At 36.1% G+C, this 60,948-nt stretch overlaps 4 protein-coding genes and 1 long non-coding RNA gene across 5 annotated transcripts; 2 read left to right on the plus strand and 3 right to left on the minus strand.

The window, feature by feature from the left end:
- Positions 1–19,827: 19,827 nt before the first annotated feature.
- LOC122354468 lies at positions 19,828–20,358 on the minus strand. Its single transcript, XR_006252113.1, has 2 exons — positions 20,283–20,358; positions 19,828–20,168 (listed from the first exon to the last, which is right to left on the minus strand). It is a non-coding gene; the product is annotated as an uncharacterized LOC122354468 (long non-coding RNA).
- An 11,366-nt stretch (positions 20,359–31,724) lies between these two features.
- On the plus strand, positions 31,725–32,672 carry LOC122354477 (transcription factor HES-5-like). The gene is made up of 2 exons (XM_043252672.1): positions 31,725–31,809; positions 31,916–32,672. The coding sequence occupies exons 1-2, from the start codon at positions 31,753–31,755 to the stop codon at positions 32,318–32,320; spliced, it is 462 nt and encodes a 153-aa protein (XP_043108607.1). The 5' UTR covers positions 31,725–31,752; the 3' UTR covers positions 32,321–32,672.
- Positions 32,673–35,813: 3,141 nt separating this feature from the next.
- On the minus strand, positions 35,814–37,190 carry LOC122353703 (transcription factor HES-5-like). The gene is made up of 2 exons (XM_043251578.1): positions 37,077–37,190; positions 35,814–36,974 (listed from the first exon to the last, which is right to left on the minus strand). The coding sequence occupies exons 1-2, from the start codon at positions 37,131–37,133 to the stop codon at positions 36,579–36,581; spliced, it is 453 nt and encodes a 150-aa protein (XP_043107513.1). The 5' UTR covers positions 37,134–37,190; the 3' UTR covers positions 35,814–36,578.
- Positions 37,191–41,381: 4,191 nt separating this feature from the next.
- On the plus strand, positions 41,382–42,342 carry her2 (hairy-related 2). Its single transcript, XM_043252521.1, has 2 exons — positions 41,382–41,508; positions 41,609–42,342. Exons 1-2 carry the CDS (start codon positions 41,458–41,460, stop codon positions 42,005–42,007), a joined length of 450 nt encoding a protein of 149 aa, XP_043108456.1. The 5' UTR covers positions 41,382–41,457; the 3' UTR covers positions 42,008–42,342.
- A 922-nt stretch (positions 42,343–43,264) lies between these two features.
- On the minus strand, positions 43,265–54,362 carry aldh4a1 (aldehyde dehydrogenase 4 family, member A1). The gene is made up of 15 exons (XM_043252518.1): positions 54,177–54,362; positions 52,978–53,071; positions 52,789–52,881; positions 51,551–51,598; positions 51,210–51,365; positions 50,939–51,088; positions 50,780–50,854; positions 47,663–47,850; positions 47,085–47,158; positions 46,777–46,973; positions 46,341–46,388; positions 46,083–46,235; positions 45,455–45,576; positions 45,146–45,264; positions 43,265–44,010 (listed from the first exon to the last, which is right to left on the minus strand). The coding sequence occupies exons 1-15, from the start codon at positions 54,215–54,217 to the stop codon at positions 43,898–43,900; spliced, it is 1,671 nt and encodes a 556-aa protein (XP_043108453.1). The 5' UTR covers positions 54,218–54,362; the 3' UTR covers positions 43,265–43,897.
- Between the last annotated feature and the right edge of the window lie 6,586 nt (positions 54,363–60,948).

Below are 60,948 nucleotides of genomic sequence, written 5' to 3' on the forward strand. Positions count from 1 at the left end.
TTACCTGCTCTTTCACTTTTACTTGAGGGTCTTCAAACTGTTTACCTCTAGGAATGCTGTACCAACATCAGATGTTCAACTACACTGATATTCTAGGAGGAAAAAAGCTTATTTTATTTCTTGAATCCATGGAAAGAAGCAGCAAACACTTAAAGGGATAGTTCACCCAAAAAATTTAATTATCGTGTTTTTTACTCACCTTTGAAGCATCCTAGGTGTATGTGACTTTCTTTATTCAGATGGATCTAATCAGAGAATCCAATCCAATCCAAAAAAATTGTAGGAGGATTTCAATATAAGCCAAGAGGAGATTTTCCTTAGCTAAAGTAAGGAAACATTGTTTCCTTTTGAAACAGAGGTACACAAGTGATACATACATCCACAAGGACTACTTCCGGTTTTCACAGACAGGAGACTGAGAGAAAATTGCTTATTAAGTTTGAAATATGGATATTACAATTCACTACAAGAGGTCCTTATTCAACATCAGAGCTGTGTGAGGGATGTTTTATTATGGATATGTGCACGTTATTTCGGCTATCAGTCATTTAAAACCATTCAAAGGCTTAGGGGGAACTCTGATTGGATTTATCTGAAAGAAGAAAGCTCTTTGACAGAGTTTTTACAGACTAACAAAGATTCAGCCTCGGAACCGTGAAGTATTATGGGAACCCTTCAATAAAAAACGTAGGGAGAGACATAAACATGATTTAGAAAAACAAATTGATTGATTAGATAATAATTTAAAAGATACATTTCTTGAAACTAAAGCCAAAACACTAATTGTTCTCAAATCATAATTAAAATCCATATACTTAGAGCTGAATTCATTATACACTGTACTAGACAATCCTATTGCTTTCATGGAGAACAGTCCAGCAAGTTGTTGGCTTTGAGATTGAGAAATAGTGAGTAGTATATCAGCTATTAGACACGAGGGCTTGATATATACTTAACCTAAGTATGTAAATAGGGTATTTGAAAACTACTACCAAAATTTATACACTTTATCCAATTCAATCCAATTCTTACCCAGCAAATTTTGATTTATTCCTTAAACATTTAAATTTGCCTAAATTAAATCAGCGGAATAAACTGGATAGTTCATTGACAATTGAGCAATTACAATCTGCCCTGGACTTCATGAACAGTAAAAAAGCCCCAGGGCTAAATGGGTTTCCCCCAGAGTTACTGAAAATAACTAAAGTAAGGCTACCGTACTCTGAATACTAAATATAATCAGTAAGTATAATCAGTCCAAAGGAGGGGCGAGACGCCATGGGTGGTTGACGTCAGTGGCCAGGAAGCATAAAAGCACATGGAGTGCAGCCGGCTTCAGCTTCTGTAATGAAGCAAGCGCAGCAAAAGTGCGACAAGAAGCTTGCAGCACGGGGCCCTGCAACAGGAACACCTATAAGATTGCACTGTTGAAAGTAAAAGCACGCAAAAAGAAAGGGTCAAACTAGCATGGCGATGGAAATTTAATTGTTGATGAGTTAGCAAAGAGAGATGCTGTGGAAGGAGTAACATTTTCAGCTATCAGAGAGCAAGAATCCATTGCAACTATCAACATTAGAGAAACGATAGACCTGAAAAGTGCTCAACAGAGTGACCCCCTAATAACAGAAGTGATCAGATTGAAAAAAAAGAAAATAACATTATTACCACCTGTAGCTCTGACGCCGGTAGTGATGAAGTGCTTCGAGAGACTCGTCAGAGACTTCATCACTGCATCACTACCGGACACACTGGACCCACTACAGTTCGCCTACTCAGCCCATCCCTGCGTGCGTCACTGGATCACCAACTACCTGACCGACAGACCACAAGCTGTACGGATGGGAAAACACACCTCATCCTCCCTCACTCTCAGCACTGGGGCCACTACAAACTCCACCACCATCATTAAATTTGCTGACGACACTGTCGTGGTGGGCCTGATCTCCAACAACGATGAGATGGCCTACCTTCAGGAGATCAACAACCGAGAGATGGTGTCAGGAGAACAATCTGCTCCTGAACATCAGCAAAATACAGGCGTTAATAGTGGACTTCAGCACGAAGCAGGTGTGCTCATACCATCCAATCATGATCAACGGGACCCCAGTGGAGAGAGTGGACAGTCATCACATCATGCAGGACCTGTCTTGGTCCTGTCGCATCAACACCCTGGTGAAGAAGGCCCGGCAGCGTCTATACCATCTGAGGCGCTTAAGGTCAGCTGAGCGCACCATCCGCACTGAACTCCCTGTGCTGCAGCACATCTACAACAAGGTAGATCAACCACAATCATGATAAAAGACAGACTAGTCAATATGGGGGTTTGGCATGTGTTTTTACAGTAGTGATGCAAGAGTGTCCAGATCTGGAATTAGCACCCCCTTTCTGGCATAAAGACAAAACCTTACCTAAGGGGTGTTGATCAACAACATCCAATGGATACACATTCCAGTTCTAGTAAATCTAACAGCATGGTCTCCTGATCTAGATGCACGGTACCAGGGAGAGAGTGTGACAGAAATATACAAGGATGTAAGGAGGTGAATCAAAACCTGTATATGCATTAAGACTGATCTGAGAAGGGATATACAAAGGAACAAAAGGACTTCAAAAAGAGAGTAAACACCCCACCCGCCCCTGTTGCCTTTATGACACCCTCTTCACCTCTGCTCTTCCTGCTTCCCCTCTTTCTGCCCAAAAAGAGATGGTTTAAAGTTCATTAGGAATAAGGCATTATATGTCATGTGTCTTGTGAACCTATTGTTCTTCACTTTCATGTTTGGTCTCATTTGAAAGGTCTCCGTGCGATTGGTAAATTGGTCTCAATTTCACAGTAATTACTTATATTATGGAAAAGATTAAGAACTTGGTAGAACTGTGTTCTGTAGGGAAGGAGGTGTGTCCTCCTTTTGGGTCTCTGAACGTGTTCCAGCCAGGTGTGACACTGGAGCACAGGAACCTAAACACCAAAAGGTTTATACAGCTACATTTGGCATTTCTAGTCTTTTCTGGCCAAACAAGGTCTCTAAGCAACCCAGACTCCTAACGAACGATAAATCGAAACTAGGAAATATTATAGTTAATTAATGATCCAAATTTAATCACAACTAGAGGGATCAGCAGTTACATTTAAATAAATATAACTAAAATCACGAAAGATTGGAGTCAGATAAAATTATGTATAAGGTCAGTACTACAATTGGAAAAGATTAATAGATTAGTGATTTTTAACGAGACGCAAAGAAAAGACCGATCACGCATTGACCTTCGACCAGGGCCTCTGGATTCCGTTCTGCAGGAAAAGGGGGACCCTTACAAGGATCTGGTGACCACAGCGTTCTTAAGATACTATGGAGCAGTAGCTACTAACTCGCCTACAGATTAGCCAGCAGAAGAACACTCAAAGGAACTCTAAATCACTTCTCCATTTTCATTGATAATAGGACATTTTCCTATTAATAATACTTGATTTTGTATGACCCTTGAATCAACCGGGTCTATAAGAAATTATAATTTTCCATGTGTAAATGCCACCCAACAGGCAATGTTTTGCTACAATTTATAACAATATTCGCAGTACTTCTCAGTGGGCAGGCTTTAAGTATAACTCATTTGAAGGTTTGGTGCTGCATATAACATATAATCCCCTGTCATGTTTGTACTGGCTACTGCTCTACAGGGCACCACACAGACTTAAAGGATTGGTCAAAATTCTGAAATTGATGATATTTCAGATATTATCTACTTTTCTGTAAACTTTGTATAGCTAAAATTGTAAACTCTTCACCTTATTACAAGTATGGTAGAACCATCACTTTTACCACAAAAGAGAGCTTTCTAAGTAACCTCCCTGACTTATCTCAATTCGTTAGCGCATCCAATACAGCACAAAACCTTGATGATGTAACCGAAACTATGCCCTATCTGCAAGGATATCCAAACAGGATTTAGATCGTACCATAGTACTGAGACAGCTCTCATTAGAGTTACAAATGACCTGCTTTTATCATCTGATCGTGGTTGTATCATGTGCTATTAGATCTTAGCACAGCATTCATCACTATCGATTACAACATTCTCTTGAATATCAATCACATTTATTTATATATACAGATTTACAGATTGTATCAGTTGAACCTCGGCTTCAAGAGGAACAATGCGGGTTTCTTCCTGGACGTGGAACACTGGACCAGCTCTATACCCTCTCCAGGATGCTGGAGGGTTACTGGGAGTTTGCCCAACCAGTCTACATGTGTTTTGTGGATTTGGAGAAGGCATTCGACCGGGTTCCTCGTGGTGTCCTGTGGGGGGTGCTCTGGGAATATGGGGTAAGGGGCCCTTTGCTAAGGGCTGTCCGATCCCTGTATGATCAGAGCAGGAGCTTGGTTCGCATTGCCGGCATTACAGTTTTTCTCAATTGCTTTGGCACATTTTTCAAAACAGTCTTAACTTTCTCTAAACTGTTAGTGCAAATGTCAAAACTGTTTGCTGGAACTTCAGAACTCTATTGCATGTCTGCAAAATGTAGTTAGTCACCCAAAACTTTTCATTCATGCTTCAAAACCTAGTTATCTTGTCAGTCATTTGGCCAAGGCCACCAAAATATAAAGTATTTTTGTCATTGTGTGAGCCACGCTGGTCAAAATGTTTAGCTGTTTTTTCACCATGGCACTCAACCATGGAAATTAAGGTTTTAGTAAAACAAACAAAAAACAAAACAAAACTGATATTTGTTGAGAACAGTCAATAGTACATAGAAAAAAAAAGTATATGAACATTTGTATTTATACAGTACATTTATTTTTGTAATGCACTACATGTAATCGGAAATCTTGCTCGTCCAATTACTGTACATTTCAGATGTCTTACGTTACCACAAATGCAAAATAACACCCATGAGAAGAAGAAAAAAAAATGATTCTTGGTGGACATCCTGTCGCTCTTGTTGGTCAGGCCAAAGATTTTCATCAACATCACATCTGATGTTTTCCATTGCAATGCACCAGGAAAAAATCTCCTTGAATGCCGTACCCATCCCCTGCAATGATCAGCTGTGATGTCCTCACATGCAGCATTCATGGCATTCAACAGAGACATCTGATCTTGTGGTCTGTGATCATATACTTTCCACCTCCATGCTGAAAAAAACTCTTCTATTGGATTTAGGAATGGAGAGTACGGTGGAAGGACCTCCACAGTTATTCTTTCATGTGCAGCAAACCACTCCCTAACAATGTTGGTTCGGTGGAAGTCCTCCATTTTCCAAACAAAAAAAAAAAAATGGTAGTGATTGTGCTGTAGGCAATCTACATATATATGCTCCCAAACTTGATGGGTTACATGGTTGAATTAATTGGTTGATTGGTTGATTCAAATTGTGTTGCATTTAGAGGTCATTAGCCAAATATCAGACATTACAAACAATGTCAATGACAGATATTTATAGAATATACATGTATGTATACTAACTTTTCATAACTGAATGGATCGTTTTGAGTGTGATGGCTTACACAATGAAAAAGGATTGAAAAGTTATGATGAGTTTGACAGTTAAAGTGAGAATCGTCTGATCAGTTTTGATCAACAAGCCATATGCAATTAATTTTTGTGCAAAAATGCAGACAATTGTACTTACTGTTTGCGCACATGTGCCAAAGCATTTGCAATTTGCTCAAATCAATAAGAAATTCTAATCTGATGTGAACAAGAAGCTAATTGTTTAGAGATCTGAACTTATTGTTTTGAAAAATTAAAATTTCATTCGAGAATTGAGCCAAAGCAATTGAGAAAAACTGTAAGTCAGACTTGTTTCCAGTGCATGTTGGACTCCGACAGGGCTGCCCTTTGTCACCGGTCCTGTTCATTATTTTTATGGACAGGATTTCTAGGCGCAGTCAGGGGCCAGAGGGGGTCTGGTTTGGTGACCACAGGATAGCTTCTCTGCTTTTTGCTGATGATGTTGTTCTGTTGGCTGCATCTGGCCAAGACCTACAGTGTGTGCTGGGGTGGTTTGCAGCTGAGTGTGAAGCGGCAGGGATGAAAATCAGCACCTCCAAGTCTGAGGCCTTGGTCCTCAGTCGGACAAGGGTGGCTTGCCCCCTTCAGGTTGGTGGGGAGCTCCTGTCCCAGGTGGAGGAGTTTAAGTATCTTGGGGTCTCGTTCACGAGTGAGGGAAGGATGGAACGAGAGATCGACAGGCGGATCGGTGCAGCTTCTGCAGTAATGCGGTCGCTGTACTGATCTGTCATGGTGAAGAAAGAGCTGAGCCGCAAGGCGAAGCTCTCGATTAACCGGTCGATCTTCGTTCCTACTCTCACCTATGGCCATGAGCTTTGGGTCATGACCGAAAGAATGAGATCCCGGATACAAGCGGTCGAAATGAGTTTCCTTCGTAGGGTGGCTGGGCGCTCCCTTAGAGATAGGGTGAGGAGTTCAGTCACTCGGGAGGAGCTCGGAGTAGACCCGCTGCTCCTCCACATCGAGAGAGGCCAGCTGAGGTGGCTCGGGCATCTGTTCCGGATGCCTCCCGGACGCCTCCCAAGGGAGGTGTTCCGGGCATGTCCCACCGGGAAGAGGCCCCGGGGAAGACCTAGGACACGCTGGAGGGACTATGTCTCTCGGCTGGCCTGGGAGCGCCTCGGTGTCCCCCCGGAAGAGCTGGAGGAAGTGTCTGGGGAGAGGGAAGTCTGGGCGTCCCTGCTTAGACTGTTGCCCCCGCGACCCGGCCCCGGATAAGCGAAAGAAAAAGAAGAAGAAGAAGAAGATTGTATCAAATCACTGAACAGTATAAAATAGAAGAATACAATGATAGGGATGTAATAATGATGAGACTGAACAATTTGTTATTAAATGCAGAGATGGTCTCTGGAATCAAATCGACGGTAATGACTAGAAATTAAGTGTCCCCAACTAAGCAAGCTAGAGGTGACAGTGGCAAGGAGCCAAAACTCCATCCATACAGAATGGAGAAAAAAAAACCTTGGGAGAAACCAGGCTTAGTTGGGGCCAGTTCTCCTCTGGCCTAATGCCCAGCACTTAACTTCCAGTTAAATTTTTAAAGCTGTATCAGACTGTATAAAGGATTTATTGTGCATGTGTCTGCATCTAGATCTGGTGATCTGTCCACGGGACTCATCTAGGTGTTCTGGTCTGTGATGAACGTAATCGTGCTGATCCACCATCTAATTTGGATATGAACTGAGAAACAGAATAAGAAAGAAACAGACTAATATTAGCATAGATGCCATTCTTTTTATGATGTTTCTTTTTTGTGTTTTAGGAGGATTGTTCCTGGTTCCAGCCGATCTAATTAATGCAGCCTAGCAATCCTTTAAAGGATTTGAATAATAAAAGCGTATTAGTGTTATGTGTAGGCTACGTTAAAAAGATGTGTCTTTAATATTGATTTAAACTGACAGAGTCTGTCTGGTTCCCGAACAGTGTTAGGGAGATTGTTCCAGAGTTTGGGTGCTAGATAGGAAAAGGATCTGCCACCTGCAGTAGATTTTGATATTCTAGGTATTGTCAAACAACCAGGGTTTTGAGAACATAGCGGACGTGCAGGACTATAATGTGATAAGAGCTCACTTAAATATTGAGGAGCTAAAGTATTCAGGGCATTACAAGTAATTAACAAGATTTTAAAATCTATTCTGTTTGATAGGGAGCCAACGCAGTGTTGACAGAACCGGGCTAATATGGTCATACTTCGTAGTTCTAGTAAGGACTCTAGCTGCTGCGTTTTGGACTAGCTGAAGTTTGTTTATCAAGCGTGCAGAACAACCACCCAATAAAGCATTACAATAATCTAACCTTAAGGTCATAAATGCACAAACTAACATTTCTGCATTAGACGTTGAAAGCATAGATTGTAAACAGATGTAAATAGATGGAAACACAATTTTACAGATGCTAGTAACACGTTTTTCAAAGGAAAGATTGCTGTCAAACAGCACACCTAGGTTCCTAACTGATGAAGAAGAATTCACAGAGCAGCCATCAAGTGTTAGACAGTATTCTAGATTATGACATGTGGGGTTTTCAGGTCCAATAATTATCACCTCTTTTTTTTCCGGAATTTAGCATTAAGAAGTTACTCATCCAGCTTTTTTATATTGACTATACATTCTGTTAGTTTTTCAGTTTGGTGTGTATATTTACGATTAAATATACAGCTGAAAGCTAACACCATGTCTCCTCATAATATCTCCCAGAGGTAACGTGTAGTGTGAAAAGTACTGAGCCTTGAGGTACACCATATTTCACTTGTGAACAATATGATACCTCCTCATTTACTGCATTTACGGATAGCGGTCAGATAGATAACATGCTAAGGCACTCTACTAATGTCAGGAGAATGGCACTAATGTCAGGGGAAATAGACTGGATTCAGATGTGGATAATAGTAGCTTTATTGAACAGAAAATATAGTGTGGGTAACTCCAGCAGACAGACCCAAGTGATTGTGAGTGAGTATTAGCAGTGGCACTTAGAGACTGGCTTGACAGGCTGCTCCCAAATCCGGACGAGAGAAACCTCCAGAAAGCCGGCAGTGACCCAGAAGTGAAAGATGCAGAATTAAAGACCACAATGAGCACTGCAAGATGCAAAGAAACCAACTTGCAACTATGAGCAAAGGTGCCTGAACAAGACGAGACAATACACAACTTTAATGATCAGGACAATGGTTTTAACCATAGTAATCTGACAACAGATAGTGAAACACAAGGAGCTATAAAATGAAAGATAATGAAAACAACAAGAACCTGGTGAGAGCTAACTAACTGGAAAAAGGTAGGGGCGGAGACACTTTTAGGTGTAGAGACACTTTTGCTTGTGGATAGATTGGATAGATTTCAATACTTGAGCGATCTCTTATCACATTATAGTCCTGCATGTTCGGACACATATTTTCACATAGAAATCTTGCCACAACACAGGAAGTTCCTGAGGTTCGCTTTTGAGGGCGAAGCTTACCAGTATCGGGTTCTTTCATTTGGCCTAGCCTTGTCACCTTATCACGAAATGCATGGATGCAGCTCTGGCTCCTCTGCGACTCCAGGGCATGCGCATTCTCAATTACATAGACGACTGGTTAATTCTATCTTTGTCTCAAGAGTTAGTGCTTCGACATTGGGATGTCGTCCTAGCTCATCTCAAATCTCTGGGGCTTGATTTTAGACAAGAAAAGCGTTCTTACGCCTGCTCAGAGGACAACGTATTTAGGACTTGTATGGCATTCGGTCATGATGCTGGCACAACTGTCTCCGGCACGCATCGAATCCATTCCAAACACCCTAAAGGAAATCAAGCTAGGTCAGAAAGTGACTGTTCATCACTTTCAGAGAGTTCTAGGTCTCATGGCAGCTGCATGCACAGTTATACCGTTGGGCCTTCTGCACATGAGACCATTCCAGTTGTGGCTCAAAGCCAGGGGATTTCATCCAAGGGCCAATCCCTAAAGGCAAACAAGGGTTACTCGTCATGCGCTCCGTACCCTTTCTATGTGGTTCAGACCTTGGTTTCTGACCTTTGGTCCCACTCTAGGTTTGTGTTGTCATTGCAAGATGCTAACGACAGATGCTGACATGCTGTTCAGACAAGCTGTGACACATGGGGAATGGAAACTCCACCTTGAAGTGGTGAGTCTAATCTGGGAGAAATTCTATGTAGCAGAGGTGGACCTCTTTGCCTCACAGGAAACAGCACAATGTCCCCTTTACTACTCTCTGACTCATTCAGCTCCCCTGGGTCTGGACGAAATGGCCCACAAGTGAGCCAGACGGTGTATTTATGCATTTCCTCCGATAGCTCTGCTCCTGGGAGTCCTGGCAAAGGTTCGTCAACAGGGCCTGCGCCTCTTATTGATAGCGCCTTGTTGGTCAACCAGAGTATGGTTCTCAGATCTAGTAGCCCTCCTTTATGGCTTACCATGGGCAATTCCAATCAGGAGGGATCTTCGGTCATAGGTACAGGGGACAATATTTCATCTGGAACCTTTACGTATGGCCCCTGAAGGGGATCACCTAAGAGATGCTGGCCTTCCGGCCAATGTAAAAGAGACTATTCTAAGCACTAGGGCTCCCACCACCAGAAGGTCTTGTGCCCTTAGATGGCATTCTTTTGAAGATTGGTGCATGACACATCATGCAGACCCAGTTCACTGCCAGATTGTTTCAGTGCAGGAGTTTCTGCAAGAGAAATTGTCCTCTGGCACATGCCCTAGTATTCTCAGAACTTACGTGGCTGCCATTTTGGCCTGCCATATTCTGATTGATGGGTTTTCTGTGGGAAAGCACCCTCTAGTTGCCCGCTTCATTCGTGGAGCTAAGCAGTTAAGGCCGCCTATCAGATCAATGGTACCATCATGGGATTTGACCGTTGTGCTCGAGGGGCTGACTGGCACTTTTGAACCATTAGAATCAGCACCGGACAGGCTTCTGATGCTAAAGATGGTTTTTCTGATGTCCGTAACTTCTCTGAAGAGAGTTGGTGATTTGCAGGCTCTGTCGATCTCACCATCCTGCCTAGACTTTGACCCTGGGCTGGTCAAAGTTATTTTGCATCCTCACCCTAATTATCTTCCTAAAGTGCCATTCTCGACCGTAAATCCGGTCGTTCTTGAAGCCTTCGGTCCTCTGCCATTCACTACACCAGAGCAGGAGAAACTTCACTTACTGTGTCCAGTACGTGCTCTACAGATTTACGTCCACCGCACTAGCCAGTGGTGCAAGTCGGAACAGCTCCGTAACCGGAGGGCGGCTGCCACTAGACAAACCATGTCACATTGGGTAAAGGATGCTATTGCCCTAGCCTACAAGGCGCATGGCCAAACTTCGCCTCTAGGAATCAGGGCCCATTCAACCAGGGAAGTTGCATCTTCAATGGCTTTAGCAAGAGGTGCACCCTTGAAGTAAGTGTGTGATGCGGCAGGATGGTGTTCTCCGCACACATTTGTTAGATTTTATAGTCTGGACGTCCATGCTACTCCGGGCTCTCATGTCCTTGAGTCAACATCCCGAGGTCATGTCTGAGACCTCTTGATTTTTGTGCACACACACACTACACAACACTTCAGACACTTCCAGTACGGCGACATTGGTATTCTCGTTCCCATTAGCACTATTGAGTGCAGCATCGAGAGTCGCTTTTGAAAGGGAACAACTCGGTTTTCTTGACTGTAACACACATGCTTGATTGTGACACACATGCTTCAACAACCGGCCGAACAAAAGACGATCTCATTAGCACTATTGAGTGCAGCATCAAGAGTAGCTTTTGAAAGGGAACTAAATTAGAAGTATTTCACATTGCCTGGCAAGAGAGTATCCTGTCATACAGAAAAGCATTAAAAATAGCTCGGGCTGATTATTTTTCATCTCTTTTAGAAGAAAACAAACACAACCCCTGGTGTTTATTCAGTACAGTGACTAAGTTAATGAAAGCTAAAATGTCAACAAGTGCTAACATTTCCCAAGAGTATAGCAGTAATGACTTCATGAATTTCTTTACTTCTAAGATTGCTACCATCAGAGACAAAAATTGTAACTATGCAGCCGTCAACTACAGTTTCACATCAGTTAGTGAGCTATGGATGCCCTGAGGAAAAATTATACTCATTCTCTATTATAGGAGAGGAAGAATTGTACAAACCTGTTAAATCATCTAAACCAGCAGCATGTATGTTAGACCCTATTCCATCTAAACTATTAAAGATTTGCTTCTAGAAGTCATACATCCTATTTTGGCCATTATTAATTCATCATTGTCATTAGGATATGTTCCCAAAACATTCAAACTGACTGTACTTAAGCCTCTTATTTAGAAACCACATCTTGATCCTAAAGACTTAGTAAATTACAGACCAATCTCTAATCTCCCTTTTCTGTCAAAGATACTAGAAAAGGTAGTATCCTCACAAATGTATTTCTTTTTAGAAAAAAATGGTATCTGTGAGGATTTCCAGTCAGGTTTTAGACCGTACCATAGAACTGAGACTGCTCTAATTAGAGTTACTAATGACCTGCTTCTATCCTCGGACTGTGGATTTATCTCGTTATAAGTACTATTAGATCTTAGTGCAGCATTCGATACTATCGATCACAACATTCTCTTGGATAGAATAAAAACTATGTTGTCATTAGAGGAAGCGCCACAGCATGGTTTAAGTCATATCTATCTGACCGCTATCAGTTTGTAGCACTAAATGAGGAGGTATCATATCACTCACAAGTGAAATATGGAGTTCCTCAAGTCTCAGTGCTAGGACCGTTACTTGTCAACCTATACATGTTACCTCTGGGAGATATTATCAGGAGACATGGTGTTAGCTTTCACTGCTATGCTGATGATACTCAGCTCTACATTTCAGCGCAGCCTGGTGATACACACCAAAGTGAGAATCTAAAAGAATGTGTAATTGATATAAAACACTGGATAATGAGTAACTTCTTAATGCTAAATTCTGAAAAAACGGAGGTGCTAATAATTGGACCTAAACACCCCACATATAATAATCTAGAACACAGTCTCACACTTGATGGCTGCTCTGTTAATTCTTCATCATCAGTTAGAAACCTAGGTGTGCTGTTTGACAGCAATCTTTCCTTCAACAACCATATTTCCAGCATCTGTAAAACTGCGTATTTCCATGTTAAAAATATATCTAAATTACAACCTATGCTTTTAACGTCTAATGCATAAATATTAATTCATGCATTTATGACCTCGAGGTTAGATTATTGTAATGCTTTATTGGGTGGTTGTTCTGCACTCTTGATACACAAACTTCAGCTAGTCCAAAACGCAGCAGCTTGAGTCCTTACTTGAACTAACAAGTATGATCAGATTAGCCCGGTTCTGTCAACATTGCACTGGCTCCCTATCAAACATCGGATAGATTTTAAAATCTTATTAATTACCTATAAAGCCCTGAATGGTTTAGCTCCTCAATACTTGAGCGAGCTCTTATCACATTATAATCGCTGTGTTCTCAAAACTCTGCCCATTTGATAATACCTAGAATATCAAAATCGACTGCGGGGGGCAGATCCTTTTTCTATCTAGCACCTAAACTCTGGAACAATCTGCCTAACTCTGTTCGGCAAGCAGACACACTCTGCCAGTTTAAATCTATATTAAAGACACATCTTTTTAACCTAGCCTACATATAACACACCAACACACTTTTATTATACAGATCCATTAAAGGATTTTTAGACTGCATTAATTAGATCTGCTGGAACCGGGAACACTACTCCTAAAACACAATGTACTTGTGATATTGGAAAAAGAATGGCATCTATGCTAATATTAGGCTTGTTTCTTTCTTAATCTGTTTCACAATTTGTATCCAGACTAGATGGTGGATCAGCACCCAGAGATTATGTTCATCAAAACCATAACACTTATGTTATGTTGTATGTGTGGCCATAAATAGGGATGAACCTAATCCAGGGCTTCACCGCCACTCGGGTAGAGAGGTGTAATCTGTATAAGGGAGTGAGGGTGATGCTTCGTCTGGGCCAAAAGCATCAAAGTGCTTTCAATACAAAGAGTTTATTTATCATAGAGATAGTTTTTCCTGATCTCAATAATATGTAAATATGTCCACTGCAGTGTTTTTTCATCACCTATAGAGCGGGATCAGCAATAGGCCATCAAGAACCATCTGCTGACCAAAAGGGCAGATGAATATACCTGCTAGGGATTAATATCAGATAATCCCATCAACATTTTGTAATTCTCACCTGAAGGACTAGAGGGTTATCACTTTCATTGTTATCTGCAATTTACATGCTAAAAGACACTTTGTGTAAAACAATATAAAATGTAAAACAATATAAAATGTTTGAGAGTAGGAAGAGTTCATTTTGACTCCACTGAATCCGAAATACTGTGAATACTTTGTCACTGCAGAACCGTAAATAAACGTTATTCTGCAAGATCTTCAACATCCTCTACAGTTTTTCTTACTGGAGTCTGTCCAGAATTAAGGCTTGTCATCATGTGAATAGACACATTTTTATTTATGTATGTAAAACTGGAGAACTGAGTCAAAGTTTTAGTGTCAGTTATTAGTATTCTAAACCCCAACATAAGCTCAAGATTTTACAAACAAACAAGAGGACACTTATGAATGTTTACATGCACAAGCTTGATGAGCTGGTTTGATTATGTTACTGATGTCATCAGAATTTCAACACTATCATGTTTTATTTTTCTGATTGCATCCTAAACTTTTAAAGTGACTAAGTTTTTGCATCAGGCACTTAGTCATCCAAACAAATATGTCACAAATTTAACTGAAATGTAACTAAAATATATTAGCTGCTGAAAAGGCAATCACAAAGCAATGGTTTACGTATTCAATCAAAAATATACAGTATATTTGTGCACATTCTTAACTCATGAGAATAAATGTGATCAGAATGTGTTTGGTAACTCTCTGACTCCTGTCAGGATATGTCAGGACATATTTCTCTCCAGATGGTTGGTGGCGTCAGGTTGACGTCTTCAGCATTAATAATGCTTCAGTCAGAATGCTTTTGTGCATCATTATGTGACCACAGAGAGTCAGTATGGGAACCTCACATGAGATTTAGCAAAAACAAAGACAACATCTGCAGGCCATCGTTTGTAAGAGAGATCTTATGGCAGCAATGATCATTTCTGAATATCATAAATTATGATATTAATATAAATTATTACTACATATTTGCACTTCTGTGAGAAGATTTATTTGATTTGACCTTCATGTAAAACCTTAAAAATAAATCCATATGTATCTAAATAATATCGTAAGAACTGCAGTAAGAACCTGTTTGCTTAAAAAAAATCATTTGAATCTGAATTTTTGACTTTAAAGAGTTAACTTTAAACTTTTGCACTTAAATTGTACCACAATTTGCTCCAACTTCTCTGTTTTTTTAAATGCACTCCATGAAGCACAATTTGACATAACATAAATGTTTTTTTTTTACCAGTTTTTTATACAGTTGCTTACTGACTTCACTAAAGAAGGATAAAAATAGCTATTTGATGCTGTCTTTTACACAAGTTTTAGTAATGATGAGTGTGTGCTGCTTCAGTGACATTGACCTGAACATGAGCTCTTTACAGGTCGGCAGTTTCCCCAGATTTACCCTCCACCTGCTCCTTTGAGCCCCTGATGTTCTTGTTCTTTGACCATGTGGTGTCCCACATCTCTCATTGTCTGACTGAGTTTCAATGGCTTCAAACAGTGAAACAACTTGCTACAACAAGCTCAATCAAGATTTGGGAATATAAATAAATGAGCTGCAGCCACTGCAAAGTAGACTCACTCTGGAAAGAGAGATCTGCAACACAGAGATCCAGACATGACACCTACAATCATCTCAAAGGAACAGCTCATTCTTAACAACAAGGTACATTAACATCCTACTTACAGCAGCTTTACTGCAGCAGTTTCACTGCTCTTCTTATCCATTGGTTTATTTAATGACCACTTTCAGCAAGTTGGAAAAAGAAGATATCCTGGAGTGATGCGCAACAATTCAAATCCAGTTCACATGTTATCAGTCTATTTGTGTTTAAATGAGATGAAGACAGAGAGCCAGAGAACACTGTTTAAGCACTTCCAGAAGCTCCAGACTTCATGTAAGCAGAACAGGAGGGAATACCTTCAGCAAAGAGATAAAGGTCAACAAGAGCGCCATCTGGAGACCTTGGTAGAGCCTTACAGCAACCAGCAGCACATGCTTTATGTCCACATTAGACTATTAAGCTTTCAGTTTCACTTTTTGAGAGAAAAAAGTGTTTCATAAGTTCCAGATTTTAAAATACATCTGCATGGGCTGTGTTTTGAGATATCATACCTGTATCCCTGTCTTCTAAGAGGATTTTTTCTTTATTTACAACTGAAGTTTTATTTTTTAGAATTCTGGAAAGAATGCAAAATCTGTGGGTGTTCTGTGGAGAAGTTAATGTAAAACGTCCCAAGCATTGTTTAATTATAGATATCTTAATTTATATATTTCTGTAAATATTACTGTAAATATTCTAAAATAATGTGTTATGCACAATATGTGACACTTGTGACCTGATAAGTGTCCTCTAGAGGGTGTTTCTCTCTCTGCTCAGAGCTTCAGTTTAATGAAGCAGCTTGTATTTAAAATCAAATGCATTCAACAGTGAAAGTAATGTGTATGAGAAATATTTTCTATACTAAAAGAAAAATAAAGTGAGCTCAATTCAAATGGTGGTTTCTCTTTTTTCTAAGATGCCTCAACGTGTTTAATCACTCAATGTCTGAACAATATTGCATCAGACAGCAAAATATTACAAGTGTCTGTATGTGATATTTAATCTTTCAAAATTGTTATTAACCACTGAATGCTTTATATATACTGAAACAACTTGCCCTATTTACATATTTAAGTTTTACTTAATGTGCATAATGCATGTGACGTTTAGCAGGCAGACATCTATTGTTGTGTAAATGAATTGAGTGAATGAACAACAAACCAAGAGTTTGAGAAACAAACCCTCAGACACAATAAAACTCAAATAGAGAGCAGGGGTCGAAGGTCGATGACCTTATATAAAACATTTAGAGTTTCAACATGGTGTTCTATTGCTCCTATGGTGCACTAATTCTAATACAAATCTAAAACATTTGATAACATTTTTGTAAAATTTTAATAAAATAGTAAAATATAATAGTGCCATTTGAAATTGTATGTAAATATATGTAAAAAGATAATCAAGACTCATTGTTTATTAAAAATCCTTTTAAACATGTCAAAAAAATAAATAAATAAAAGCTTGACATTTTTATTTAATGCTCATATTTTGTTAAACAGTATGGAAAGTCAAGCAAACACATTTTTAAAATCACTTTTAACTTTAGTTCCATTAGTGTCACCCAAACATCAACAACAATGTCTAAAATTTAAAATATAATTAATTAAAATAAATTAAAAAAATTATTTATAATCATTTTAATAATAACTTTTATAAAATCTATTATAAAAGTTCTACAAAAACACTGAATATATATAAACTAATATTTCGAAAGATGGTTTAATTATATTCATTATATTTTATTATTTAATTATAACTATATGGTCACAAAATGTGACATAAATCTGTGTTTTCTTTATTTTCTTATTCTTAAAATCATACAAACACACACACACACACACACACAAAACATTTTTAAATGCCTATACATCATATACATCAACATGTGGTCAGTGGGGTTTATCTGGTATTAGATGACAAGCATTCAACAGCCTCCCAAGGGAATTTTTTATTATAGGATCAAGCACTCATTTGCATCTGAATAGGCACATGTCTATTGTTCAGTGTGGGAAAGCTCTGGAACCCAGAATCACAGCTCAGTGCCATTGGCATCCAAAACAGACGTGGTCTCATCCATATCAAAGATTTTAAAACTTTTATTTCATTTATTTTATTTAATTTATTTATAAAAATTTTATTCTAAACTGACCAGTCAGTCTCCAGCTTTAAATACATTTAAATTTTATGAAAAGTCCCAAAAGAAAAATCCCACAAAAGTGCAGAAAATATTAAAAATTAAAAAAAAAAAAAGAATTTTACAGTTAAATCATTCTTAAAAAGTGAACATCTGAAGGACTTTTAAATCTACAAAAATGAATATTTGTTGAATTTCAACAAATTTAACAAATTCATAGTGTGGCATAGAGGTGTTCTGTTTGTGGCACTGCTGAGGTGGCTCTCATCTGAAATCAGGTAAGATGCCTCTGACAAGATGCCTCTGACATTGTCTGTGGTTTAGGAGTGGCTTAACAAGAACTGTAGCCTTGACACATCTGTGTATGGTGGCTCTTGATGCCTTGAACCCAGCCTCAGTCTATTTCTTGTGAAGTTCACTCAAATTCTTGAATCAATTTTGCTTGACAATCCTCATAAGGCTGAGGTTCTTTCAGTTGGTTGTGCATCTTTTTCTTCCACAGTTTTCCTTCCGCTCAACTTTCTGTAACAACTTTCTGTATGCTTGGATACAACACTTTGTGAGCAGCCAGCTTGTTTGGCAATGAATGTTTGGGGTTTACCCTCCTTGTGAAGAGTGTCAATGATTGTCTTTTGGACAACTGTCAGATCAGCAGTCTTCCTCATGACTGTGTAGCCTAGTGAACCAAACTGACAGACCATTTTAAAGGCTCAGGAAACCTTTGTGGGTTTTTTGAGTTGTTTAGCTAATTGACATATTCTAATTTGTTGAGATAGAAAATTGGTGGATTTTTGTTAAATGTGAGCCAAAATCATCACAATTGAAAGAAAAAAATCTTAAACTACTTCAGTCTGTGTGCATTGAATTTATTTAATACACAAGTTTCACAATTTCAGTTGAATTACTAAACAAACTTTTCTATGACATTCTATTTTACTGAGATGCATATGTAATGCTGCAGTCAAAAAGTCCATCCTCTGTTGTTGTTTCACATCAAAATCCACTGACATACTTGTTTGGAATTGCTTTGGTCTGTTTTTACCTTTCAGTAGGGTTTGATCTGTGCATATTTCTCTCTTGATTCAGACAAAATGACTTCTTACTGAAGCCAGCAATATTAGGGATAGAGGATTCACATTTAAGTTGGAAGCAGCAGATTAAAATTCTAAACTTCCTAATGATGCAATGATTTGTTTTTGCAAACACACAGCTTTTCATTTCACAAGATGTTAGTTGGCAGATTGAAGTGGTGTGGATTACTTGTGGATTATTGTGATGTTTTTGTCAGCTGTTTGGACTCTTATTCTGGTGGCACCCATGCACTACAGAGAATCTATTGGCAAACAAGTATTTGCAATGCTGTATTTCTTAAAATCTGATTGCATGAAGAAACAAACTTATTTAAATATTGGATAACCTAAGGAGATGTACATTTTCAGCCAAAGGCTTTTACCAAAACAGAAATAATTTAAGAAATATTACAAAAATGGATATTTTAACTTTCTTTATTCATTTAAAACAACTCAGGATTGCTGACCAACTCAGGACCAAATCATGAATGCTTAATGAAAACAGACAAAAGCATTTTTTTGATTGTTTTATTTCGCCACAGACTGATTTAAGTACATTCAATGGCCTTTATGTTTCCCATTTTAAGATGAATTCCTTCAAAGAAGAAAACAACATTTCACTTACACAGTGAAAAATCCAAATGTTTTTTCACAATGTTTTAAGAAATAAATACCCTTATATACCAAAGGGCATTTCAAATGCACAGTACATGGTACTGACAGAAGAATGAGGTATAATCTCTTTAAAAATAAATCATTGATCTTTTCAGATCTTGTCAGATACAATCTGCATATTATTTCCTCAGAAACACAAATACAAGCCCAGTTGAGATTCATATACATCTTAATATGATTGAAAAAAATAATCAATATTAATTACAAATACTGACCAATATGAATACATTTTGATCAGATAATTCTAACAATTTTTCAAATTTGAAAGAAATAGAAGAGTTATTATAAGGCCAAAATAAAGAAATGCTCATATAAGCATACTTTTTTCAAAACAACAAATATGATTAAAAAGATGAAAAAAATAACATGAATAAAAATGAAAAATAATACAAATAAAAATAAAAAAAATGCATCAGCTTAAACGTGAAAATTTAGACAGAAGGAATATGAAAACTGTCAATTAATGCACCTTTAGACTAATACACAATGCTAAAACACACTGTGCTATCATGGTAATTTAACTACAAAATAGTTAGAAGGACATTTTCTCAAAAAAAGAAAAATCTTCATAGAAGATTAAATCATCAGAGCACTTAGCAGTGCAAATATCTCTTTACTTTATTTTCAAAATAACAAACTGAAAGCGTAATAGTCCACTACATTTTTAAGTCTGTACCAATGCCTCAAGATGGAGATCTTGTTGACATTCATCTTATGCTGAATGTGTTCTGGTCTGGCATCATGCTTTCCCTCCAGTTCTGCTCACAGCAGTCCTTTCTGGCTGTGTTTGTCTTTAAACACACCGGAGAAGCCTTGATTGTGTTGCCACAGGAGTGTCATCTCTAGGATATATGTTTTCTCCAGCTTGCTGCTTGAGAAACTCTAGAGCCATTTGAGCTTGAGTTGACACAATTTCTTAGCATCTTCACCATTGGCTATCTCAGCTGTGAATGAAGAAAGAAAAGCATTAGCATTAGTATCCTTTAAATAAGCCAACAAATTAGAAGAGCGGTGAAAGCTGCTCCAGTAATGCTGCTGTATTTAGGATGTGAATGTACCTTGTTGTTGAGAGAGAGCTGCTCCTTTGAAATAATTGCAGGTTTTATGTCTGAATCTCTGTGCTGTAGATTTCTCTGTTCAGAGTGATTCTGATTTGCATTGGATGCCGCTCCTCTATTTATACTCCCAAATCTCCATATAAATAAGTGAAGCTTGAGCTTGTTGGAGTTTCTCACAGTTTGGAGCCAATGAAAGAGCTCAAACAGACAATGAGGGATGTGGGCCGCCACATGTTCATTGATCCTCCATCAGTGGCTCAAAGGAGCAGGTGGAGGGTGAATCTGGGAAAGTGTTGACTGTAGAGAGCTCATGTTCACATCAGTGTCATTGAAGCAGCACACACTCATTATTACTAAAAACGTGTAAAAGACAGCATCAAATAGCTATTTTTATTATTCTTATTCAAATATTTAATTGTATTAAACATTAAATAATATTTATTTATTTACAGCACAGGAAAATAATGCTTTAATGATGCAAAGAATATTAAATTCTGCTGTAGCTCTAAAAAGAGGACAATAGCAAACAGTCAGTTGTTCAGTTAATGTCAGTTCATTGTTGACTGAGTTCAGTTTAATAACTGTGTGAAGTTCATATAAGTTAAATTTATCTATCTAAGAGCGATATTCACCTCAGCTCAGTTTACTGTTTGTACATTCAAGTAAATCAATTAACCTTTTTGTACATAGTTCTTTTAAAAATACATATTGTGTCAAAGCACTGAACAGTATCAAATTACAATAATATATAATTACAAGATTAAACTTATTTTCAGCTAAAGGCATGTTTTATTATTGAAGCAGACATTGTTGTCTAGATCAGCTCAATTTCAATAGGATCTTTGTAATTAAATCGACGACAATAGCTAGTAATTAAGCGTCCCTAACTAAGCAAGCCTGACGCGACAGCAGCAAGAAACCAAAACTCCTTCTTTGACAGAATGGAGAAAAAAAACAGCCTGTCCTACAGCAAAAAAACGACCCATTAGGTAATTTGTGCAAGTACCTTATATTACCTATACCTACGTTTTTTTAAATTAAGCACCCTCTAGCGCTATGACTGTCATTGTCAGTCAAAATGCCAGACGTGTTTTGTTTAAACAGTGTGTGAACTGTTTTAATTACTGATCTCACAGTAATTAAAACATGTTTTACTGGGTTTAATTCGTACAAATGACTACATCTAACTCAACACCTAAACATACCCATTACAAAAATCGTGTATTCATAGTCTATATAGCTTTACGTTTTGTGAGCATGAGACATGCATGCAGGAGTCAGAGAAACACTTTCTGACCACAGTTATTTTAATGAAATGAAAATTATTAAATGTATTAAAACAGCAGAAAATACAATTTTACTCACAATTGTGAGACAAGTTTGTTTGGATGACAAAAATACTCTAAGTGCCTGGCGAAAAGGCTTAGTGATTTTAAAAGTTCATGATGCATTCAGGAAAATAAACCATGATAGTGCTGGAATTCAGATTACATCCTCAGTGACATCATCAAACCAGCTCATCAAGCTCTTGCATGTAAATTTCCATAAGTTTGTCAAGGTTCTTGTGTGTTTGTTAAATCTTGAGCTTATATTGGGGTCTAAAATGCTAATGACACTAGAACCGTGACTCTGTTCTCTAGAGTTTCCCACACACACAAACAATAGAACAAGTGTGTCTATTTAAATAATAATCAGCTTTAATGCAGGACATTGCAAGCTTTATCATACCTCTGATGCTGAAGATTTGTTCAATTAAACATAATTTTTTTACACAAAAATGCTGATGATTTTCTTAAAATGAAACATTTGATTTAGTTATTTTTATTTTGGACTTATCACCAGTGTTGACCAGCTGAAATAGTGTAAAGTTATAGTCCAATCCATTGATACTGACCTCTGACCTTTGGTCCCTGAATTGAGCTCTATTGTCACAGAGGGACTCTGTGAGTTCTGTTTCTCACGCTCTGTTCATTCACTCTATTCATTAAAGCAACAATAGACGTGTGTCCTTCTGAAACCCAAAGCAGACACATGTTTCCAAATGTTTACATGAATTAAACTGATAAAACTGGCTGTTAGTTGGTTGTCTGACAGAAGCTATATGGATCAATTAAGAATCTGATACACTTGCAACACAATTCAAATAGTTGACAATCTATTCTGTCTCTTTATTTTAAACATAAGAAAAAAATTTCCAAAAATAAATATGTAAAATGAAATCACCTGGTTGACAGTTTCCTGTCATACAGTGATTTAAATTATTAATATTTAAACAACGAGAAAATATATATTTTTGTATTTCAGTTCTGAAGTAATTATTAGTTATTAGTAAACATTTGTAAGTTCCAAGGACTTAATTGGCATATTTTACCATTGGGACCTAAATCAAAATTTTAATTATTATATTATCTAAATTCTGTGTGTGTGTGTGTGTGTGTGTGTGTGTGTGTGTGTGTGTGTGTGTGTGTGTGTGTGTGTGTGTGTGTGTGTGTGTGTGTCTGTGTGCGAAAATCAAGTTTTTTAGATAAATTTGTAAAAATGTATATGTGAAATAATTGTTAATTAAAACATTTCAATATAAATAATCCATTATATGTATATATAATTTTACATATTTATTTTACTAATTATGGATGTTCTTTTCTCTTTAGGCTTATATTTAAAATGTACACAAAACAGAATAAGTATATTTGACTTTTTTATTATTATTTTGCGAGGTTTGTGATGACATGATGTCACCATGAATGCAAATAAACAAGTGAAAATATATCACAACACAAGAGATCACAAAAATACATTAAAAGCACACTGGAATTTATATCAAGTATTATTTAACTTTACATAAGTCAAGTGATCTTTACCACAAATGATTTACCACAAATCATTATTAACATTCATCCATATTAGGGTTAAAAGCAAAGCACAACATAAATATTCAGTGTTTAATGTCAAGGTACTTGTAAGGTTAATTTTCACCATTAAAAGAAAATAAATTAATTTATGTACATCTCCAGATGCACACTCAACAGCAGTAAGTTAATTGCATTGTATGCCAAAAAAAACACTGAACCACCTATATATGTAATTCTGGTTAGATTAACTGTCCTATGAGGACAACAGAGTGTTTATCATTTTGATAAAATCTGATTCAAAAACTTGAGAGACCTCCCTCTCAAGAAGCTCACTATAAAAAGACAGCCATCTTATCAGTCTGCTCTTCTGCGAAGATCTTTCTAAGATGTCTTCTTCTCTGCGTCGGGAACTCAGCACTCAACAGTAACATTCCTATTCTTCAATGTTCTTACTAATACATATTTTATCTCTGGCTATACTTTAACTAAATGCGATATATGTCATACCTAATGTCTTTTCTCAATAAACTACTTTTAATTATGATGCTATGGTGGTCTTTCTTTCTACTATTCAATAAAGTGAATATAATACTATGTGTACTGTATATCTTATAAATACTTATCAAATAAAAGAATACAATATTCTGTGTGGTCTCTTATTCTTGATAAATCAGTAACACATCACAGTGTCTTCACAATACAAGGTATCACTCAAATAAACAAGGCAAACTTACAAAATCGGGAAAACTTCCTGTTTCCTTCAACAAAATGCAGTAAAGTAAAAATGTTCATTGAAGGTATATACAAAGGTATTTAAAAAACACAATGCATTTCCGGTGATGGAAACAAAACTGTATTCTAAAAACGGAAATAATATTGTTACTGACATCTAATACAGGTGTTTTAGAAAAAGTTAAAGTTAAAGTTAAAAGTTAAAGACGTTGCTTTCCTCCAGATGGCGCTGCAAGCTAAAGGCTTTTGTTGAGATTGAAGTGTAGCTGATGGAGGAAAAGAAGCTCTGTTTCATAACATGATTTCAGCATTTGCTGGAAGTGTTTGCTGTTTGTTTCTCAGCAAAACAGACCATCAACTCCAGGATAACTGCTATCTCCAGCTTGCTGTTTGAGGAACTCCGGAGCCATTTGAGCTTGAGTTGACACAATTTTTAGAATTTTTAAATCATATCATAATTTCAGATATTCAGCATTATCATTGCTTTAGTGATGTTGCTTACACATGATGGGCTCCAGATGAAACAGATGTGTGTGTGTTTTTGCTGGTCAGTGTGAGTAGATCAAACACAGACTCTCTCTGTTCACATCAGTGGAGCACAAAAGCATCCTGAATAAAGAATTAGTAAAGCTGGAGACTTCAACCTGACATCATAAACCATCTGGAGAGAAATGTCCTGACTGGCTGAAAACAGAAATGTCATTTTGTTGCACATTTCAAATGTCATTTAATTTTAAAAAATCAAATGATGCAAAATAATGGAAAATGGTAGAATAATAGAAATTACTCAAAAGGTTTAAGAAATGTTTTATGCAATATTGCAAAAATTCATACTTCTGCATTGCATTTGTATGATTTAGTGTATTAATGCCTTGAACGTGTGCACAAATAAAAAGGTATTATTTAAAGTATTGTTTTTTGTGCATTGGAAATAAAACCTAAAGGATTCTATGTACATCAAATATTTCAGCAACGCACTGCATGTATAAAAGTGCACTGAGAACCACAGCTCCTAGTGTTTTCCCACGCTATGCTCTGAATGGATGCTGACTGAACAATAGAAGTGTGTCTCTTTGTTACTCATTCATTCACACACCTGTCCATCTTGCCCACAGGGTGTTTTGCTTTACTAGTAATTAGTTAGAAACTGTTGACTTGCCACAAACTTAAAAAAACTAAGTCCGCTTTAGCTGGATGAATGAACATGGGAACAAATACATTTTCAAATTTCTGGACATATTTAAACAAAACTTGAAACTATTCAAAATTTGTGGGCAATAAATGCATTGTATGGCTTTGCAGTTTACAGTTTGAGCATTTTTGAATGAGCCTACTTTCAGTAAGAAATAGAAAGCATTCTAAATAAAGGTGACTTTATTTTTATTGACTTAACTTTTAGAGACCAAACCAAAATATGACAAGTGGTCACAAATTACTTAAAGCAGCAAATTTCACTAGCTATTTTAGTGACACTAAAAATAACCCAAAAAAGTACGCAGTTTAAAGAAAATGTTTTATGTTGGGAACTTTACATTTTTTTTCACAGACAAAAACCCACAGTAAATGCTAATGATTATCAATCACTTATTTATATACCGCTTTTAAAAACACAGATTTTAACAAAGCACTGAACAGTATAAAATAGGATAATACAATGATAGGGATGTATAATGATGAGATTGAACAATCTGTTATTAAATGCAGAGACGATCTCTGTAATCTAATCGATGATAATTGCTAAAAATTAAGTGTCCCCAATTAAGCGCGCCAGAGGCAACAGCGGCAAGGAACCAAAACCCCATCCATACAGAATGGAGAAAAAAACCTTGGGAGAAACCAGGCTCAACTGGGGGCAGGTTTCCTCTGGCCAGACGCCCAGCACTTAACTTACAGTTTAGTTTTAGATGCAGCTATGTCAGATTGTTTAAAGGGCTGTGTGTGTGTGTGTCTGTGTGTGTGTACATCTGTTTCCAGTGATCTGTCCACGGGGCTCATCTAGGTGTTCTGGTCTCCAATAAACATCATCTCCAGGTGCTGAATCACCATCTGATCTGGATACGAACTGAGAAACAGAATAAGAAAGAAACAAGACTTATATTAGCGTAGATCCCTTTTTACAATGGAAACGAGTACATTGTGTGTTATGGGAAGTGTTCCTAGTTCTGGCTTGTCTAATTAAAGGATTCTTTTATTTAAATCCTTTAAAGGATTTAAATAAAAGCATATAAGTGTGTTATTTGTAGGCTAGGTTAAAAAGATGTGTCTTTAATCTAGATTTAAACTGACAAGAGTGTGTCTGCTTCCCAAACAGTGTTAGGGAGACTGTTCCAGATTCTGAGTGCCACCCACAGTCGATTTTGATATTCTGGACATTATCAAATGGCCAGAGCTTTGAGAATACAGCGAATGTGCAGGATTATAATGTGATTATAATGTGAGCTTGCTCAGGTATTGAGAACCATTCAGGGCTTTATAAGTAATTAAAAAGTTTTTTAAAATCTATCTGTTGTTTGATAGGGAGCCAATGCAGTGTTGATAGAACCGGGCTAATTTGGTCATACTTACTAGTTCTAGTAAGGCTCTAACTGCTGTGTTTTTGACTAGCTGAAGTTTGCTTATGAAGCATGCAGAACAACCACCCAATAAAGCATTATTAGATTAAAGAAATAAACTAATTTCTAATAAAACATTTAAAGCATCTCTGTGAAAACAGACCGTGAGTAAAACTAAGAGAACTTTACAAAACTGGAAATGGCGCCATATTTTAAAATGCTGTTGGCTTTCCTGAAAAACAGTACACATTAATTCACTCTTACTGTAAAACATGTTTTCTGTGTCTGAAAAATTGTAATGAGGTAAAATAATGGTTTGGTCAACTTTTGTCCTCTACAGCTAATTCAGACACAGTCTATAACCTAAAAATCACATGCACAAGGACATTTGGATTTTGTTGAGTGTCCAAAGACGTGACACTATAAAACTGAACCTTGTTTGTTTTTTTAAGCTTAATTATATGACAATTTGTTTTCTTTCTCTGAAAACGCAGATATTCAAATGTTACAAAATCATAGGAAAATATAAATGCAATTAATTCATTTATTTTATGAAAACAAACATGAGTATATGATTAAAAATCATCACAAACATAACCAAATGATACACTGTATCTTTTAAAATTAAATATGCATGTCCTCAAAAAGAGAGCAAGAGAATGCATCCACAGCTTGGGTGTTACCACAATAATGATACAATAATTACAGTAAAAGCACAACTTATTTCAGAAGGCCTGTGAGCCTTTCCAAAATGTACAGTGATATTGTCAGTCTTTTAGAGAAAAAATCCAGAGAGAAGTGGATTTTTTAAAGGCATAGCTTCTGAAGGCAGTTTTATAGTGGAAAGGAATATATATATATATATATATATATATATATATATATATATATATATATATATATATATATATATATATATATATATATAAAAATACTATCACTAAAACATTTCATAAAAAAATGTATGTGTGTGATTCAATCAAAAAACAATATTTATTTATGGGTGTAAAATTAAACATTGATATTTTGATTTTTAATCCATGTATAATAATAATAATAATAAGAATAATAATAATAGCATTTTTATTTTGAAATAGATTAATTTTTGCTCTATTAACATTTTTTTATTTTCATTAGCATTTTTATATTTAAATAAAAATATAATCTAAATTAAATAGGTTAATTAATAATTATTTAAATAATTAAATAGGTTTCAATTAAAGTCATTCCTAAACAATTATATAGCAAGAGATTTAAGTACAATGTATGTATAATTCAGTCACATACATGCAATAGATTTAATGGCTGTGTACATTTTGTATACATTTTAATTCAATATTCGCTGAAAGGAAAAGAAAAAATACAATAGAAACAATTTGTAATTTTTATGTAGAATTAAAATTTTGCTTTGCCAGTTTTAGAGAATACAGTCAAAGCACACAAAAATAAAACAAAGCATAAAAATATAAAATGTATCACTGAAATCCTTACAACACATTTAAAAAAAATGAATAGCATCCTTCAGGCTTTCTTCCAAAAAATCTGTTAGTCCAGCCCTGTGGGAAACGACACACTTCCATTGTGTGAGTGAATTAATGTGATGAATACAGAATTGTGGGAAGCATTGTGTCTCTGTGACTCCACCAGCTCCAGGAGCATAGGGGCGTGTAATTGGGGTCTACATTATGCCGTGAACCAGCTGTGTGTGTGTTTGTGAAAAACAAGTCTGAGAACAGGTACGACCACAGATGTCATAGAACTCATAGCTGTTTCACCTATCACCTGCATATCCCGTTACACTGACCTAAAACACTGTTTAATTGCAGCATTTCAGCTGATTCAAAACTACCTCTACATTTGCTAATTTATGAACAATTCAACTGTAAAAAATTTGCAAGTAAATACGTATGTATTTCAGTTATTTTTTTTTAAATATCATTGCTTTGTACAATTTATTGTTGATAATGCTGGTGCGTTGTTGCTGTTTTTTTGTTTGTTTTTTTAATGCATGCAGTGTTCTTTTCTAAAAAATCTCAATATGGCACGTGTTTGGTTATGACACTGATGTTAACATGATCTCTCAGCACTTTACTAAATTCACCCTCCACCTGCTCCTTTGAGCCTCTGATGATCTTTGAGCATGCAATGGTCCACATCCCTCATTGTCTTTTTGAGCTCTTTTATTGGCTCCAAACTGTGAGAAACTTCAACGAGCTCAAGCCTCACACATTCATATGGAGATTGGGGACGTATAAATAGAGAAGTTGCAGGCAGTGCAAATCAGACTTACTCTGAACAGAGAGATCAACAGCACAGAGATCCAGACATGACACCTACAATCATCTCAAAGGAGCAGCTCCCTCTAAACAACAAGGTACATTCACATCTTACTTTCAGTAGCATTACTGCAGCAGCTTTCACTGCTCTTCTAAATCATTGGCTTATTTGATGACCACTTTCCTAATGCTTTGCTGTTTTCATCTGCAGCTGAGAAACCCAATGGTGTATCAACAGCAGCATCAAGCAGCATCTTCTGGTTCCAGACTTCCTCAAGCAGCAGCCTGATTCCAAGCTGGATAAAGCAGATATCCAGGAGATGATGCTCAACATCCTGCGACACCACTATTCCAGTTCACATACTGTCAATCAAGGCTTCTCCAAGTGTGTCTGTAGACATGTTCACTTCCTGTCTAAAGATGCGATGAAATTAGTGAGCCAGAGAGGACTGCTGAAGCACTATCAGAAGTTGCAGACTTCATGTGAGTAGAACTGGAGGGAGAGTGTCCTTTCCAGAACACCATCAGCAAAGAGATGCTTGTCAACAAAAGAGCTACATCTCGGGCCTTGACAGAGCCTTCAAAACTTAAACAAGGCTCAGTGAACTATCATTTTTTAATTTCCCTTTTTGAGGAAACATGTTCAATAAATTCCAATTTGGAATTTATGTTATTATACAGTGAAGACTTGGCTTCACTTTATTTTACATTAGATGTAATGTGCTTGAATGTATAACGTGCAAGGTATGTATTCAGTTTGAGTACTTCCAACTCCATGATATAACATGTTTTAAAAGAATCGTTTATAGAAAGAATTTTCATATCTATATCTTAATTTGTGCTTCACATTGAAGTTATTTTAACCTCATAATAAGCTTTGTTATCTCTCATTGTTTGAGCATATTTAGACAAATCTTGTCAGATTAAAACATTTTAAACAGTTCCTTTTTGGAACAAGTTTGATTCCCATTCCTTTCATAAAGGCATGTATTGTGAAGTTTTCAATGATTCACTTGTATTGTATCAATATACATGTGTATTTGACATAGCATGTGTAATGTGCAAAACATCTGTTTTCTCATTAGAGATCTAATAAATCAAATTGCTCTTCAATCCCTTACTTTTCACTGGTACTGAAAATTATATGCAGGACATGTTTAACACAATAAATGTTTAATATAAGTAGCTAACATAGGTTACAACATGTTAAAACAAGTTGGATTAAATAACAAAAACGCCTTTACAAAAGGCATGGTTAAATTCGAGACTAAAACTCTAACATGTTTTTCTGGTTATGCTTGCCATACACTGTAGACAATTCTCTAACTAGATTAATTCAAAAGAACATGCAAACGTTACATTTAAAAGCAACAAACGTTATGTCAAGGAGATACTTTATAAATTAATTGTTCTTCCACGGTCTCCATACTAGCACTCTTGACGATGATCGCTTTGGTGATCTGTGTACCAATCCATGCGCCGTGGAGGTCATTAAGTGCATCTGATTGGTCCTTTGCAACACGTAGAACCGTTTGATCGCCTCTCTCTCATTGGGCGTCAGGTGTGCGTGCAGAGACACGTGACGCAGCGTCTCCTGTAAGCACTGCGAGAATCCGCGCGCGTAGCTGGAATTGGCGCGTTGTTTTAAAAAATCAACTGTCACTTCCAGAATATCTGCTTTGTCGAGTCTAACAAACTCGGACATTGGTGTAGTTTTGCAAAATAACTCTCTCAGATGTTCTATACTGTGCTTGATTTTGTCTTTCCTCGTTTTTTCCAGAAGAATCTTTTGAAGCGAAAACAAAAATGTCAGTTTGACAGTGAATTATGCGGTAAAATAGAGATCTGAAAAGTCATTACACTTACTTTGTGGTTCTCAGGACACGAAATGCTGCCACAGCATTGGTTTTGATAGAGCGGTGCCATTTTGTGATAATTTAAAGAAAAGTGTTTAAAATCCTCTCCTCCTTATACCCAGGGATGTGGTCGAGCTGTATTTATAGCTGAGGTAAGAGTTATTTCGCACTGACAGCCAATCAGAGACGAGCGCTAGTCGCGGGCTTTAAAGTCAAGACGGTGGTTTACAGCACGCGAGCTTCCTTCCTCTCCCGCTGTGGGAAAACACTGTCACGGGCCACTAAAGTGTGCCTGACACCCTCTTTATAAGTATAGTAGTGCTGACCAAACCAACAAGTCGGTGTGAAGCAATGAAACGATTCAGACACGCTTCCAACGGAGTCTCTTTGATCCTAAGGTGTTATTGCTTCAATGAAAACGGACTTTCCCAGCCTCAGATTCACGTTTACTGCACTGATCTGTGTTGTAGAGGAAGAAGAATGTTGATTTTGGGATGTGATTTAACAATGTAATCTACTTGTGCTTAAATTCATTTTACTTAATTTTTACATTTCTTTTTCTTGGATTATCTGAATACTTTTAATTCAGATGCCACATTTTATTTTGACTTAAAGAGAATGGTCTTCCTAAGACAAATAATTGAAATAATCTTATTAACCTCAACATCAAAACATTTGATAGTAACAGGCTTTATTATTATATTTTTAATAAATAGGCTAATCTACAGTGACTTTAAATGTTTTTTTAACAAAGTATATATCCATATTTCGTCTTAATTTTAGGGGGAAAATGAAAATTAAACATTTTGTTTTTACTTTTGAATGATCATGCTTTTTGATCGCTCTCGCCATGACTATGGCCAGGAGCTGACATGGTAAAAGGAGAATATTTAATTCCCTGCACTCGATTGTGTTTGTCAAGATAATGTAATAAACAATTGGTTATTGAAATACTGATTGACCTATTGATTAATTGGAACTAGATAAGGTAAATGCAAGTCCTGTGGGATTTGTACTGCCAGTGCTTGACTTGATTTGTTGAGGACGCTTCACCCACTGGCCTCTGAGTGTGGGAAAGCTAATCCTGACTGGGACTCATGGCTTTGTAATGCTAATGAGCTTCTATAAATAGAGGAGTGCAACCCTCATTCCCAACACAATTGACTCACTCTCCTCAGAGAAACTTCTCTCCATCTGAAAGAATGGCTCCAACCTACATGACTGACTACTCTAAACTTTCCAACAAGGAAAAGCATAAAGTAAGTTTTTTGGACATTTGAAATGCAATTGTTTCTCAGCATCTCTCATTTGTTCTGGTATGAATTTTGAAGCAAACAACTAACCAAATGTCTCCTTCTTCAACAGTTAAGAAAACCAGTGGTGGAAAAGATGCGCCGTGATCGCATTAACAACTGCATCGAGCAGCTCAAATCTATGCTGGAGAAGGAGTTTCACCAGCAAGATCCAAACACTAAGCTGGAGAAAGCTGACATCTTGGAGATGACGGTGGCTTTTCTGAAGCAGCAACTGCAGCCCAAGACCTCAGCTCCACAGAATGCCCACTTTGATGGCTACTCCCAGTGTTGGAGGGAGACTATGAGCTTCTTATCTGGAAACACCAAGGTGGATGCTGTACGTCAGCATCTGAAACACTACCAAGAAGGCCAGAGACCATCTGAAGAGCTTATTCATGTGTCTCCAGCTTCCCATCAGCCCATCAAGGTCAAGCAGGAACCATGTGCTCACATACCTCTCTGGAGACCCTGGTAGACCATGAAAGACTTCCACTGAAAAACTAGATGGTGGTTTTACCATCTCTTATGCTGTAGGAGATCCTTCCTTTTTTCTATATTATTTTCTTGTGAAAGAATGTGTTTTTATGGTGCTTCTACTTAGTTTATGAATGGAAATGGGTTTTACAATGTGAAAGTCTCATTTTCTACAGGTGATTATATTATAATCAGAGGTTTATTGTAACACCTCTATAGTTTTCCTCATGGATGAACAGAGACTTCACAATGAAGAGTCAGTGAATATATTTAACTCCTGTGGAGTCAAAGACAAAGTAATTATTTGCAATGTTTGATATGCAAATGTTATAGTTTCTTCTTATGAAGGATATAGTGACATGCTGTATGTTAATTATGCAAACATAGTCACATACAAATAAACACTTTTTGATATAATCGGTCCTGCTTTCCTCATTATTAATCAAAACAAATGCGAAACAATACTTCATGTGATTAATGAACCTTTGAAATTTAAACAATGTTTAAAAAAACATTACACTTGTCAAATTGTCAAGTGGTCTCAGTTTCATCTAATGGGAGTCTATTTACATTTAATGGTCAAGGAATATCCAAATGACTGCAAAAAGCCCTTGTGTGAACATTTACATTCATGCATTTAGCAGATGTTTTTATCTCAGTGGGGCACTGTCACCTTTCAAATGGTTTTAATATGCAACTTTAGGTACTAATGAGCATTAAACTACATACCAGCTGCTATAACTTTAAAAATATCTTTGTCCTATGTGTCCTCAGTTTTAATATCTGCATGCCTCTTAAATATTTTTTTATTTTATGTGATATTTGGCATGCATTAAACTATAGACTTGAGACTTGAAGAGTTGAGTGCATGAGAAAGAGTCCAGGGGCTTGATGTTGGTGTTTGTACTCTGAATTCTTTGATTATAGGTGCTGTGTGCTGTCAGCTCTGGTTTCATCAGACAGCTGGTGTGGCTGACGGGACGGGGCGTGTTGCCCATTATGTGTGGGGCCGGCTTCTTCCAGGTCTTCCCACACCTCCTGTTTCAGATCCGACATGTAGGAAGTGTGCCATACTAAATCATCCATTACGTATGGTAGTGTGAATCCTGACCCGCTCCTTCTATTGCTCCAGTTCAAACCTGAGCCCCCTGGGAAACAGCTCTCCCCTGGTTGCAGACCTGAAATGGAGTATTGTTACAGTCATGTCAATTGTTAAAGTTCTTTATACTTTAAAAATACTTTACAATTAATGTTAGGTGTAAAATTAAAAGCAATCAGTGTAGAAAAAACTTTTTACTCAGAAATTGCTAGTCGATTTTACAATTAATTTACAAAAAAATTAATTATATATGAGACTGATAGTGTATATATGAGACTTGTTTTCTTACAAAAAGTAGTCCAATAATCTTTTTATTTACAACTTTGAAACAATCTATTTTACAATTATTCTTTTTGCAATGACAATCACATATACATCAATAACATATATAAATTAGAATAATTAAGACATAATAATCTAAATAAAATGATTATGAATACAGTTTTAATTGGGAGCCATGCATTATCATGCTGCAACATGAAGTGATGGTGGTGAATAAATGGCACAAAAATGGACCTCAGGATCTTGTCACGGTATCTCTTTCCTTTTTGAAATATTCATAAAAAATATTATGAATACAGTTTTAATTTGTAAAATTGTCTGGGTGGCTGGTCTGATGCTGATGTTTTCAGCTATGTATTGTAGTTTACACTTTCTAGCTGAACTACATTATTTTTATTTTTCTGAGACCAGCCACAATTTTACTAATTTTACATCTGTGGCCCAATGGCCAGTGAAAAGCAAAACAAAGTACTGACCATATCCCAACAGAGGTGTAAAAAAAATTTCAATTTTATTTAAGTGAAAGTACAAGTGTCTGGACAAAAACATTGAGTAAAAAAAAAAGTACAACTTTAAATTTCTACTCAAGTATTTAGAAAGTAAGAGCATTTTTTTCTGACAGACATACAGAAGTTTGGTTAAAGGGAGAAAACAAAAAATATGGCACAGGTCAAACATATTTGTTGAATTAATGAGGGGAGTCATATAATTAAAATATTTTGAAAGGCCACTTTTTTGTGTTGTCTACCTCACTGTCTAAAAGGATAAAAAAATGTTTAGATAATTAATACAAATTATCCACTACCTGGTAAGAACATTACTAAACATTTTGGAGATTTACTAACATTTAATTTAAAAAATAATAATTCCCACAAAATATTAATTATATATAAATATTCATTACCGATTTTCCTTGCTTTCAATCTTGTGCAGTCAATATATTTACACAGCTAATGGCTCTATCAAAACGGAAAGAATAATCAATAATCTTTTTTTGGGGAACACAACTTTACTACCTCAACGTGCTTCCCTTATATTTGATGGTGAACTATTAAACCCAGACATTTATCTGATGAAAGTCATAAATAAAGTAGAAATGTGTGTGTGCTTGATGTGTGAAAACAATGATCACTGGTTCTCATATCAAGCACAAACATTTGAGCTTACGTTTACTATATTTAATGTCCATAAGATAAAATAAAAATGTACTTTTTAAGTTGACATTGTAAGGAGTAAAAACACAGGAATGTAATCAAGTAAAAGTAGTTTAAATTGTACTTAAAGTAAAATTCCCCTATAATAATACTTAAGTACAGTAATCAAATAAAATTAATCCACAAAACATAATATCAAGCACAGTTTAATGGTAGAACAGTAGAATGCTAAATATTTCAATACAAGAATTTCAGTGAAATTGGATTTATATAATTTTTTAATAATTATATAATTTCACCACTTGCACACCTGCCATGACATTTTCTCACACGTTAGACAGACTTGCATTCACATGATTTGTCAAAATGAGAGGTATGGTGCCCCTTCTAGGTAGTTTTATTTTTATAATGTCATTTCTTATTACCCTGACATTGTTGTTCTGACCCTCAGCGCTAAAGATTAAAATAAAAAAGTGCTGATAATGTGTCACATTTCGAGAACTGGTTCTGTTATTAAAGAGTTTGCATTTTGGCAGACGTCTTCATTCAAAGCTGGAGTTAAAGATACAGCATCTCTGTCCATCGGGACAAAGCAGGCACAGGCGCAGTCATCAGCCATATTTAAAGGGAAGCTGTTGCATCCTGACCACATCACTTTTTTTACGCAATATATGGATGTCCTGATTTTGGCTAATGCAGGACACTACTGAATGCACATCAGAAAGGATTTAGTAGTACACAAAGCTGGCTGATAAAGAAGTGGGTACACACCTTATACATCTGCACTACACTACTGAGACTGACAAGATCATGCTGAGCTCATTGACAAATATCTTGTAAGATGTAAGATGTTTTTTAAATTAATTTATTTTTTTATTTAGATTTTAGTCATACTAATTTTATGTTTTTATTATATATTTTAATTTCTATATTGTTTCATTAATTATATTTTAGGGTTAGGTGTAGTTTTTTTAGTAAATCAAATTCATTTTTATTTTTTAGCTAACATTTATTTCAAGTAACAACTTCAGTTATTATTTATTTACTTATTTGCTTTAATTATAATAACCCATAATGCTCATTGATTTGCATGTTAAATATATTTTAAACATGTCACTAAAACATGTTCAGGGATTTGCAAACTTATCTGAACTTATATAGTAACGATTCATCATTATGTAAGCTTAATTATCTTTGTACATATTTTATTCAGCTCTGTGCAACTACATCTTTAAAAATATTTGATGCATCCAAATATTTGCTTTGCACTGAAAAGAACTGTATACTATTTTTAGTGTATAGTGTTTATGTGATGACTTCATTGCTATTTATTAAGTATAATACATACACTATACATCAATGAAAGAATGATTTCAAATATTTAAGAATTATTTGCTTTTTTATTAAAGGCAATGACAGACACACAGTGTCCACATGAGAACAAATATTCTTTTCCTTTAGCCTTTACAAAAGGTTGCATCAAAAGAATGTCCTTACAAAGAGCTCAGATTCTGAGAAATATCAATGTTTGCAAGCCAAACAACATTAGGACTGGGGGGGAAAGCCTCTAGACCAACAAAAGGCAAATATCTTATCAAGAATAAAACAACTGGGACTTCAATATGAAGCAGTTGAAACAAACATAGAAATGGAAATGTGTATCTCCTACAGCATTAGAGATGGTAAAACCACCATCTAGTTTTTCAGTGGAAGTCTTTCATGGTCTACCAGGGTCTCCAGAGAGCACATGGTTCCTGCTTGACCTTGCTGGACTGATGGGCAGCTGGAGACACGTGAGTGAGCTCTTTAGACAATCTTTGGGCTTCTTGGTAGTGGTTCAGATGCTGACGTACAGTGTCCACCTTAGTGTTACCAGATAAGAAGGTCATGGTCTCCCTCCAGCACTGAGAGTAGCCATCAAAGTGGGCTTTCTTTGTAGCCGAAGTCTTGGGCTGCAGCTGCTGTTTCAGAAAAACCACCGTCATCTCTAGGATGTCGGCTTTCTCCAGCTTGGTGTTTGGATCTTGTTGTTGAAACTCCTTCTCCAGCATGGATTTGAGTTGCTCGATGCAGTTGTTAATGCGATCTCTACGCATCTTTTCCACAACTGGTTTTCTCAACTGTTGAGGAAGACATTTGGTTAGTTGTTTGCTTTAAAATTCATAGCAGAACAAAAGATAGATGCTAAAAACAATTGCATTTCAGGTGTCTAAAAGACTTACTTTATGCTTTTCCTTGTTGGAAAGTTTAGAGTAGTCAGTCATGTAGATTGGAGCCATTCTTTCAGATGGAGAGGTGTTTCTCTGAGGAGAGCAAGTCAGTTGTGTTGGGAATGAGGGTCGCACTCCTCTATTTATAGAAGCTCATTAGCATTACAAAGCCATGAGTCCCAGTCAGGATTAGCTTTCCCACACTCAGAGGCCAGTGGGTGAGGCGTCCTCAACAATAGAAAAGGCATCAATTATTTCATGGTTAACTGGCCCCAGGGCTCCCACGGAGGGAATGGTCTTCCACAAACAGACAGGTTGCTGTACTTTTATTACCTGGGAACATCAGCACTCCCTGATAAGGCTTCTGCAAATGGAGATTGTAGACATATGATCATTTCCCAAGGGGAAATGCCTTATCAGGCAGAGACACAGTAAAAATAAATAAATAAATGAAAATAATAATAATATAAATAAATAAATATAGTTGTTTTGGACAAAGGGAGTTAAAAAAGTTAATAAAATATTAAAAAGATTATCAGGGGATGTTTTAAAAGAAAATACTATTTTAGTCAGTCTATTTGATTTAATTTTATTGTAATACACTTATTACATGGTTCTAACTAAAGTTATGTTTCTTCAGTCTTCACACACTCGGACCGGAATGCATTCACTTTGAATGTCAATTAAGCGCAATTATCCCATGCCCTCAAGGATGGCACACTTCTATTGTTCTGGCCCCCCTCCCGCCCTGAGAGAGTTTTGGGTAATAAATGGACAGATAGTGTGGGAAACCCAGGCTGGATCCTGCTCACACGTTCTTGAGTCAATAGATTGAGCCCCTCCTCTGTCCCTCCACAAATAGCCTTTGAACCTGCTGCTCAGATCAGACGCGTGTGTTCTCAACGCTTGCTCACATCACCTGCTCCTCACAAACACACACGCACACACACACACACACACACACACACACACACACACACACACACACAAACACCTCCATCAACGAATGAGGATGTGATGCAACATCTGAGACACAACCCTGACATTGACCCTATCCTTGTTATTTTGAAAAAACAAAACAAACTAAAAAAAACATATCATACAGTATGTTAATAATAATAATAATAATAATAATAATAATAATAATAATAATAATATTTTTATTAATGGAATGAAAATAAATGATATATAAATAAATAAATATCATTATTATTCCAAAAAGAAAGCATACATAAAAAAAAAAAAAAATATATATATATATATATATATATATATATATATATATATATATATATATATATATATATATATATATATATATATATATGTGTGTGTGTGTGTGTGTGTGTGTGTGTGTGTGTGTGTATAAATTGAATAAAAATGTGGAATTAAATTAAATGCTAAAAATCTTTGTTTTCCAGAAAACTATGGTCACCCAATGACAGATGTTTTTTGGAGGGAAACCTGCTCTATTTTCTTCCATTTCTTTCTTCCTTAAGCCTTCTTTTTCCAAACAATGACTCCTTCTGACAGATGACACTAATAGTTTAATGACTATGCTGCATTCCACCACAGAGCTTCTCATCGTTCTGAGGAATAGAGGCTCTGTGTGTGTGTGTGTTTTTGTTGTGGCAGTGTGTCCAGCTGCAGGTCACTTCGGTGAGGAATGTGTGAGAGCTCTGGTCTGTGTCTGCTTCCCACACTTCAGCCCATTGAGAGCAGCCCCACCCTGCTGCCACTGATCCAGCATGCCTCATTATTCCCACTCTCAATAGACCATCTGGTCTTCTGCTTGTGCTCACAAAGCTTCCCGCTCTCCCACACACACCTCTGCTGCAGGTATACTTTCACTTCTGAGGAGAGATTGATCTGCACACAATCTACTGTAATAATCTACTCTATAATTTATTTATACAGGCAAACAGACATCTATCTAGCTATCTATCTATATGATTTACTAATATATAATTAACCATAATAATATGTACATATTTTATCATTTTTAATTGAACAATTGAAAACGTTTTAAATACATTGTATATTTGTAATACAAGTTATGTATATTATATACATATACACACATTTTATATGTAAATACATTTTTAAATATTCAAATAATAACAATTATTTTAATTTATACATATCTTTACTAATATCTAAAAAAATCTATTACAGCAATAATATTAAGGCAATAAATACTGATATTTTCATGTATTCAATTTATTCGCATTTTTAAATTAAAACTATCTAAAATGTTTAAATGAAGTCTTTTAAGTATACACACACATATATATATATATATATATATATATATATATATATATATATATATATATATATATATATATATATATATATATATATGTATATATATATACACACACACACTATTCCCTCCATTTTGGTTTTAATGACCACAAACACTCTGGAAAGACTTGGGGTTTCATTGGGGCAGAAGGTATTGGACAATGTCACAGTTTCGCACTCCAAGTGCCTCTTTTCATGCGTCTGTGCAGTGAATGCCAAAGCATGTGATGCTGGAATGTCATTGATCTTCTCTTATATCAAGACCCAAATTCCTCTCTGGTGAGTGGAGGTTGGGGCCTTCCCAGCTCCCCATTTTCATGAAGAAATGCACACTTCACACTGGGCACACAGCGCTGAGCATCTGCTTTTCTTTCTGTGTGTGTGTGTGTGTGTGTGTGTGTGTGTGTGTGTGTCTATGTATGTATGTGTGAGAATGAGTGTTGTTTTGGACAAAGACCCTTTTGCAGAGCAGGCTGGAATGTATTGTGGCTTTACCAGTCAATTTTGGCGGGAGATGGGAATTGGTGTGGGAACGGAATTTGGGGTTAACTAAACCAAAGCACATCCTCCAAGACACGGAGAACAAAAGATGCACTTGTTCATAGATCACTCGCTGCAATGAAGAATAATATTTTGCATTTCTCAAACTCTCAAAAAAATAAAAGTTCTTTACTAGCATTAATGGTTCCAAGAAGAACCTTTAACATCTATAGAACTCTTCCATAGTGGAAAATGGTTCTTTAGATTATTAAAATGTTCTTAATACAAAAATTGTTCACTGAAATGTTCTTTGGGGAACCAAAAATTCTTTCATGGCATTAAGAATATTTTAATGATCTAAAGAACCTTTGTGGAGTGTAAAGATTCCATGAATTTTAAAATACAAAGAACCTTTATTTTTATGCCATCACTGCACATTTTTATGTGTGCAGCAAACCAGCTTAAGTTACTATTTTGCAATATTGTTATTTTAATGGGCCTTTAAGCTGTGTAAAACATATATGCAGTGCATCAACAGAGTGCACGGCTGCTAATTGCTTTAAAATAATATTATAGTAAACCGAAGCAATTTACAACTGGATAAGTGAGCCAAGTGAACTGAGCATGAACTGAGCATGTGAAAAGCTAGACAAAACGGCTGTCAGTGATAGGCTTTGCTGACCACACTTTCCCGCGCACAGGAGCCAGCTGCGCTTTTGAGCTCTTCAAAGTCTAATCCTGGAGCCTGTGTTGTCCCAACTTTCCCACAACAACTCTTCAATGGGACCCAATAGAAGTGTGCCACACTCCCGAGCGCATTAATAATGGGCTCTCAATGAGGCAACCAGTTCCCCTGGGGTATATTGAGGAATGATTAACAGAATAATTAATCCTAAAGGCCACACTTAACTATCCTAATAATTATATAAGGTGAGTACAGAACAAATACATAATATTATACACAAAATGCTGTGCTGACTGCATATTTATGTTTTGTACTTATCCAATAAAATGAATTCATCAACAATATCAATGAAAAATTCATTTACAAAGCCAAAAAACAATTTGTTTTTCGATTTGGTTATTTGGATTAAAGTTAAATGTTACTTTAACAGCTAATTTACACAATAAAACAATATAAAAAGATAACAATAAAAAGATTTTTGAGAATAAAAAAAATAGTTATCTGTTTTTGCATATATACATGCACACACATTTACTATGTGTGTTCATTAGGGGCTAAACATCTAGTCATTGTATTGTTCAGAATCTCTTCTGAAAGAGATTTTGAGCGGGAAGTGTTTGAATGTTCTCATAATCTCCATTCACTTCAGTGATCCTCAACTTTCCCGCCGTAAACTGTCAAAGGCTCGTGCACTCCCGCGATTTCACGCTTCCCTTTTACTGCGTGAACACACGCACTCCAGCTGTTTGAGCGCGCACCTCCATTGTTTCCCAGCAAAAGGAAAACGGCTAATTTAAACGTTCCCTATTGACCCGTCTGCCGCGTTCTGATTGGCTCAAATCTATGGGAAACAGAAGACGCGCAGGATCAGTGCGCATATAAGAGGGCATTTTAAGAGAAGAAACACAAACTACAGAAAGAATGGCGCCTACTGTTTGCAAACTCACTCAGGATGGAAAGGATAAAACAAAAGTAAGTAGTTAACTATTTAAGACCATTCATTTCTTTCCGTTTCCACTATAGTTGTTTTCTTACGATCCACTCTCTAACCAAACTTTTTACTTTTTTCCAGATTAGAAAACCAGTGGTGGAGAAGATGCGCAGAGATCGTATTAACAGATGCATTGAACAGCTAAAAGTTCTGCTGAAAGCCGAGATAAAAGCCAGTCAGTCTTACTCTAAAGTAGAGAAGGCTGACGTCCTGGAAATGGCTGTCATTTACCTGAAGAACAGCACGTGGCCGCGGGCGTCGTCGGCGAGCGCGGATGCGCATGCGCAAAGCTACGCCGAAGGTTTCTACAGGTGTATAGAGGAAACAACGCGATTCCTGTCGTATCGCAACCAGCAACATATCAGCCAGTCAGTTTTAATGGGTGACTTTGACGGAACCCAGCAAGACAACGTGAGCGCGCAAGACTGTCAGATCGCGTCAAAGAGCACCGGAGTGCAGGCACTTTGGAGACCCTGGTGATCTTCATAGCATCCTTATGAAGACGTACAGAGAACAGACTTTTTCCTTTAAGTGACACATAATTTTTATAAAATGTCGAAGTAGACAGCAGCTGTCGTGACGCAGAGAATGTACCAGTCTACCCCATGTCCGAGTCTGAGAGCACGCATTTACTGCTTTACTTCACTTGTGTGGAGATTAACGTTGTTTACATATTGTAAAAATGAGTACTATGTCACCACATTATGTTTCTGGTGAAAATAAGCTGTAGCCTTTTAGAGGTGGTAAATCTGTCATATTGATGGAATGTCTCATGTTGAGTTCAAAAGAAAAATAAATAAAATCACACAATTCTGTTTAAGATTTATTATTGTGTGTGTAGTATAGAAATACACTATACTAAATATACTATAAATCAGGCCTAATTAAAATTTCTGTGGTTTATTTTTGGTTGGTTATTGCACTTTGTATTTATTTTTAAGTCATAACTTTGTTTATATAACATCTTTTAAATGTATCTTTTTTTTTTGATGAGATCGTAACTTGAGTTTTTTGGCTCATTTAATACATTGCTACTTTTATATCTACTACTGTATTTATACTTGTAATATATGGCAATACCTTAATTCAGCTTGCATCCTGAATCTTGTTAAAATATTTTCTGACCATTTGAAATTTTAATCTTGAACTGCAAAATTGCATGCATAAAAAGCAGTATGAAAAAAAATCCAATGCACATTGATTTTTGATTCTAAGGAATCCTGCATTTTTCAGATTCTGAAGACAGCACACTGCTTTGTCTACTGCAACAAAATTATTCATACTTCCAATTTCTCATAATTGAGGATAGGCCCTATAAAGAAAGAGGAATTGGCTGCGTGAGAGAGGACAGGGGATGGGTTCTCAGGCCCTCACATAGTCCTCTTGGATTTATTGTGTGTTAAGAAGTGTGCCTTCACGGCTGTATGGTTATAAACCGTCTGTCTGAAGTGTGCCTTTGTGCTGCTTTGATGTCAGTCATTGAAGAGCCCACAAAAAATGTGTTACTGTGGGAGTCAGGACCCAGAGGTGGCTCAGCATAAATAAAACCGTTTGCTTGATTCAAACACAAATAACAGCAGATCACAATCAACTTTTAGATAAGATGACAAGGAATTTATATTTTTAGCACTTAAAGGAATAGTTTGTCATTTACCCACCCTCATGTTAAACACACAAAAATAGATATTTCCAAGATATTTTCTTAGTTTCATGTTAATAAAGTCACAAATAAATCCATCATCTACAACAAGTGTTTATTGAGGCACAGTAAATTGTTAAATTGCTACTGCCAATGAAGAATTTTTGGATTGTTTCTGATACCTTTCTAACTGAAAACACCTTCATGTTTGCCTTTAAACGTTTATGTAAATTCAATGCTACCGATTTAAATTAGAATGCCACATGTATTTCTAATCATTTAAATAAGTCCATCACATCAGTATAAATGTAACAGAAGAACTGACATGGAAATGTTTTCTTCCACTTAGCTGACAATTATAAAAAGATCCATTTACTGTCTTGATATGTTAAAAGAAAAAAAATCACAGAGCACATAACAGACTAAAGTGGAAACTTTTCAGTGCATTTGTTTGACCTCTTGATTCTTCATAATAATGATCCAGTGATATTTGAAGGCTGGACGGACACCAGAGGCAACAGAAATCTGCAAAGACATGCAGTTCCTTTAGTACATTCACACTAGCTGGTAATCATCACTGCTGGTTGTTGAAGGCATCACCAGCAGAGGGCAGGTTTTTGTTTAACAGTCTAATAGCCTCTAGACTGCTTTCAGGACAATTAAGGGGACTGATTGCTTTATGAGTCATGATAAAAGGATTTAGGGTAGGACAGCATTTGGTTCATGATCTTTTAGCCCATGTAGGGATATTTCCATTCTGTAAGAGGTACGTGGGTTTGTTTGACAACCTGCGGGGACGTCCATCGGAGGACATAGTGTGGGCCACCAGGCTTGTCATTGGTGCCTAGAAAGATGATGTCAAAATGAGTTCTGCAGGCATGAAATATACTTTTATATATATTATTTTATTTCTTATTTAAAGGAATAGTTCACCCAAAGATGATAATTCTGTCATGATTTTCTTATCCTAGTTTAGTTCCAAATCTGTATTAATTCTCTTTGTTAACACAAAGGAAGATATTCTATAGAATACAGCCTGGTTACAAACTTTCTTCAAAATACTTCCTTTGTATTTGGCAAAACAAAGAAAATCATAAAATGTACTCAAAACTACTCAAGGGTGAGTAAATGATGACAGAATTTAAATTCTTGGGTGAACTATTCCTTTAAAACAATGCATATACATTATGTTTAAGAACACACACACACACACACACACACACACACATACACATACATATATATTTCGAAGAATAAAAGGATGATATTTTATATTTTCAGATTTTGACTTATACTTATATTTCTATATTAAAAAACCTTTTTAAAAATATATTTGCTTTCCATTAAGCAAATTTAAAGTGTTTCCTTGTATTTCAGAAAATCATGTGCTTTTATTTGAAAATTATAAAAAAATAGTAAGAACTGTTTACATATATATTTCAGTTTTTTTAAAATAAAATAAAAAAATATAACATAACTACATTTAATTAAAAACATATATAATATATACATATATATATATATATATATATATATATATATATATATATATATATATATATATATATATATATATATATACATGTATGTTATGTTATGTTTTTTAATTAAATGTAGTTTTATATATATATGTTACGTTTTTTAACAAGTGAAATGCATGTGCTCTTCCATTTTTTTAAGCATATGTTTGAGTATATATTTATATATTATGTCCACTGGTGCTGACTTGCTATTATATTTCAATTGCATATTTTTATCAAACCACTTATATTATTCAGCAAAAACCTTTTTATTTAGCTAAAATTACTTTTCTAGCTGGATGACTTTTTCGTTTCTGTTGGCTATACATTTAAAAGAGTGTGCATTTCAATGTTTATATTTGACAGAAATATTTTAACTTTAGATTATGACACAGACTGTGTATAGAGTATTATTGAATCTGGATCATTCTTTTGTTTGGTTGATGATTTTCAGTTTACCTGATGCTCTGGCGCCACCAAATGGCTGCTGGGCCACAACGGATCCTGTGGACTTATCATTTACATAATAATTTCCAGCAGCATTTCTCAGAGTCTTTCCTGCCTCATCAATAACATTCCTGAAACAAATGTATATTAAAGTTATAAGTCTAGTACAGAGATATGAGTGTCTGGACATCCAAAATATTTTTTAATTTTAAAAGGTGGGAATGTGCTGATCTGAGTTGTTTAATGGATTTCATTTACATACTAACTTCAGTATCCAACCCAGCAGTAATAGTGAACATGATGAATTGGTTCTGCACTTACTTATCTTGTGAAAAGATGGCTCCTGTCAGGGCATAGGGAGAAGTGTTGTCTATTAAGTGCAGGACCTTCTTGTAGTCATTTTCAGGGTAAATGTAAACTGTCAGGATAGGCCCGAAGATCTCCTGAACAAGCAAAGAATATGAGATATTTGCACTTAGAGTTTTCTGGAAGCTTATGGAAAAGTAAAACTCTTCTATTATACAATTCAGACTTTTTCCAAAAAGTCTAATTTAACAGTTTTATTCTATGATAGAAACAACAACAAAAACAGAAAGTAAGATATATGCATTGTGGGATGTTAATTTCAAAATTCAGAGGAAAAAAGTCAGAAGTGCAAGATGTCAACTCAGAATTCCAAGGGAAACATCAGAATTGCAAGAAAATGCAAATTTCTGAGGAAAAAAAAGTCTGATGTAAAAGTCAGAATTCCAGTCAGAACTGGCATAAAAGGATTTCTCCTTTTATTTTATTAAAAAAAAAAAAAAAAAGCTTAGAAGCTATATATTTTGCTTTTTTCCCATATATTTTACTTTTTTTTTTCATCAAGTAAATTCCATTACATTTGTTAAACATTAAACATACATATATGAAAAATTAACAGATGTGCAAAATATGAACATTTTTATACCTCATTCATGATTTTCTCTTGTGGGTCAGTGGTTTCAATAATAGTGGGTTCTACGAAATATCCTTTTGTATTATCACAGTTTCCTCCAGCAATGATCTTCAGATGTGGAGATGTTTTGGCATGTTCCAGCCATCCCTTGTTCCTAGAGAAGGACTTGAGAAAGACATTAAAGGTGTATTTTACCTGAGCAAGAAGTAAATCAAAAACATAATACTGTAACTTTCTTTGTTATTGGATTAATAGGTTGTTGGTTTGTACCTTATCATCAATGACTGCTGACAAGAAAGTGCTGAAATCTTCAACTGGCTGTGAAGTGAAACAGAAAAAAGTCAGGTAACACTTATAGATAGATAACAGGTAACACTTATAGAATAGATAACACTTGTTATTAACTACAACTTAATAATAATTTCATTTGCTGCTTATTAATAGTTAAGGTAGTTGTTAAGTTTAGGTATTGGGTGGGATTAGGAATGTAGAATAAAGTCAAGTAGAATAAGGCATTAATATGTGCTGAATTAGCACTAATATGTGGCTAATATTCTAGTAATATGCATGCTAATAAGCAATAATAGGTGTAACCATAAAATAAAGTGTTACCAAAAGTCAAAATGCAAGTAAGTTCGGAAAATACTGTTACTGTCCACCACTGTGTCAAAAAAACACTTTTGCAATCGCAAACTATTTCACTTACGTCTCCCAATTTGATTTGTTTGTGCACATTCAGGAGTTCCTGTTTGATCTGAGGCCACAGAGAGTCTGGTACATACATCCGGGAACAGGCTGAACACTTCTGTCCTCCATACTCAAAGGCCGAACGGATGGTGCCATTTACCACACTAAGAATGTCTGCTGACTTATGCACAAAGTGGAAGTTCTTGCCACCGCATTCTAAAACAAGCATAAGAAGCAAGAAATTATACATACAGTTTTTTTTTTTAATTTAGATTTTTAAGTCAAACATTATTAGAATTTAATATTTAATCCCATCAACACACAAACCTCCAGCAACACGAGGGAAATTCCTGTAGATGTCCAGATTCTGGGCGACCTGCTTCCACAATCGTTTGAAAGTCCTGAAAAAGACATATAAACGCAATAACTTTTATGGAAACCGTGATATGTAAAGAAGCAAAACACTTATAATGATAATAATAATATATTTTTGTTGCATGGCAAATTAGTACATTAGAATGATTTCCAAAGGATTATGTGGCAATGGAAGACTGGAGTAATGCTGCTAAAAAATTAGATTTGCATCACAGGAATAAATTCCATTTTAATATATATTCAAACAGAAAACTTATTTTAATCAGTTAAAACATTTTACAATATTACTCTCTTTACTTTATTTTTATTAAATAAGCAGTCTTGGGAAGCAGACAAAAAACTAAAAAAAAACATTACTTTAGTATACTTTACACTTTAGTATAATAAACTACCAACATGGTAATAATAAGCATGCTAATCAGCAACTAGTTAATAGTGAAAATTGTTGTATATACTAAATGTTACCAATGAGAGTAACACAATGGCATTACATACTTTGGGACAAGCTAGAAGCATAGAAAGAGACATACGGCACACTGCCGGTGAAGTTAATGCCAGCCAGGTGCTCAGAGGACGTGATGCTGTCTCCAAACACTGGACCATCAGCTGGGACAAACTGGATAATATTAGGTGGCAATCCAGACTCTCTCAGGATCTTATAGACGGCATAGCTGGCAGACATGGCCGTGTCACTGGGTTTCCACAACACCACATTACCCTGAATGCATATATGTGACTAAGTCAGTTGTAGAAATGAACCAAAACACTCAAATGGCACTGCATGTCACCATTATTCAATTTAAAAGGTATAGTTCTCCCAAAAATGAAAGTTTGCTACACTCAAGAATAATGCACACAACTCCAGTCAAACAATTAAAGTGAAATTTATTTTTACCTTTAATCCATAATAACACTTTCAAAGTTCATTACCTGTTATGCTCTTATTTAGTTTAGAACCATTTTGGACCTTTTTGCTTGAAAACGCTGCTTGGGCATTTCTCTGCTGATTCAGACAACACTAATAAACATTATTATGCATTATGTGCTCCAGATGGAAGTAAGCGTTAAGTTAAAAATGTCATGATGCATTTTTTCTTACAAACTTGTAGTTTTTCTCTTTACAAGAATTTATGAACTGGAGTAGTGTTGATTATTTGTGGATCGTGATGTTTTTATTAGCTGTTTAAACTTTTTCTGGTGGCACCCATTCACTGCAGGATCTAGAAGAGAGCAAGTTATGCACTTGCTATGCACACAACATTTCTCCAAATCTCTTCCTAAGAAGAAACAAACTAGGGCTGTACAATAATTCTGAATCAATATGTATCATGATATAATCATTTTCAATAACAATGATTTTTAAACACATATTTCAATATATTACTAGTGTTTCCCATATATTAATTTATTTGTGGCATTTGACTCTCTTGAATAAACATGAGCACTGCACGTTTCAAAATCAAAATACGGCCTGGGTGTTTATATGAATGTATCTCTGAAGGTAACCAACTGTCCTCAGAAAAGTTTTGAAAGATATTTTCTTTTTTTATCTGATAAAGTAGCATCCATGAGCGGAGTTGAAGTGATTACTGGTCATTACTGAACTGCTAGTTTTAATAATCAGCACTTTTTGCTCGCAGAGAATGAGTTTGCATTTACAATAAGCCTGTCTCCAGCTCCAGTTGTTGTTAAATTGTTTTTTTGTTTCCTGCAGTAACTTTAAGCACTTTTATACCATTTCTTTCGGAAGCATATTTGTGCAGTATATCTATAAAAATAATCAGCCTACACTACCAGTCAAAATTGTTTTTAACAGTAGGCCCTTTTTTATTCTTTTTTGCTCACCAGGGCTGCACTTATTTGATACAAAGTACAGCAAAAACTGTAAAATCCTTATATTTTTACTATTTTAAATTTGAATAGATTTTAAACCGCAATTTATTTGTTCAAAGCTGAATTTTCAGCATCATTACTTCAGTTTTCAGTGTCATGTGATCCTTCAGAAATCACTCTAATGTATATTCTATATTCTAAATTTCTATTTAGCAAGGGTGCTCTCTTAAACTCTGCAGACCCATATATGGGTCCAAAATCCTGTAAAAGAAATGTGTAATTCATTCATATACAGATTCCAGGGACATAAAGTGGCATTAGCAGGCATCAAAGTGAGAACAGTTTCTTTGGCAACAGGGAGAGTAGGCTTGGAGTTGGCTACTTCCCAAAGACCCAGGAAAGAAAAACATGATTTTGCCTGATTTGAGCTTTACAACTGTTTAACTCTCTGAAACTGCTTGCCAGATACACGTCTGGGCCGCTTCAATGAGCTATAATATAAGTACGTTGTAAAAAACTTCAATCAGCCAGCGCTGTGAAATTTCATGCCACTTGGCTGGCACGGGGGAGAGACACTTGCACACAAAGCGTTTGGGTTAGTCTGGAGCAAAGTTAGTAAAGACTTTGCTAATAGTCTGATAAATGCTATTTATTGTTTTTTTTTTTTTTTTTCAAAAGTACATTACAGTGCAGTAATGATAAGGTAGTCTGTTTGTTGTGTCATCAGAGATCAGATAAGTGCCAGACACTGCTGGAGCAGCATGGAGCAGATGAGAAAAGGACACAGTAGGGACAAATATGGATCCAGAAATCAGATGGTAATCAGGTGGTAAGATTATGGTCCAAACAGTAGTGCAATGCAGAATGCACCTGAATAAAATGATATAAAGCTGGAAGATGTTGATTCTGTTTTAGATTGTGATAGACTACATATATTTTTATATATTTTAATTTATACAGTACTGTGTCTCCTGGAAGAATAAAACTAATACTATAAAACTAATGTAATATGAAATTTGGTGCAATGAGTTTATGCCATTTTGTACATTACTATTTAGAAAGATTAAAAAACCAAAAGCGCCTACATTTTTTATTCATAATATTTGAAACATGAAACCATCACAAAGAAAATATTTTTTTTCTCCATCGTATGTTTGTGTATTGTAAACATTTATATTAAGTGTGTACAATTTAGGCGAAAATTCCAAAACGTAGTTCTAATTCATCAAAAGTGATGATAAAGGCATTTAGAAATGTTAAAAAAAGGATTTCTGTTTCTATATATAGCATTTATATCGATATTGGAATTATACTGTATTGTCCAAAATTAAGAAATATATTGTGATTTCAATTTTAGCCATATCATCCCCCCGTCAAAAAACCTCAACTATGTCCTAGTACATTTTCAATAAAATGTAGATTTTTGGGTGAACTATTTCTTTAAAGTTGCAGTCTGTAACTTTTTTGTGTTAAAAATTAAAAAAATGTGTATAAACTGTGAGTACACCATGAATCCATTTTCCAAATTGTGTTTTTGGCTTGTCCTGAAACTCTAAGGTAGACCTATAATAAGTGCTTATATTCTGACTATTTAGACTGGTTCGGGTAGGTACCACTGCTAAGTGGCCCAGTACCTGCATGATTCATCATAGACATGAACAGAAAGAAGTAGTTCCGGCTACAATGTTCTTCGCAGTTCTGTTTATTATCCATTATAGTGAAAAAAGTTACGGACTGCAGCATTAAATTCTAACAATTTAAAATTGTCTTTTAAAAGAAATATAAACATAAATAAGTGTGTCTTTATATCTTACCATGATAGCAGGGGTGCCGGCCAGGTTTCCACCAATTGCTGTGAAGTTAAAAGGTGCAACGGCAGCTACAAAACCCTAAAACAAGTACAATGTAATTCCAAATAAGGGCTTGTACAGACAAAGCTGTTATGTAGTCGTCTGATTATTTAGAGAACGCACCTCCAGCCCACGATACAGCATGGTGTTAGTACTTCCATCACTGTCCAATGGCTGCTGCTGTTCCAGTTCAATTGCATGTTTGGCATTGAACCTGAAGAAGTCAATGAGTTCTGCAGCAGCGTCAATCTCAGCCTGAACCACAGTCTTACCCTGAGACACGGAGCAAAGGTCATTCGTTTAATGGAAAGCCAACATAAATAATCCCATGTGCAAAGGTGTAACGGACTGATTAACATTAGTAGTAACAAGCTCCAAATGTGCAAAAGTACACCTGTCCGATCATGGTCTTGGCCAGAACGTCTGCTCTTTTGGGTCCACTGATGATGTCAGCAGCTTTTAAGAAGATCTGTGCTCGATCTGTGACAGGTTTAAGATCCCATTCCCTTCGAGCTGCGACAGAGGCCTCGATGGCTTTATTTATTAGCTCCTAAAGACACAGCGAGACAAGTATGATCAAAACCAACCTCATTTTAATGCAAAATGTCTAATTTGTCTAATTATAATTTAGAAAATAGATTTTACAAGATCAAGTAAAAAGTGAAGTACTGCTCAAACACATCTGCAGGGTTCCCTCATGTGAATGTTATAGTTTACATTATTAACATACTGTACCTTATCGGCATAGCAGAACTTGGACACTTTGTGAGAGTGGTTGAATGGCTAACAAGAGAGAAAATGTTTTTTTAAACAAACTAAAAATCACACAAAACAATAGCTTAAATACAACATAATAATGTAGCCGTTGAAATAAAATTAATTCACTGTCCAGTGATTGTTTGAAAAAGGGTTTACATGCAACCGAAAATAAATAAATAAATAAATAAATATTGATTTAAAAAATAAATAAATAAATGAAGTACAGTGCAGAAAAATAAGAATAAAAATAAATAGTAACCTCAAACTGAAATTGATCTTAAACATGTATCATATATACAATAAAATAATAATAATAATAATAATAATAATAATAAATAGATTTTAAAGATTGCTTTAAGGTGGTTTTATTTTAAACAATAAACATGAATATTTATTATTATTATTACAAATTTTTATTTAATTTGAAATTATTTTATTATTAGTAAAGAAAGAGATTGTAGTGTGGCTACAATAATAGTAATATTACGCATTTCATGATATAGTAAACAATCAAGTATCCCAGAAGTACAAAGGATTATTTTTTGTAAAGAGAGAAAACCTAATAATAGTAGTAGTAGTAGTACATATTCCAATACTGTTTTAATCAGATTTTATTTAATTCAAGGACAATAAAATATTAATTAAAACATATAATTATTTTAATATAATAATAAAAATAATGAAAATGTATAATAATAATAATAATAATAATAATGAGTTACAAATTAATTTAATTTGAAAGTATTTCATTATGAGAGAAGAAGAAGGATGCAGCATGACTGCAATAATAGTATTATTAAGAATTATATTTCACAACATGGTGAACAATCAAGTATCCCAAAAGTACCAAAGATTATTGTATGTCACTACAGAGAAAAATATAACAATAATAATAGTAGTACTTAAATATTGATTTAATCTGATTTTAATTCAAAGGTCAATAAAAAAAATATATATATAGTAAAATGTTAATTATTTTAATATAATAATAATAATAATAATAATAATAATAATAATAATAATAATAATAATAATAAAAATGTAATTTCATCTGAAAGTATGAGATAAAAAAATGCAGTGTGACTACAATAATAATAATATAATTATGCATTATAGTGAACAATCAAGTATTCCTGAGGTCCACAGTCTGATTTTGCTGTACAAGAGCTACAAAGCATGCGCTCGTACAAAAACCAAAAAAATGATTAACTCACAGACAGCTGGTATCTGATATCTTTGGTCCACACTTCTTCATTTCCAATCACACATGGAATTTCTTCTGTCTTTCCCTTCAAGTTTTGTAACGCCTGATGAACAGAGGAAACCAGAGAGGTTCAATCAATCAGATAAACACATATTTGGTGTATTGGGAAATCAGAGATAGTGTGCAATATATTTTTCACCTTTTGCAGTTCTGATCTATCTTTACTGCCCTCTTTGAACTCCAGTATGGCCTCATTCTTCACCTCCACAGCTGCACATGGAAAGGTCTTAAACCTGCAGAGGAACAAAACCAACAAACTTGCTGTTGCGCAATACTTCTCAGTGGCCTTTTTCTTTTATTCTGTTTCATCACACAAGCCTCTCAATCAGTAACTTTTATAAATTCAACAGGAAGAATAGCCTGCTGTAAATCCTTAACAGCAGACAATTGGATCTTTTTAGTCTTTAATGCATTCATTTGTTAGAGAGCCGAGGTAGTTCAAATGACATGTCAAGCAGTTACAGCCGTTTAATCACACAGCATATTAAACATCCATAGAGTTCAGCTCCGTATCTTCCCAATATCCTACATTTTGCCCATTTGTCAATAATATATATATTTTTTAATTTGAATCAGTTAGCTCCCTTATTATTTTACATTTAAGCCAGAATGAGCATCTTGTTTGAATTTTTATATAAATATTATGTTACACCGAATAATAATGTAACATCATTTCAACTAAATTCTGTCATTTTATTCTCCAAAAACCTTAAAAGTAAACACTTACATTTAGTGCACTTTCTATGGACATTCAGATCACTTTTCTTTTGATGCTGACATCTTAACGACCCAAAAACCCAAGGACATTTATATCTTTTTTTTATATAATTTCTGAAGGATCACGTGACACTGAAGACTGAAATTAATTGAAAATATATATATACTTTTTTACAATATATTAACATAGAAAACATATCTTTTAAATTGTAATATTTAACGACATTAATCTTTTCACTGTATTTTTAATAAATACAGCTAAGAGTACCTGTAATAACATGAACACTCAGTGAAGCTGCAGTGTTTGTTTTGTATTGTTTCATTATGTGGATCGTGTTTATGAATAGATAAGAGTTACAGTAAAAACAACGAGAGACACTTGTGCAAACAGATTTGGTCTTACCTATCTGCGGGAGGACAAGTTTCCTGAGTATTACATAACAGTCTGCCTGCTTAAAGTAAATAAAAGGGAAACTTCCAGCACCTACTCACATCACGTAATAATGCACAGGCGTACGGTTATTATTATTCACTGCATATGGTGACATATTTCAGAAACTCTCCAGAAGACTCTCTCAAAGTGAAAGTCATGTGTGAGTCCATGTGCAGCTGCATACATACCCTTTCCAAGACTGATAGATGACAGATCTCATTCGTAGCATGATTAATCTGGACGCTCAGGAAAGAGGTTTTATTTATCTTTGTATAAATAAAAAATAATATCCTCCAGGTGAGGATCTGTAACGATAGAAAGCGATCTTAAGTTAAATTCTCCAAGATCACAAGCAGCGATGTCACATGAATGGAGACCTACCACTTCTGGTATGGGGGGGGGATTTATATGAGCGTTAACATTGTTACTGTCCAAACAGCTTTCAGACATCATATTTCTCATAAACAGGCAATAATAGTAATTTAACATGATTAAGTGATTAACCTATTGCATTTAACATTACATATGTATCTTTGCAGGTCAATCATGTAGATATATATATAATTTGAAGTTAACCTGCTTCCCTGCAGTCCAAAAATGGAAGAGACGAGAGGCGAGTCTCTTACTGGCCAATCAGCTTCCGTGACGTTCTGCTCTCTGTCAATCATAAGAGTCGTTTCTCCCTAAAGTGTTTCTGTTTATACAAGAACGAACTACTTTTACTACTTTTTAACTACTAATTTTACTCAGCACAACACAGCATTTGTAAAGCTATAAATATGAAAGAGTATAAATAGAAGTCGCGTTAACATTCCAAAGGCACCTAAAATCCGTCAAAAAAAATTACTACTACCCGTCATCATGTTTTATTTATAACGCATTCAATTTCTTATATTTTTTGTTCACATTTATATGACATATGACAAAATATGAGGTTGGGTCTGCCCACCACACCCATTCCACACAAAACATACAAGCCAACCTAGCTATTCAAAATCTTTGTCTGTAATATAATAGTACTGACATATTACTTTTGTTATTGCTTTTGAACACTAGGTACTGTATCAGTATTTAATCTACCATGGCTGTAGCTAGCAGATGATTTATTGTTCAAAAATAAATGTAATAGAAACATTACGTACCGCAATCAAATATTCATTGAAAATGCAACATTCTTAAAGATTAAACATGTTATACTAAACATAAGAATATATAAACAGAGTGCAATATGCAGTACAATGCAAAAGTGACTTTTAACAATCAATGAGACACAACATAAAGAAATTAGAAATTATCTTTTGTTTAACCTGCCGGTGACTTAAATGCTAAAAGCCAAACTCTTGGCCTTCTTGCTGACTTTCAATGGACATTATGGCAAGGTTGTTCAACCTTTCCTGAGACATGATTCATCTCAAGTAGCTCTTTATCAATTTAAGCTTGCTGAATACCCTCTCTCCACCGGCAACAGTGACTGAAAGAGTGCAAACGATTGTCAGGGCAATGCACACCTCTCCAAAAATGCTCTGGAGTTCCATTTTATGAATCGTATTTAGGGGAGCAAGAGGTGAACAATCAGAAAAAGTGGCTGAAAATATTACATTGAGATGCCTAATTTCATCCTCAAACTGAGGTGTGAGGTCCTTTGTATACTTACTTATGAGTGGCTAGCACACAGTTGAAATATCACAGTCACTTAACTGCCCCACATTTAATATGGCAGCAAATTCGTCTACAATACCTGCAGTTGTTTTGAAGCGTGTGTCCAAATCACAGATAATGTGGTCCATGGCAGTGAAAAAAACAGTGTTGCGGACCACTTTGTCACTGCTGTCCTTCTGACCTTCTTCAGTGTCAGGAATCTTATCAGATAATCTCTTTCTCTTCCTCTCATGGACCAGCTCCTTATTAAATTTAGGTGGCACTCCCATCTGACTGGCAATTAAGGATGCCTCTGAAAGGAGAGCATTCCAACTATCCCTGAGAGTTTGTATTTCATTTTTAAGGTCCCTGACATTAGCTGCCTTAACCTCCCTGACTGGAGAATTATATTCCTGTCATCAATGCACTGCAAAACTTTTACCCAAATGGTCAAAAGCACAATACCATCAAATGAGCTAAGTACTTTCTGAGTCTGAAAGCTTCTGCCCTGGCCTCATTTGAAAGACTGCATGTGCTTAGTATAGCACTCAGGGCCTCTTTTACCCGTGGCAAATGTTTTGCCACAGGTTTGACAGCATCAATTCGAGCACTCCATCGAGTGTCAGATAAGCTATGCAGCGAGCAGCCTACAGTGTCTTTGAATATAGCCCATCACTCTGGACTGGCACTTACAAAACTGTACAGGCGATTGATGTAGATAAATGTAGAGACTTCAGGAGTCTGCAGCATGCACACCCACAAGACTCAGTTATTGTATACTGTTTTGCACACTATTCCTTAAAAAAATTGTTGGTAGTATGCACTGGGCACTGGGTAGTAAGCAGTAAGCAAGTGAGCCATTTCTAAACACAGCCGGTGTGTTTCCCATATATAGGAAAATAAAAAGTATTTTTTTTAAATGGTGTACTGTAGTGTTCATTATAAATAACTTATCCGTACACTTTCGAGTTTCTGGGGCATCCCTGACCTGTTGAGCTAGTACTGGCTGCAGATAAAGTTTTAATTGTTGGCGATTTTAATATCCATGTTGATAATGAAAAATATGCATTAGGATTAGCTTTCTGAACTCTGTTGGGGTTAGACAACATGTGTCTGGACCTACTCCTTGTCAAAATCATACTCTAGATCTAATACTGGAATTGATATTAATACTGTTGAAATTCTGTAATCTGTGATGAAGTGAGGATATTTCAGATCAGCATCTAGTCTTGTGTGAACTCTGTATAGCTAAACCTGTAAACTCTGCACCTTATTACAAGTATGGTAGAACCATCACTTACGCAAAAGAATGCTTTCTAAGTAATCTTCCTGACTTATCTCAATTCCTTAGCACATTTAATATGACGCAAAAACTTGATGATATAACAGAAACTATGCACTCTCTTTTTCTAGCACTTTAGATACAGTTGCTCCTTTACACTTAAGAAAGATAAAAGAAAACAATCTGACTCCATGGTATAATGAAAACACTCGTAAAATACTAATATAAAATAAAAATAAAAACAAAGTTGTATAATCTGCGAGAATCATCCGGAGGCGTCGTGGCGACGTTGTCTTGCATCGGAGAAGCGCATCGCCGAGGTGCAGCTTTAACTTCTGGCTCACTTCTAAGTGCAGCCCTACTTTATAGACTACAGGTGCAAGTCGACACTTTTTGGGAAAGTCCCGTACAGCTCGAGACCTCCCTCTCAAGAAGCTCTTTGTAACCTCTTTTGTCATTTCTGACGACCGGACTTACGTTTGTTTGTTGAACTTGATGACATACTGCTTTTACAGTTCAACACCTGCACTCACTCTATGCTTCCACGCTAGGTAGGATGGGCTGAACCATGTAGTGAATCAGAAAGGGGTGTAATTTGACTAGAGATGCAGAAATAAGCCGTAATTTTGTTTTATTTGTAACTTCAACTTTTATTGCTTCTTCAACAGACATACTGAGTAAGAGCAAGAGAAGAAGAAGAAAGTGCTATCGATGTTGGGTCAACGAAAAAGATGAGTTTTGAGTTGGTTTTTGAAGATTGCTAGTGACTCTGCTGCCCTGGTGGCAACAGGCAGATCGTTCCACCAGCGAGGAACAGACCAGGTGAAGGTGCGCAAGAGTGATTTAGCACCTTTTTGTGATGGTATTGCAAGACGCCTTTCGTTTGCAGAGTGTAGGCACCTGGAGGGAACATTTGATTTAATTACTGAGTGTAAGTACGAGGGAGCGGAGTCTGTGATTGTACTGTAGGCCAGCATCAGGGATTTGAATTTGATGCGGGCATCTATAGGAAGCCAGTGTAAACTAATGAAGAGGGGCGTGACATGGGTCCTCCTTGGTTCGTTGAAGACCACCCTTGCCACTGCATTCTGGACCATCTGAAGAGGTCTGGTTGTAGAGGCTGGGAGGCCAGCAAGGAGGGCGTTGCAGTAATCAAGTCTACTCAGGACTAGTGCCTGGACGAGGATCTGTGTAGCATGTTCTGATAAGTACGGTCTGATTTTCCTGATGTTGTACAGCACAAACCTACAAGATCAAGCAGTTTTTGAAATGTGCTCAGTGAAAGTTAGCTGGTCGTCAATGATCACTCCAAGGTTCCTAGCTGACCTAGACGAGGATACAGTAGCCGAGCCTAGCTGAATGGATAGGTTGTGTTGTATGGTGCGAGAAAACGAGCAGCTCAGTTTTTGCGAGGTTCAACTGTAGGTGATGATCCTTCATCCAGACTGAGATGTCGTTTAGGCACGCGGAAATTCGTGCAGAAACAGTGGGATCGTCTGGTTGAAAGGAGAGATGGAGTTGAGTGTCGTCAGCATAGCAGTGATATGAGAAGCCATGTTTCAGAATGACAAAACCCAGTGATGTCATGTAGATGGAAAAAAGCAAGGGCCCAAGTACTGAGCCCTGAGGCACTCCAGTAGTGAGATGATGAGACATCGCCCCTCCATGATACCCTGAAAGACCTACCAGAGAGGTAGGACTCAAACCACCAAAGGGCTGTTCCAGAGACACCCATCTGCCTGAGGGTTGATAGGAGTATGTTATGGTTTACCATGTCAAAAGCAGCAGACAGGTCCAACAGGATAAGCACTGAAGATTTTGATTGTGCTCTTGACCGTCTCAGTGCCTCAATGACCGATAGAAGTGCAGTTTCTGTAGAGTGGCTGCTTTTGAAACCTGATTGGTTGCTGTCCAGGAGATTGTTTTGTGAGAGATGGGAGGAAAGTTGGTTAAAAACAACACGCTCTAGTGTCTTAGCCATGAATGGGAGGAGAGACATGGGTCTGTAATTTTCAATAAGCGCAGGGTCAAGTGTGGGTTTTTTAAGGAGAGGGGCAACACGAGCCTCCTTAAAAGCTGAGGGAAATGTACCAGTGTGAGTAGAGTTGTTGATAATGTGCGTGAGTGCAGGGAGGACGGAGGGAGCGATAGCCTGAAAGATGTTAGTAGGGATGGGATCTAAAGGGCAGGTTGTCGCATATGTGGCAAGGACGATTTTTGATATGTCTGTTTCAGAGAGGAGGGAGAAAGTGGAGAATGTGTTGGAGTGCTGTGGTTTGATGTGTGTAAGGCAAGGAGCTGCAGGGAATTGGTTGCTGATTTTAGTGGTTTTGTTAGTGAAGAACCGAGCAAAATCATCTGAGGTTAAGGATGACGATGGTGGGGGGACTGGTGGGCATAGAAGAGCAGAGAATGTTTTAAAGAGGCTCCACAAGTCAGAGGTGTTGTTAATCTTGGTCTGGTAATAGTTAAGTTTAGCAGTGGAGACATTAGTAGAGAATGAGGAGAGAAGAGACTGATAAAAACAGAGATCAGATGGATCTTTGGTTTTACGCCATTTTCTTTCCGCAGCTCTGAGTTTGGAGCGATGTTCACGGAGAACATCAGATAACCAGGGGGCAGAGGGAGTTGGCCGGGCAGGTCTGGTTGTTAGAGGACAGAAAGAGTCCAGGCTGGATGTTAGGTACGAAACTCGCACGACACTTCACGACAACAATCACGCCTTTAGCATGTGACACGAGGTAAACAATACAGAGAAACCTAGCAACGAGACAATAAGACTAGACTACAAACAAATACACTTACACGCTCCTGCAGACTTATGCTGATCAACTGCTTCTCCTCCTTATACCTGCCCTAAGTCTACTACTCTTAGGTTTATATAATAAACATTGCATTTTTTTCAGTTGAAAGTATTAGTACTAGCTCAGATTAGCTTCAGTATAAGCCTCACAGGAAACACTTAAATAAAACTCAGCACTAACCACTCACGAGATGTTGTAAGGTACTGTGAAGATCTCAAATAAACAATGTCAAGATATAATATAGTCCATTGTAAATGAAATAGATTTAATAGTGTTATAACACATTTTTTTTATAATGCATTATGCATTCATTAAAATGCCTATAAAAATACCCATATAATTTATTATAAATACATACTTCATAGAAAGTGAATTTTGCCACCTTTTCAATATGTCCAAATTTGATATCACCCCATTCATGATATAACAATTTTACTCTGCATGTCCTTTGACATGCAATCAAAGGAGACAACATAGAAAGCATACATTTGGACTTAATAGGTTCACTTTCAAACTGTCAAATAAACACAAAAGTAGAAATTGAGGAATGGTAATGTTATTTATATTTTTCACAATTACAGTAAGCATATTGACAATTCCAGCACAAGTAGAGCCAGGTAGCATGCAAGCACTACAGCTGATGGATGAGGCAATTTGCTTGTTTTTCCTAAATAGATAAAAAAAAATCCCATGGCTGTATTTCAGTGTATGAATTGGATCTAACAAATTATCAGGAAGTGTCACTAGATAAAGAAACTACAGTGGGGGAAATGTATAATACATTAAAGCTCACAATGATGAGGTTCTACCTGACAACAAAAAAGGTGGAGAGGAATGATAAAACGGAAAATGAAGTGGAAATAGACACAATGGAGGATATACACAGTAACAACCAGGATCAAAGTGAAAATGAATGACTTCATTCAGGCTTCAGATACAGATGTCATTTTTGTGAAAAGTCCAGGCACTGATGCTGTATCTCCCTTGCATTCCACAGAGGATCTGGATGTTGCAGATGATTATTTGAATGTTCCTTTTGAAAGTTCTTCAATTACCTTATTAGAGTACTTGGGTACAAGGGATGGAGTGACATTATTCACTGGTGACATAAAACATAATATAAAACATCAAGTTCTCAGAGACTAATCTAAAAGTAAAAATATGCATACCTGACCTTAGAAAATACATAGTATGAAGTGTAGGGAAACACTCCATACTAAGGGTTATCTGGTTACA

Source organism: Puntigrus tetrazona, chromosome 11 (genome assembly GCF_018831695.1).
Source record: "Puntigrus tetrazona isolate hp1 chromosome 11, ASM1883169v1, whole genome shotgun sequence".
Lineage (NCBI taxonomy): Eukaryota > Metazoa > Chordata > Actinopteri > Cypriniformes > Cyprinidae > Puntigrus > Puntigrus tetrazona.

Bases quoted from the DNA above. Each gene is read 5' to 3' on its own strand.
- LOC122354477 (XM_043252672.1), top strand. From the start codon at position 31,753: ATGGCTCCAACCTACATGACTGACTACTCTAAACTTTCCAACAAGGAA. The intron at 31,810-31,915 runs GTAAGTTTTTTG...CTTCTTCAACAG, and splicing joins CCAACAAGGAAAAGCATAAA to TTAAGAAAACCAGTGGTGGA.
- LOC122353703 (XM_043251578.1), bottom strand. From the start codon at position 37,133: ATGGCTCCAATCTACATGACTGACTACTCTAAACTTTCCAACAAGGAA. The intron at 36,975-37,076 runs GTAAGTCTTTTA...CTTCCTCAACAG, and splicing joins CCAACAAGGAAAAGCATAAA to TTGAGAAAACCAGTTGTGGA.
- her2 (XM_043252521.1), top strand. From the start codon at position 41,458: ATGGCGCCTACTGTTTGCAAACTCACTCAGGATGGAAAGGATAAAACA. The intron at 41,509-41,608 runs GTAAGTAGTTAA...ACTTTTTTCCAG, and splicing joins ATGGAAAGGATAAAACAAAA to ATTAGAAAACCAGTGGTGGA.
- aldh4a1 (XM_043252518.1), bottom strand. From the start codon at position 54,217: ATGCTACGAATGAGATCTGTCATCTATCAGTCTTGGAAAGG. The intron at 53,072-54,176 runs GTATGTATGCAG...GTTCCTCTGCAG, and splicing joins ATCTATCAGTCTTGGAAAGG to GTTTAAGACCTTTCCATGTG. The intron at 52,882-52,977 runs GTGAAAAATATA...TCTGTTCATCAG, and splicing joins ATAGATCAGAACTGCAAAAG to GCGTTACAAAACTTGAAGGG.